The sequence below is a fragment of the Neoarius graeffei genome, chromosome 11, assembly GCF_027579695.1.
Source record: "Neoarius graeffei isolate fNeoGra1 chromosome 11, fNeoGra1.pri, whole genome shotgun sequence".
NCBI classification, from domain to species: domain Eukaryota; kingdom Metazoa; phylum Chordata; class Actinopteri; order Siluriformes; family Ariidae; genus Neoarius; species Neoarius graeffei.
In genome coordinates, this window is record NC_083579.1 from 64,353,798 (window position 1) to 64,414,745 (window position 60,948).

A 60,948-nucleotide genomic window follows, 5' to 3' on the forward strand; every position below is an offset into this window, starting at 1 on the left:
CTAAATTGACAGTGAGTGTGAATGGTTGTCTGTGTCTATGTGTCAGCCCTGTGATGACCTGGCGACTTGTCCAGGGTGTACCCTGCCTTTCGCCCATAGTCAGCTGGGATAGGCTCCAGCTTGCCTGCGACCCTGTAGAACAGGATAAAGTGGCTAGAGATAATGAGATGAGATGAAACTTCCAAACCGAGGCTGAGATACACACGCTATTGCCATGACCAAAATTCTTATTTCCTGGAAATGGGCTAGCGCTAGAGCTCAGTGGAACGCACTTTCTGTCTCTAATAAGCATAAACATGTCTGAAAGCGATTTCTTTAGTCTAGTCCATTTATTTCGAATGGTAAACCGAATTGTATACACTCACCAGCCATTCTAATCAAAACACGTGTATGCGCATGTGCAGTGCGTGACTGTTACACTCTTACATTCTTACAGCAGGATGACGTAGTGGCTAGCGCCTCTATACCTTTTTGGTGACCTTGACCAGATGACCCTCAAAATGTTGGCGGTTCTATTTGAGACCAATGCCCATCTATCCTGAAAGTTTCATGAAGATTGATCCAGCCGTTTTCCCGTAATACCGTTAACAAAAAAACAAAGAAACCCAACTGAAAACAATACCTTGCCCCCTGGTGGACTCTGTCCCAGGCGAGGTAAAAATGGTACCTTTTGCCATCTGGAAAAGCATGCTGCAATACAGATGCGAGTGGGGAAGTCAAACTCTCGCAGTTACCAGAGGACTTGTCCCCCACTGTAACCCTACAGTAGCTGTATAGATGAGAGGCAGAGGGCTATGGAAACGGAGATCGTCACCGCACCCATGCACCTCAAAGAGCTGGTTAGTACTGTGACAGGAGACTGCCTGGAAAGACCAGATCCTGGTGTGGAAGGGGCTTAAGATTTAATTTAGCCAGTTTATAATTCATATTATGAGGAAGGTTTGTTACATAGGGCCCTTACGTAGGTCATTGTCAGGAAAGATAAGTGGATGCAAATGCAGATTAAAGATATTTATATACAAACATTGGCAAACAGGTCCAAAAACATGAGACAAAAGCTTCTTCAAAAACAGGCACAGGTTCAGTGATCAGCAACATCAATACTTGTATAAAATTTAAAAGATGATACCAGGAACAAAGAAAGTTTAAAGGGCATATTACAGGTAAATTCAGGAGCAAGAGCAATGTAATTCTCCTGTTTTATATTAAACTTTGGTCAAATATCTGTAACATTCTGCATTCTCTGCAATTTTTTTTACCTTGCACAGTACCAGAAAAATTCAGTTGAAATCAAGCCATTGGTCCGCCTCTGAAAAAACTTGGCATTTGGATTTCCCAGGAAACATTGATTTTCGTGGCGTCATCTGCGGGACGTCTCCTTCTGAATCCTACATCAGCGCTGGTTTGTTTATGAGAAAACGACCTGGTGGTTTTCTGCAAATTTCTTCAACATTATCGCGTAATTACAACCCCGATTCCAAAAAAGTTGGGACAAAGTACAAATTGTAAATAAAAACGGAATGCAATGATGTGGAAGTTTCAAAATTCCATATTTTATTCAGAATAGAACATAGATGACATAAAATGTTTAAACTGAGAAAATGTATCATTTAAAGAGAAAAATTAGGTGATTTTACATTTCATGACAACAACACATCTCAAAAAAGTTGGGACAAGGCCATGTTTACCACTGTGAGACATCCCCTTTTCTCTTTACAACAGTCTGTAAACATCTGGGGACTGAGGAGACAAGTTGCTCAAGTTTAGGGATAGGAATGTTAACCCATTCTTGTCTAATGTAGGATTCTAGTTGCTCAACTGTCTTAGGTCTTTTTTGTTGTATCTTCCGTTTTATGATGCGCCAAATGTTTTCTATGGGTGAAAGATCTGGACTGCAGGCTGGCCAGTTCAGTACCTGGACCCTTCTTCTACGCAGCCATGATGCTGTAATTGATGCAGTATGCACTCAAAAAAACAAAACATTGGATTTACTTAACCGAGTTATGGCAACCGGTCCAACGAAACTGTGTTAATTTAGATGTATTGAATACAGTTATGTATTGAAAAACTCAACATAACTGTATTCAATACATCTAAATTAACACAGTTTCGTGGGACTGGTTGCCATAACTCGGTTAAGTAAATCCAATGGGGGTTTTTTTGAGTGTGTGGTTTGGCATTGTCATGTTGGAAAATGCAAGGTCTTCCCTGAAAGAGACGTCGTCTGGATGGGAGCATATGTTGCTCTAGAACCTGGATATACCTTTCAGCATTGATGGTGTCTTTCCAGATGTGTAAGCTTCCCATGCCACATGCACTAATGCAACCCCATACCATCAGAGATGCAGGCTTCTGAACTGAGCGCTGATAACAACTTGGGTCGTCCTTCTCCTCTTTCGTCCGAATGACACGGCGTCCCTGATTTCCATAAAGAACTTCAAATTTTGATTCGTCTGACCACAGAACAGTTTTCCACTTTGCCACAGTCCATTTTAAATGAGCCTTGGCCCAGAGAAGACGTCTGCGCTTCTGGACCATGTTTAGACACAGCTTCTTCTTTGAACTATAGAGTTTTCGCTGGCAACGGCGGATGGCACGGTGAATTGTGTTCACAGATAATGTTCTCTGGAAATATTCCTGAGCCCATTTTGTGATTTCCAATACAGAAGCATGCCTGTATGTGATGCAGTGCCGTCTAAGGGCCCGAAGATCACGGGCACCCAGTATGATTTTCCGGCCTTGTCCCTTACGCACAGAGATTCTTCCAGATTCTCTGAATCTTTTGTTGATATTATGCACTGTAGATGATGATATGTTCAAACTCTTTGCAGTTTTATACTGTTGAACTCCTTTCTGATATTGCTCTACTATTTGTCGGCGCAGAATTAGGGGGATTGGTGAGCCTCTTCCCACCTTTACTTCTGAGAGCCGCTGCCACTCCAAGATGCTCTTTTTATACCCAGTCATGTTAATGACCTATTGCCAGTTGGCCTAATGAGTTGCAATTTGGTCCTCCAGCTGTTCCTTTTTTGTACCTTTAACTTTTCCAGCCTCTTATTGCCCCTGTCCCAACTTTTTTGACATGTGTTGCTGTCATGAAATTTCAAATGAGCCAATATTTGGCATGAAATTTCAAAATGTCTCATTTTCAACATTTAATATGTTGTCTATGTTCTACTGTGAATACAATATCAGTTTTTGAGATTTGTAAATTATTGCATTCCATTTTTATTTACAATTTGTACTTTGTCCCAACTTTTTTGGAATTGGGGTTGTATTAAAATGGTTAACAGATGTATCGTAGGAGGGTGTAGCAACACCCATCTTGATGGGATTAGTACTCATTGTTTTCCAAAAGACCGGACAATGAGAGAGAAATGGGAGCGCTTGGTCTACACAGGCTGTGCACTTAAACCGTGCAAAGCTCATGCAGCCTGCTGGCGCTTCCGCAGGTAATGTCATGGTTCTGGCTCCAGACTCCCTTGGGACTTTTCCAGATGCGTTTTGTTATTTTATTTTTTTCTGCTGTAGACAGATGGCCTTGTGCAAAATTACCCTTCTGGATGAGTGTGTAAAGGGGCATTCTTTCATACAAAAAAAAACGAAATTGGTCCAGAATATGCCCTTTAAAAAAAAAACAGAACAACATGAATAATAAACAAAGGCTTAGTAAAGTTAGGCATGTAACAATAAGCAAATACTTTGCAGATCATGAGTGGAAAGGAGACTCCTTAAATAATGTAGTACAGGTGTGTGGTGTATGTGTGTTGTCATCCATGGTGGTGCATGGGCTGTGCATTCTGGGAAGCATAGTATGGAAGTGTAGTTCGGCACCAATTTCAGCACTGGCGTGAATCCCCTACCTATCCACCCTTTAATGCATGGCTCCCAATATGGGTCAGTGGGCTGACAGGATTCCCCGAGAGATTAATTGTTTAAACAATTAATATGTCTAAATATCTACTCTTTGTTTGAGCCCTGGGTTTTGCCTGTGAAGACTGTTTTTGTTTTTAAAAAGGATAAACCAATCTGAAGACCAGAGAGGTGTCTAAGGGAGAAGAACAATTAATATGTCTGAATATCTACCCAGGCAGCACGGTGGTGTAGTGGTTAGCACTGTCGCCTCACAGTAAGAAGGTCCTGGGTTCGAGCCCAGCGGCTGCCGAGGGCCTTTCTGTGTGGAGTTTGCATGTTCTCCCTGTGTCTGCATTGGTTTCCTCCGGGTGCTCCAGTTTCCCCCAAAGACATGCAGGTTAGGCTAATTGGTGGCTCCAAATTGAGTGTGAATGGTTGTTTGTTTCTATGTGTCAGCCCTGCAATAACCTGGCGACTTGTCCAGGGTGTATCTCGCCCATAGTCAGCTGGGATAGGCTCCAGCTTGCCTGTGACCCTGTAGAACAGAATAAGTGGCTACAGATAATGGATGGAATATCTACCCTTTGTTTGAGGCCTGGGTTTTGTCTGTGAAGACTCTTTTTGTTTTTAAAAAGGATAAACCAATCTGAAGACCAGAGAGGTGTCTAAGGGAGAAGAGGATTTAGAACCTGAGAAAAGAGGGAAACTCAATTAGAGCCATTGCACAATCCAGGGGCTTGTTTAGCCTATTTTTGGGGGTGCTCAAGCACCCCCAAAAACGAGCTCAGCACCCCCTAGCTCAGCACCCTCAAAAACACTGCTTTTGGACGTAATTTTCATAAATAAGTGCCCTTGCGCACTGCGCAATGAATGTGTGTGCGGGCGTGTGTGTGTTCTTGAATTCACCTGTTATGTGATAGTTCTATGACCAGTAAAATACCTCTCCTCCTTGCGTCCCCTCTGATTGGGTTGCCTGTCCGCGCGAGTGCTTGCTACGACATGGTGTTTTTTTTAACTGGATTCCACGCTGATGAGGAACTCGAAGTAGCACCTGGCATAGCGAGATGTGAAGGTACGGACTGGAGTTACAATTGTTAAACACAACACAATAATATGCATAATGCAATATTGATGTTCCCTGGTCTATGAACAGAATGATAAAAACGACATTTATCATCCATATCGAGATACTTTTGTGCAGAGCTGTACAAGTGCTATGGTGCTAGACCACCGTGTGTTAGTCAATTTTATTTAATGTAACATAGCGTTTACGTTTGCTTATCATTCACAAATCCAAACCCTGGTCATTGTCTATATAACAACAAATATAAACTAATGTAAACTAATGTAAAATCATAATAATACACACTATTATTACACAATACACAATAACACATTAATTAACAATTACCACTGTTCAAAATGAATAGCTCCAACATTACAAATGCAGTAGTAGGTCTTGTTTAGTTAAAAATATAACGTAAATATTTGTGTCAGTGGTTGTAAATGTGTAGATATCATAGTTTATTGGGTCAGCTTCTGTTAAAACATTGCATAAGTCTAGTCTTGTCTTGTCTAGTCTTCTTGTCTAGTTAAGTCTAGTCTAAATACGGAATAAACGTGGAAACACTGTCGTTCAAGCCAGGTGCCTCTGTCCGCTCTGGGGGCTAAGCACCCCCAAAGATCAGATGCTAGAATCGCCCCTGGCACAATCATTGGGCATAGCCAATACAATAATCTTGAATGGTCTAAAAAAGAAAGTACTGGTGTACTAACAACCAGATATCAAACAGGTTGGCCAAGGAAAGCAACAGCAGTTGATGACAGAAACATTGTGAGAGCTGTGAAGAAAACCCCAAAAACAACGGTCAGTGACATTGCCAACAACCACTACAGGACACAATTCACCATTCAAAGAAGACTTCAAGTGCAGTATAGAGGCCATACTACAAGTTGTAAACCACTCATCAGCAATAAGAATCAGAAGGCCAGATTAGAATTTGCAAAGAAATCAAGAGATGTGCCATAAAAGTTTTGGAGCAAAGATTAACCTCCTACAAAGTGATGGAAAGCCCATTGCAATACTTTTAGAGGGGGACTGTAGGCAGAGACATTATTTGAGTGAATACTAGATCCAAATTGTTCCACCATATCAAATGGCATACCGCATTTCACTGTGTTGGTGTGACTAAGAGAACTTTGCATTAGTCCAGTTGACCTAATGGATAATTAAGGTGTCCAGATAGAGCTCACATATGCAATGTTTAGTCCTTTTAAATTAAACCTACGTGTGTTTACTTCTTTGATGTAGCACATTTGGCAGATTCAACCTGTTATAACCCAACTACAGAAGGTGAACCAAAAGGGTGCATATTACAGGTTGTAGGTGTCATTTGTTTTTCTAGGCCTGTGCTGAGTTTCCCAAAAGCCTCTTAACACTAAAAGCATCTTAACTAGGAGAGAAAGTGTTCATTGTGCTACTCGCTCTATCATTTAACAATGATCTTTGTGCTGCGATGCTTTTGGGAAACTCTACACTAAGCTACATATGAGGCATAAACTGAACCCAAGGACAGAACTGGAGTTCTACAGAAATGCCATGTGTTCAAGATATCCAGACTAAAGGGGATTAAAAAAACAGTCACGCCTGCCTATGATTTAGCTCAGAACATGATTTGGCACCACGCCCCCACAGCAACTCACCAACACAGCACACTTCAGTGAGTACAGTATCAAGATGTTAGTGTATATGCAAATGTAAAAATGAAGCCATATTAGACATACTAAAAATAGATTTTTTAGTATGAAACAGGAAACATATAAAAATAGAGTCGATTATTAGATTTATACTGATCTATGACTGAAGGGATACTGGTCGGTAGATAGGAAAGGTAGATAAGGTCGATTAAGTGCCAGAAGCATTATGATTATTAATGCTACAAATCACAATTTGTATTAAAAAGTAATTAATAATGCACTCAAAAGTATAATAATAATAATAATAATAATAATAATAATTCCTAATTGTTAATAATTTTGTCATTTTGTTTCATGTCATTCGAATGTAATTAGCTCAGTAACTTTTAACTGCATGATGTGAAAAAGAGCATGAAACCTCAGTTCAGCACTGATCCAATAAAATCTCTCCTGCCCTTTTTTCACCTTAAAGTTGCTCAATGTAGCTTGCACCATGAGCAGACAAGGGTTTACAGTAGAGCCAACACTGACACTAAACAAATGGAATGCTTTAAGATAACAGCAACATTTACTCAAAACTTTTTTCACATTTTGCATATTTGCTTTTAATGACCCCTGTACTAAAACCTTCTTGAAAAAGACATAATAAATAGCAATAAATAGGATTTAACTAAATTATCATTATTATTATGGTGTGAACAGGGCTGGAACCAGTGGTGAAGGTCCCTCGCCAGATAGGTGTCTCACTGACCCACAGGGTGGAACCGACCGTCATCAAGCGACTGCGATGAGAAAAAAGTGGACCAAGAGAGTGTCTGGAGCAACAGGGGAAACTGTGACCTACATAGTTAGTGCATATACTATTTTGGCACAGAAGAAGTACAAGCGGAGGCACGACAATGTTGCATGCTTTGTACACTGGGAACTGTGTGGAAAGTTTGGGCTGGAGAGATCTAAGAAATGGTATGAGCACAAGCTTAAGGCAGTGCTGAAAAATTCAAGTGTGAAGCTCCTTTGGGACTTGAGTATCCAATGTGTTGAGAACATCATGGCAAGAAGACTAGATCTGATACTGGTAGATAAAGAAAAAAAAGCACTGCCTCTTGATTGATATTGCAATACCAGGAGATGACAGGGTTATGGAGAAGGAGGATGAGAAGGAAGATAAATACCAGCGTTTGAAATTCGAAATAAAGAGGATTTGGGAAATGAATGAAGTGGAGGTTATTCCAATTGTTGTTGGAGCCCTTGGTGTGGTTACAAAAAAGATCCAAAATTGGATCTCAAAGATTGGTGTTGAAGTTCGAATTGAGTTGCTGCAAAAGACTGCACTCTTGGGAGCAGCCAGAATTTTGAGAAGGGTACTACAAATGTAGTAAGGAGTGTGAACTGCAGGACCCTTGGTCATTTGTTATGACCCGCTTCTGTATGTTAATTCTGACGACAAAAGATCAGTCTGAGTTTGAAGAAATAATAATAATAATAATAATAATAATAATAACATAGGGTAAACAGCACAAGATATATTTTTGGTGTGCAATAATTAATTGGACATTTGCGGGTATGACAGTGTGACTTTTAGCATCCAGTAGAAGAGCATCAACTAAGTGTTGCAGAACACACAATTCTCTTTTGTCTGCCTCCTTCAGTTATCAAGAAGATCTATTTTGCTGCTAAGCATGTTACCCCAGCAACAGACTAGAACAGACTATAACTGACTACATGAAGAGCATTTTTAAATGGACAGATAGTCATGTTTTGCATTTATAGTAAAAGCATTCACAGATTTGCATGAATGTTATTTTAAACTAGTGTTGATTACTATCTGTGCTTCCTGTTTTCCTGCTTTTTAAAGAAAGTTTCCATCAGTGATAAGGCTTCTTGTGGTATCATGTTGTTTTTTTGTTTGTTTAACATTCTGTGTATTGAATTTTCATATAAAATAGCAAGAGCTCTTTCATACAATGATTGATACAGTTGGTAGGTGAAATCCAACAAGCAGCAACTTACAAAACAAATGAGTGCTATAAACAAATCCTTTTTATGAAGGCACAGAGAGGATACCTGCTGTAGTCAATCATGATCACTAACAGGAAGTTAAGAGACCTCGGCCTTGACAAAATAAGAGATATTTTGGAAGTTTCAGCAACTCTGAATTAATAATCTAAGTGAGCGTATGTAAATTTTTGACCCTATATGTATAATTTTGACCCTGTGTTGATTTCAGAAAACCCAAAGAAAATTAAAACTTGTGCACCAAATTCTAGTGTTTTTTTTTTTTTAATTTAATTAAAGACGTATGGCACGGTGGTGTAGTGGTTAGCACTGTCACCTTACAGCAAGAAGGTTCTGGGTTTGAGTCCAGCAGCCGACGAGGGCCTTTCTGTGTGGAGTTTGCATGTTATCCCCGTGTCTGCGTGGGTTTCCTCCGGGTGCTCCAGTTTCCCCCACAGTCCAAAGACATGCAGGTTAGGTTAACTGGTGACTCTAAATTGACCGTAGGTGTGAATGAGAGTGTGAATGGTTGTTTGTCTCTATGTGTCAGCCCTGTGATGACCTGGCGACTTGTCCAGGGTGTACCCCACCTCTCGCCCATCGTCAACTGGGATAGGCTCCAGCTTACCTGCGACCCTGTACAGGATAAGTGGCTACAGATAATGGATGGATGATATGCTGTACAATCATTCTGCCACAGAAAAAGAACAGTTCAGAGAAATTACTGAAAGCCCAAATATGGCCATGATGTTCATGTCACTGTATGTAAACTTCTGACCACAACTGTGTGTGCATATATATATATATATATATATATAAAATGTGTGTAAGTAAAATAATAACAATAAAAGAGCATTGATACATAGATTGACAGAAAATAGATAAAAACCATATACCGAAGCAAAGCATTGCATTGCTCAGTTCAAAGTGATCTGACATCTTGTGCTGTTAACATAAGACAGATAGGGATTCCAAGTCTTATCAAACGAGACAGCATTACCAGACAGGGTCAGCCTAATTTTTTTCCAATTTAAGAAAATAAAGCACCTCCTTGATCCAGTTTCTATAGGTAGGTAGAACTGGGGATTTCCATTTTAACAGTATCAACTTCCTGGCCAGCAGAGTTGTGAATGCTATTAAGTCCTTTTTAGGAGGGGAGAGAGTAAGTGGAAAAGGCCACACACCAAACACGGCTGTCAAGGCATTAGGAGCAGTATCCCTTCCAGTTATCTTGGATAATGTATCAAAGATCTCAGCCCAGAATCTATTCAGGGAGGGGCAGCTCCAAAACATGTGTGAATAGTTTGCTGTGGCTTGTTGGCATCGTTCGCACAGAGGAGACACTGTATCAAATATCCTCGCAAGCCGAGATTTAGTGTAGTGAGCTCGATATAGGATACGACATTGCATAAAACTATACCTAGCACAGATTGAAGTCCTGTGCACTCTCTTTAAAATCTCCTCCCAAACCTCATCTGAAATCATCCCTCCTAGATCCGTCTCCCAAACCATTTTAAGCACAATAGAAGAGCCTGAACAAAGGTTATAAATATTTAAATAAATAGAAGAAATTGCCCCCCTCAATGAGGAGATCGGCTTCAGAAACATGTGGTGTCATGTTTAATAGATGGATACAAAAGTGGACATCCCTACGAAGTCAACTCAAGTCAAGTCAAGTTTATTTCTATAGCGCTTTTAACAATAAACATTGTCGCAAAGCAGCTTTACAGAACTTGAACGACTTAAAATATGAGCTAATTTTATCCCTAATCTATCCCCAATGAGCAAGCCTGTGGCGATGGTGGCTAGGAAAAACTCCCCCAGACGACACGAGGAAGAAACCTCGAGAGGAACCAGACTCAAAAGGGAACTCATCCCCATCCGGGCAACAACAGACATCATGACTATAACATTAACAGTCCTAACATAAAGTCAGCTTCGTTGATGCTATAAACCCCCCACCGACGGAAACCTGAGCACAAAACCGTTCACGACAACCGTAGTCCCAAAGTCAGCAAGTCAACTGCAGTCCTAAAGTCAGCAAGTCAACTGCAGTCCCCAGCCACAAACGCACCACTGCAAGAGTCCAGAGCGTCCAGACGAAGCTACTGTAGCATATACTAAAATACTATATGCTCAATACTCAAAAATATATACTAAAAACTCACAAAACAAACAAATGATGAAACAAGTAAAGCAATATGGTATCAGTTTACTTTGTGGTTAAGGTGAAAAATGTTTCATTTGAGAAATAATGCTTGTAGCGAAGCAAGAGAACAGTCACCTTATCCTGCCTTAAACCCAGGTCTACAGGGTACCAAACCTGCACCCTGACCACAACACCAAAGAGCCAGGCTCGTTGGTATGGTCATCAGAGCACATACTCAACTGTAGTGACAGGCACTCCGTCACACTGCCCTCCCCTTCAGGAGGCACACCCATGCACTTCACACACACAGGCATCCCTCACACAGCCACCAGCCATACTTCTTCCATACCAGGGTGCCTCACCCATTCATGCTTCACCCATCTCTGGGGTCCCTCACACAGGGGCCAGCTATCCTGGGGGTCCCTTGTATGGCTCATATATGGGGCACACCTCTGATGGCCTCCCAGCAAGCCATCCCACTTCTGACACCATCTGTAGCAAAGCAAGAGAACAGTCACCTTATCCTGCCTTGAACCCAGGTCTACAGGATGCTGAACCTGCACCCTGACCACACCAAAGAGCCAGGCTCGTTGAGCTACAGTACCTGAGTCTGCTATTAAAATTATTTGATTCAGCCCAGATAAGCTAAGGTAAGGTAAGGTAAAGATAAGGTATACCCACATGTTTCTCTCTGGCTAAAACAACGCTGGTCTAAATAACGTGATTCAGCTGATAAAGAAATTGTTCTAACAGTGAGAGAACAAATGCTGAAAGAGTTTTTCTTCAACGAGAGCTTTATTCTTTCCACCAGAATTTGATAGATGCATAGTATGTCCACATGTGGAAATTCAGACATTCAGAGAACTCTGAGAATAAGTTTGAGAATCACCTTGCCCTTAAACCATAATAAATCCTATAGCCAAGAGAAATTACTATAGCTCAGTTCATTAATATTAGGACAGAACAGAACCAATGCCTGAATAATGCAGAGAAGTCAAGTCAATTTTATTTGTCTAGTACTTTTAACAATAGACATTGTCACAAAGCAGCTTTACAGAAAAATATAAATTTCAGATATTAATTTTAAACATAGGAATTTGTAAATTTATCAACAAGTAACAAAAGGTTATCAAACATAAAGTAACAAAAGTCTTGACAAAACAAATATGTTTTCAGCCTAGACTTAAACCCTGAAACTGTGTCTAAGTCCTGAACACTACTTGGAAGGCTGTTCCATAACCGTCGGGCTTTGTAAGAAAAGGGACTATCCCCTGCTATAGCCTTCACTACTTGAGGTACCAACAAATAGTCTGCACCTTTTGATCTAAGTAGGCATGGTTGGTCATAAAAAACAAGAAGTTCACTGAGGTACTGTGGTACAAGATCACTCAGTGGTTTATAGGTCAATAGTAATAATTTATAATCAATGCAAAATTTGTTTGGGAGCCAATGCAACATGGATAAGATAGGGGTGATGTGGTCATATCTTCTGGTTCAAGTGAGGACTCTCGCTGTTGCATTCTGGACTAACTGGTGCTTGTTTATACACTTCCTGGAACATCCAGGCAGTAAGGCATTACAATAGCCCAACCTAGAGATAACAAAGGCATGAACTAGTTTTTTCTGTATCATGTAGTGACACTATATTTCTTATCGTAATAATATTTATGAGATGAAAGAAGATTATCCTAGTACTATTATCTACATGAGCTTCAAATGAAAGACTGGAGTCCTTCAGTGTCATTGCCCCCAAATTCTGTAATTCTCTTCAATCACTCCATGACTGCTCTTCTTTCTTTACTTTCAAATCTCAGTTGAAGACTTACCTCTTCCATGAACATTTCTCTTCCTCTCTTACTGCGTAGTCCTTTTTTCCCTGTAAAGCAACCTTGGGATAGTGAAAGGGGCTATCATAATTTAACTTATTATTATAACATTTTCTAGTCTATCAAAGAGAATAATATGATCATTGGTGTCAAAAGCTGCAATAAGGTCAAGCAACAAAAGCAAGGGGATACATTCCTGATCAAAGGCCAGCAGTTGACCATTTACTACTTTAACCAGTGCTGTCTCTGTGCTGTGATGTGATCTAAATCCTGACTGATACATTTCATGTTATTCCAATGAGCATGATTGCTGTCCACAGCCTTTTCTAGTATCTTGGAGATAAAGGGGAGGTTTGATATTGGCCGATAGTTGGACATTTAGCATTTTAATTAATGCTACAACACCACTTGTCATGAAACATATTTAAATTGGTCTGTTCAATTCAGAGGGGGTATGGTCTATCTTTAAAAGCAGATTGTACACATTTGCCGAAGCAAATGTTACAGTAAAGAAAAGGATAAGCAAAACAGTAGGAAACCACTTCCAATAAAAGCATTATGAGAGCCTTAAAAACTTTGGAAATTTCAATGCCTGGGTCTGTACACTTACAAAATTACTCAGGTGGCTTCAGGATGGCCACGCACAGCTTTAATTACTTCCATTACTGTTTGGCCACTCACCCATCTCCTCAGACAACCTCATTATGTAAGTCCAGGATAGAACAGGTGACATAAACTGTAATTCTGGAATACACTCTGAGTAAAGTATTGTTTATATATCTCACAAAAAGCCAAACATAAAACATTTTTATGTTACTCCACCAATCAATAAATTACGTGATAAATTCTAAAAGAAGAAAAAGGATCACTCTTCATAGACATGCTGTAACATCAGCATAGTGAAGTGGCTGAGTAGCTGAGAGACAAGCAGTCTACAATGTAATGCTATTACCTGAACCTGTTTCCAAATATATATGTTTAATATATGTATTGTATGTAAAATAACACCACACATGGCATGGACATGTTTTGTGATTTGGAATAAATATCTCATCTCATCTCATTATCTCTAGCCACTTTATCCTTCTACAGGGTCACAGGCAAGCTGGAGCCTATCCCAGCTGACTACGGGCGAAAGGCGGGGTACACCCTGGACAAGTCGCCAGGTCATCACAGGGCTGAAACATAGACACAGACAACCATTCACACTCACACCTACAGTCAATTTAGAGTCACCAGTTAACCTAACCTGTATGTCTTTGGACTGTGGGGGAAACCGGAGCACCCGGAGGAAACCCACGCGGACATGGGGAGAACATGCAAACTCCACACAGAAAGGCCTACGTCGGCCACGGGGCTCAAACCCGGACCTTCTTGCTGTGAGGCGACAGCGCTAACCACTACACCACCGTGCCGCCCTGGAATAAATATGAGTAATTAAATTTAATTCACAGGCAAGGTGTGAACTGTTTCAACACCTGTGCACCATGTCTCCAACAACAGCAGAAATCAGTATATAACAATGTATTAGTCCAAGTTCAGGCATGTAAAACCATTCATTGGGGTACATTAACTATCAGTCACAGATAATGTTGGCATTATAATCATATTACATTTTCCTAATGTTAAAGAAGCCCGCTATGACTAATGCCCATCAGCTCTATATTTGGATGGTTCTGTAATACAGTTCTGCAAAAAACACACACACACATAAACAATATGAAAGCTGGGTGGCACGGTGATGTAGTGGCTAGCACTGTTGCCTCACAGCAAGAAGGGAAGGTTCTGGGTTCGAGCCCAGTGGCCGACAGAAGCCTTTCTGTGTGGAGTTTGCATCTTCTCCCCGTGCCCGCATGGGTTTCCTCCGGGTACTCCGGTTTCCCCCACAGCCCAAAAACTTTGCAGGTTAGGCTAATTGGTGGCTCTAAATTGACCGTAGGTGTGAATGTGAGTGTGAATGGTTGTTTGTCGCTATGTGTCAGCCCTGCGATTATCTGGCGACTTGTCCAGGTTGTACCCAGCCTTTCGCCCATAGTCAGCTGGGATCGGCTCCAGCTTGCCCACAACCCTGTACAGGATAAGCAGTTAGGGATAATGGATGGATAGATGGAATATGAAAGCCTAAATGTAGAGTTAAATAAACTGTATGCTATAGGCTGTGGGCTATTGTGATTGTCTCCTGTTTTTTTTTTTCCCTTTGTCCTCTTTTTTTTGACATATTAGATGCTGGCCATAAGTCATAAAACTATAAAAAAAAATTACAAGTAACCTGTAAAGGACACTACCATCTTCTCATGCCATGAATTTAAATATAAGGATGAGTCATCCAATTGCATGCCAAAAAACTTTTCTTTGCATAACTTGGATTTAATTCTGTCATCCAGTTACTCCCAGGTTAGGTTCGCATCTCTTTCCATCATGTGATGAAACTACAAGTTGAGTAATGGTCCCTGTTGTATATATCTGTACAGCTCCTTTCATGCCTCAAAGGTATTTTTGCTTTGTGTGGAGACTCCCACTCATACCATAAGTACATTGGGTATGAATATACGCTTGTGATCTTGCACTGAGCCGTCCCTGGGCTGTAATTGTTTTCAATAAATCATTTTAACGTTCCACTTTTTAAATAGTCATTACACAATAATTAAGCATAAGTTCACACAAGTGGTCTTGCCTATGTGAAAAAAATACACGAAGGATATAAAAAAATCTCTTCCAATTTGCAAACCGTTCTGTGATGTGATTTAGGTTCGCTTAAATAATCAATTTAATAAGGATATGTAAATGCTTTGGGAAGCATGGTCACAGGAAATGTATTATTTTCTAAATGGAGAGAGAGCGTGCCAATAAAATGACTGGTTATCAAGATGTGTCCTTCACTTAATGTGTTTTGGCTTGTTAATCACACTCAGAGTAAAATAGACTTTTAAGTCTGTAAACTCAGTGAGCATAGCACAGATTTATGAATGGTTTAAGTAGATAGGCTTCAAGTTTTCTCTCTATCGCATATTTCATCCTGAAATGCATATTCTATGTACCAATACCTAAGCACAACAGTCACCTGAATTTAATTAGAAGTTTTTGTGCAGATTTACCACATTTCATAGGTTGAAAATGTTGACCTTTCTTTCATACAGATCCCAGTTATGACCGGAGCGTTCATGGACTCATCACCCAATGATGACTACAGCACTGAACATTCCCTCTTCAACTCGTCTGCCAGTGTCAATGCAGGTCCCATGACCTTAGTTCAGGCTCAACACGATGAGCACCAGCGTGTCTCCAGTGATGCTATCTGGTTGTGGATTGCCATCATTGCCACCATTGGGAACATTGTGGTCGTCGGAGTGGTTTACGCATTCACTTTCTGATCTGTCCATTTAAAGAAACTTTATTGGAACTGTACTGTAGAGGTATTGGTTTTGATGATAATACTTTGGTTTATGAATAATCAATATTTGCACAGAGAACTTTCCCTTCCACAGTGTTCTACACTTCGGAAAGCTGTGTTTGTTTATTCTGAAGATGTTCAAACAGTGGATTAAGGTGTTGAACCTACTTCAATATCTCTGAAGACCTTAGAAGCAATTAAGAGGAGTGTCAATTATTTGAATGACAGGACAGCAAATCTTTAAGCATTAAAGGGAAACGGGGGACATGTAAACACACACACACACACACACACACATGCATGCACAAAGAAAGAGTTTTTTGTATAAATTAACAATACTATAGCAAAACTTGTCTGGGCGTTATGATAAACTATTAATGTGTTCCATATGAAAATGCTTTATAGTGACACATTTACTTCTATATAACATTCAGCTATATTACTTTGTATAACACTATATGTTTAAAAGACAAGCTAGTTGACTGATGTCAGACACTAGATATGTAAATATTTTTGCGTCAGGTTCCCTTTTTCCAGACATCTGTCCATATTACAAACTTCCTTATTCCAGAATCCCATTTCTATGTGTGTTGAAATCTGCTATGCAATCCAGTTGTTGCTATGGTGATTAATCCTGTTTAATTAACGGCATGGAATGACTCTTTCCAGCCACAGAATAGAGAGCTCTAGATGATGGTGCCCTAGCTGCTGACCCTTTTATTTTTCACCCAGCTGTTTTCCTTCTGTATGAGGATTGCTATCCAAGGAAAAAGCCATAAGTGCACATTATGTTCAATTATAGTGGTTCTTTAAAATGTGTTGCCATGGAGAAGGTTAGATGGGGTGCACAGACGAGGCATTACAAGTGCCTCCACAGAGCTCTGGCACTCTAATGGGCTCCCATAGGGAAATTGTTACAGCCGAATAATCAGATCTGTAATCAAGCCTAGGAAAAAGCAATGTATTTAAATATACTGAGATGCAGTTTCATCAAATCATGATGTACAGTTATGGTAACATGGAAGAAATGTAAAGTTCCCAATACCGCTCAAATAGTAGATTATGACTGATTTGAAGAATAAAGTGATTTATTAGGATTTCTTTTCTGGAGACCACCTGCTAATCAGCCCACTTTTTTTGCTTAATAAATGATGCACTTGTGAAACCATGGCTGTTTTTATTGATTTACCTCTTCACGCTTCATAAATGGCCACTAAGTTCCTAAGATGCAGATCATACTGTGGAAATTCCTCAGCTATAAGTCAGTGCCCTTGTAAGTTTTTACATTATCCTCATGAAAAAATAGACTGCTTAGGTTAAAGCAATCCTTATGATTTTCATACCGCGAATTGGCCTAGTGGTTAGCATGTCCGCCTCTTGATCAGGAGACCGGGAGTTCTACTCACGGTTGGGTCATACCAAAGACCATTGTAAAAATGGTACCTACTGCCGTCTGGCAAGGCATGCCGCAATACAGATGTGAGTGGGGAGTCAAACTCTCGCGGTTACCAGAGGACTAGCCCCCACTGTAACCCTAGCTATGTAATAGCCAAGGGCTACGGATACAGAGATCGGTGCCACCCGATGTACCACATGGCGTGGGAAGGACTTTGATTTGATTATTTCCATACTGATAAGCCCAGAATGTGCATTAGAACATGAAACCTGCCAAGACGCACCTTTACATTGCTTTCTTTCCTCAGCCTGAGAGCTCAGTGCAGATAGTTGCAATATGCTAATGTGGATCAGTGTTTTTAGACACATTCTGTCAGCTCAAGTCTACAGCACTAACACTGTGGAGTTTCTCCTGAGCCATAGCAATCCTTTACAACTGTTGAATCATAATGTAATTCATACCAGGTTACCTGCAATCTGACAGGGTTGGCAAAATAGAGAATAACTTATTAGACCTCAAAACCTTCTATGCTGAATAATGCTCTTCATTATATTTATATAATGATGTCGATATAAACAGTATATTAGTGTTTCATGGAGATGTATGTAACTGATATATGATATTTATTAGTTCAATATTCATTTGTAGTCTCTGCTCATAGCTGTATTTTCTTCCTGCTACTCCCAGGTGACAGCCACCCACACTGCGTCAACATGTCAGAGCTCAGACTAAAATCAGGCCATACTTCTACATACTTGCACAAAAATTGTCTCATATCTCTCAGCCAGGAACACATTACGCAAAGTTTGGAGAAGAGGTAAAGGCACAATAAAATTGGCAAAAACAGTGCAAAAGAGTCAAAGTGAGAAAACTGAACAAACTGACTTATGTTTAACTTTCCTGTATTTGCAGCTCTTATTACAATGTAGAAATGCAGTAAATGCAGCACATTGTGGAGAATTAATCATGTTTATGTAATAAATTGAATAACAGTAATGATGATAGAGTTTGAGCCGTAGGACTTGGGCCATAGGCGTATTTTATTTACTGATTTTTACTGATATTGACTGCATTTACTGATTAGATATTTTATTTGTCACAAATGCAGACAGTAAGCAAAAAACAATGTCAAAACAACAGGCAAAGGTCAGGTGATTGGCAAGCAACATGAACCAGACAAAATACAAAAACCAGGAAGCAAAGCAAATTTAAAAAAAAAATAGCCTCAACGAGGCTTAGCTCATACTGGCCAAGATGCCCACAAAATCGTAATTGTGAGAGGTAGCACCACCATCTTGACAACCTTTATGTACACCCATCTGGGGAGCATTGTATGTGAGTTTGATCAAAATCCGATCAATCCTGTAGGAGGAGGAGTAATTTTTGTAAATTGTGGACGGACGACGACGATGGACAATGACGGACGGATGACGCGTGATCGCATAAGCTCATCCGGCCTTGCCTGTGGCCGGATGAGCTAACCAGAGTCATCGTCACTGCCGAACCGGGCTTGAGGCAAGCCATGTTTCTGGACTGTGGGGGAAACCGGAGCACCCGGAGGAAACCCACACAGACACGGGGAGAACATGCAAACTCCACACAGAAAGGCCCCCACCAGCTACTGGGCTCAAACCCATAACCTTCTTGCTATAAGATGACAGTGCACCACCATGCCGCCCAAAAACCAGAGTATCAGTCAACAAATACAAAGGCCTGGTAAGTCAGAAAAGTCACAATGAGCATTACTTCACAAAGAGTCTTTGTATGGAGTCAGGTGTAATCAGTAATCAGGTGATTGTAAGCGTGTGTGTGTGTGTGTGTCCGCAGAACTGCTGCTCTGTGGAAGATCAGCAGATACAAAGATACACCAGCTTGTCTGGCACCAACAATTATGCCACAGTCAAATTCATTGAGATCTTTTTTTTTTTAACCCATTCTGTTGGTTGATGTGAATATTACCTGAAGCTGCTGGCCTGTGCCTGCATGATTTTATGTGCTACACTGCTCCCATACAATTGGCTGATTAGATACATGAATGAGTAGGTGTAAATGTGTTCATAGTAAAGTGTTCAGTGAATGTATATCTAATTTATATGAGTTTGTATCGGATGAGCTCTTTTTCATGTGAGTGATAAATTTAATACAAATTATTTGATATATACATTTAACAAAACAGCCATTTTGAATGCCTAACAAATACACCTACTGATATAAATCAACAGCTCATAAATAACAGCTAATGAGATTAAGAAAGTAAAGTCTCATCTCATTATCTCTAGCCGCTTTATCCTGTTCTAGAGGGTCGCAGGCAAGCTGGAGCCTATCCCAGCTGACTACGGGCGAAAGGCGGGGTACACTCTGGACAAGTCGCCAGGTCATCACAGGGCTGACACATAGACACAGACAACCATTCACACTCACACTCACACCTACGGTCAATTTAGAGTCACCAGTTAACCTAACCTGCATGTCTTTGGACTGTGGGGGAAACCGGAGCACCCGGAGGAAACCCATGCGGACACGGGGAGAACATACAAACTCCGCACAGAAAGGCCCTCGCCGGCCACGGGGCTCAAACCCGGACCTTCTTGCTGTGAGGCAACAGCACTAACCACTACACCACCGTGCCGCCCTACAAAGTAAAGTAGTAGATGGTTTATTCCTGTGAAAGAAAACTAATTTAAATTTACTTTAAATCAAGAGTAGAGTGGTGGTTAGCACTGTCGCCTCACAGCAAGAAGGTCTTGGGTTCAAGCCCAGTGGGCCCGGGGAGAGCCTTTCTGTGTGGAGTTTGCATGTTCTCCCTGTGTCTGCGTGGGTTTCCTCCAGGTGCTCTGGTTTCCCCCACAGTCCAAAGACATGCAGGTTAGGCTAATTGGTGGCTCTAAATTGACCGTAGGTGTGGATGTGAGTCTGAATGGTTGTTTGTCTCTATGTGTCAGCCCTGTGATGACCTGGCGACTTGTCCAGGGTGTACCCTGCCTCTCGCCCATAGTCAGCTGGGATAGGCTCCAGCTTGCCTGCGACCCTGTAGAACAGGATAAGCGGCTACAGATAATGGATGGATGGATGGATGGATGGAATCCCCAGCATGTCAAACAGGACACTAGCAGAAAAACTATAAACAGCGTATCACAGCCTGCCCAAACTGGCCAGGTTCTGGTTTTACTATCAAATAACTGCTATTATAGGAGATTTTGTGTTTTAAAAAATTAATAGTTTGACAATATTTTATTTATATGTGTAATTTTTGTATTGTTATGTTTCATCAGTTCCTTTATCTTCATCATCGAATTGCTTTAGCCTGCTCAGAGTTACAGTGAAAATAAACCAGAGAACCCAAAAACAGGGAGAACCTGCAAAACTCCATACATATAATAACCCTAGCTCAGGATCAAACCAGAGACCGGGTACCTTTGAGGCAGCAACGTTACCCAGGTCACCACTGTGCCACCCATTTTTTTTTCTTTTCAACATTTTATTTTTTATTTATTTATATCCAGCCTTATACGGTGTGCACTTAGTCCCTTTCTAGCCACAAGAGGGCACTAAATAATAAAGAATGTAAACAGGATGTAGCTCTCAAAGTAAAGTTTGTCATTTTTCCCAGTTTTTCCCACATCACACCACAAGAATTCTGGCTCAGTTTTAGTTTACATGCACTTATTTAGACACGAGCCAAAGTGTCTACTTTGGGCTATTAGGACAGCATTTCTGTAAACTATGATGACCTTCACATTATTTACATAACTTCTTAATGTCACTTAGGACAGAGTCGTCACCGGAAAGATGAGCACTGACGATGTGTTCTTGTACATATATGAGTATAAACATCACAACTCAACATTTGGTGTTTTACCAGTAAATCTCATCTCATCATCTCTAGCCGCTTTATCCTTCTACAGGGTCGCAGGCAAGCTGGAGCCTATCCCAGCTGACTACGGGCGAAAGGCGGGGTACACCCTGGACAAGTCGCCAGGTCATCACAGGGCTGACACATAGACACAGACAACCATTCACACTCACACCTACGGTCAATTTAGAGCCACCAGTTAACCTAACCTGCATGTCTTTGGACTGTGGGGGAAACCGGAGCACCCGGAGGAAACCCACACGGACACGGGGAGAACATGCAAACTCCGCACAGAAAGGCCCTCGCCGGCCCCGGGGCTTGAACCCAGGACCTTCTTGCTGTGAGGCGACAGCGCTAACCACTACACCACCGTGCCGCCCTACACTCATGATATTCCTCCTTAATTAAGCACAGTGTTCACAAACTTGAAAGGATATACGCTGTAGAAACACATCTACTGATGCAACTGGACACATCGTCAGTGATGTTCCTGGAATCATTGGGTGTTTCGGGTCTTTCAACATCATACACCCTCATCCAGGTGACCCAGCCGGGGCTGATCAGACCCCAGCTTGTGTCCAGATGGCATGCTAGCTAGATATACAGTATTGTACTGATCTCAAATTTAGAAAACTCAAGTAATCATGATTTTCACATGCAAATAACATGTTAGTGCTAATATACAAACTCATATCAAAAACAGATTTATATAATTGGCCAACAGCTCATATAGTGCTCAAATAGTCAGTTCTCCAGAGCTGTTCTGCTTCTGTATGTTGCTAAATCCATGTTGCTGGGGTTTTTTTTAACTCATCCAGCCACAGGCCAGGCTGGATGAGCTTATGCGATCATGTGTCGTCTGTCCGTCGTCGTCATCCTTCCACAATTTACAGCAAGTGTTGCCAGGCAAAACAAACCTCGCCCGGTAGCACTTATGATGAATATGAAGGAAGATATTGCAAAAAAAAATAGGCACCCTATGGGTACATGTGGCTAGTGCTTATAAATAAAATTGTTTTCTGATACCATGTCCATACAGTAAATGTAGCATATATATTTACTCTATGAGGCAATAGCCACAAAAATGAAGCGTAATCCAAAAATGAACAATTTAAAAATCACAGAAGTAAAATATACCAAGTGTCTGTACTTTATATTATTCTACTCTTACCTCTTACAGTTTTCAAAACTGAAACCTCTGAACCGAGCCTGACATACACACGCTGCCGCCATGACCCAAACTCTTATTTCCCAGAAATGGCCCGGCGCTAGAGCTCAGTGGAATGCACTTTCCCTCTGTAATAAGCATAAACATGTCTGAAAGCGATTTCTTTAATCTAGTCCATTTATTTCAAATGGTGAACCGAATTGTATACACTCACCGGCCATTTTAATCGGAACATGTGTATGCGCATGCGCAGTGCACGACTGTTACACTTTTACATACTTACAGCATGATGATGTAGTGGCTAGCGCCTCTATATGAGGCAGTAGTCACAACAAAAATGATTTTGACCATTTTGGTGACCTTGACCGGATGACCCTTAAAATGTTGGAGGTTCTATTTGAGACCAATGCCCATCTATCCTGAAAGTTTCATGAAGATTGATCCAGCTGTTTTCCCATAATATCATTAACAAAAAAAACAAAGAAGCCCAACCAAAAACAATACCTCGCCCCCTGGTGGACTCCGTCCCAGGTGAGGTAAAAATCGCTACTCCTCCTACAAGATTGATTGGATTTTGATCAAACTCACACACCATGTTCCCCAGGTGTGTGTATTGTCAAGATGGTGGTGCCAACTGTCATATTTACGATTTTATGGGGGTCTGAAATTTTTGGGTGACTTGTTACATTAAACGCTACTCTGCGTAAACTGCTGGGACGTTTTCACTGAAACTCACCCAGAAGACTCTAAAGACATATACCAACAAGAATTGCTCACCAGGTGATGCCACCTACCATGGATGAGGCTGCAGAGTGGTCATGTGCAATTTCATGAAAATAGCTATTCCTCCTACAGGAGTGATCAGATTTTGATCAAAGTCATATGGAATGTTCCCCAGTTGGGTGTGTTGTCAAGATGGTGGCGCCACCTTTCATATTTAACATTTTATGGGTGTTTGGAAATTTTGGGTGACTTGTCACATTAAACGCTACTCTTCGTAAACTGCTGGGACGTTTTCACTGAAACTCACCCAGAAGACTCTAAAGACATATTCCAACAAGAATTGTTCACCAGGTGGTGCCACCTGCCATGGATGCGACTACACAGGGGTCATATGCAATTTCACAAAAATTGCTATTTCTCCCACAGGATTGATCGGATTTCAAACTCACACACAACAACAGTGGCCGATATGAGCTACAGCCTCATTGAGGCTATTTTTGTTCTGCCTGGACTTGTGGCAGAAGTTAGCAGAGCCCCATAACTCACCCCAGTGGTGACGACAAGAAGGCTAAGAGACTTATTAGTGTGGTTTAGTGGAAACCTAATTTGCGTTAGGAAGCACAATAACACAGGGCAGTTACAACCATCTTACTACAGACAGAATTACAGCCTGTCTGTGATATCTTTTACATAAAACAATTGAAATAATTGCACATTGATGAGATATGGGAAGTTATATTTATCTATCTTTAGGGCTTTAAATGTAGAGTTAAGCAGATTCAGTGCAGAATTATAATTGCGTTTCATCTTGTGTTTTTTTCTAGTTTGCATTTTCAGGGTATTGTTATGTAGCCATACTTAAGTGTCATGCGTCATCATGTTTGGAAAGTGCACCCATATGAGGTTTCATGTGTAAACATGGCGACAGTTCACTGTTTGGCATGGAAAGTTATGGTGCACCAGGAGACTCGCCAGAACTAACTACCCATTATTTGCTAGCTGTTGTAAAACCTGTTTTAAAAATAAACTTTTGTGAGGAAACACAGACACCATGTCGGCTATGAGTAGATGTAGAATGGACCCATTTCTGCCTTTTGAGAGGAAAAACATGAGTGGTGTGGAAACCTTTTGAGTTCCACAGCAAATATCCAGATTTATCAGAAAACACACATTCTATGTGTGTGTTGTTCATTTAATGAAAAGAGAAAATGTGCTTTCATTGTTTGAGTAGTATTATTTGTTTTATATTTGTCTTCTTATGACTAAGAATCACTATGTCAAGTGTTTACTTCCTACCTGACACTAAAATAAAACCATATGTCACCATATGCAAACAAAACTCGTTAACCTGTTAATGGGTACGACGTCACTAGCTTAAAAAGGTTTATATTCGTTCTTTTCTGTACTACACATAAACACCATATGGCCATTCGCAAAACATACAAAATTCACACAAAATAAATGAATAAATGTAAAGCTAAGAAACAGCTAATAAAGTTCTGTGCACATTTAGAGATAGCATGAATCAGCTGAGTACATACCATTTCCTGGGTAAGAGAGAAATCTAATTATCATTGACACTGCTAATGCTTTCACAAAGTAAAATCAAGACATGAACTGAAAAGACACTGATTTTAATTTTGTATATATGCATATATTATTATTTTACATCATTTATTCTAGTACTATATAATTTTTATATATTATTATCATAATTAAGGATGTAGTTTTCTTTATTTATATTTTGATATTAAGCTTCATGTAAATTAATTCTGAAAAACCCATTTGGGAGAATTAATAAAGGTGTCTTGTAAAGTAACTGTATATAGTATAATTGGCAATAATGGGCATCACAGTGGAGCAGTAGGAGCATTGAAAAATAGTGCAAAGACAACATATCAAATGTTGAAATTAAGAAATGTTATTGGTTTTTGAAAAATATATGCTCATTTTGAATTTGATGTCAGCAACACATTTCAAAAATGTTGGGAAAGAGGAAACAAAAGACTGAAAAAGCTGTGTAATCCTAAAAAAAACTAATTTGGTTAACTGGCAACAGGTCAGTAACATGATTGGGTATAAAAAAAAAGCATCCCAGAGAGGCGGAGTCTCTCATAAATAAAGATGGGGAGGGGTTCACCGCTCTGTGAAAGATTGTGTGGGCAAACAGTGCAACAATTTAAGAATAACGTTCCTCAATGTAAAATTGCAAAGAATTTGGGGATCATATCATCTATGGTCCATAATATCATTAAAAGATTCAGAGAATCTGGAGAAATCTCTGTATACAAGAGACAAGGCTGAAAACTGACATTGGATGCCTGTGATCTTCAGGCCCTCAGGTAACACTGCATTAAAAGCAGACATGTGTCTGTAGTGGAAATCACTATATGGGCTCAGAAATACTTCAGAAAACCATCATCTGTGAAAACAGTTAATTACTGCATCCACAAATGCAAGTTAAAACCAGATATAAACAATATCCAGAAACACCGCCACCTTCTCTGGGCCCGAGCTCTTTTATGATGGACTGAGGTGAAGTGGAAAATTATCCCAAGGTCTGATGACTCAAAATTAGAAATTATTTTTAGAAATCATGGACACCACGTGCTCCAGGCTAAAGAGGAGAGGGACCATCCAGCTTGTTATCAGTGCACAGTTCAAAAAACAGCATCTGTCACGGTATGAGGGTGCATTAGTGCACATGACATGAAGGCATCATTAATGCTGAATGATATATACACATTTCAGAGCAATATGCTGCCATCCAGACAAAATCTTTTTCAGGAAAGGCCTTCCTTCTTTCAGTAGCAAAATGCCAAAGTGCTTTCTGCAGATATTAAAACTGCATGACTCCATCGTAAATGAGTCCAGGTGCTAAACTGGCCTGCCTGCAGTCCAGACCTGTCTCCCATTTAAAACATTTGGCACATTATGAAGTGCAAAATACGGCATAGGCTATCCCAAACTGTTCCGCAACTGAAATTATATATCAGGCAAGAATGGGGCAACATTTCTCTTTCAAAACTACAGCAAAATCAGGCAAGAATGGGGCAACATTTCTCTTTCAAAACTACAGCATTTGGTCTCCTCAGTTCCCAAACATTTACAGAGTGTTGTTAAATGTAGAGGTGATGCAACACAGTGGTAAACATGCCCCTGTCCCAACTTTTTTGAAATGTGTTACTGACATCAAATTCAAAATGAACATATATTTTTTTTAAAAAAATTTTCTCACTTTCAACATTTGATATGTTGCCTTTGTACCATTTTTCAATTAAATATAGGGTTTCCATGATTTGCAGATCTTCACATTCTGTTTTTATTTACAGTTTACACAGCGTCACAACTTTTTTGGAATTGGGGTTGTACACAGTTCCCGGCAACATGTATGTTATGCCCTGCAGTGGACTGGCATCCCATCCATGGTGTATGCCTACTTTATAGCAAGTGTCTCCAAGGACAGGCTGTGGCTATACTGCCACACTGATCAGTGTAAGATGACTACTGTATATGAATAAATAAATATTTGACTAATTCAGTTAAGCTCATTTTAGTAAATAAAACAATCATCCAGTGATAAATCACCCACAGCTTCCAAATGAAAAGCCTCATTGTTAGGGTTTTGCTGGGGATCAAACCCAGGTCACTGGTGTAGTGATCCAGCAAACCCCCACTAGGCCACCAGGGGAATGACTCAAGTGCAGAGGAGTGAGGTGAAAGTAGAGTAGAAAAACAGTTTATTTACAATATTTACAATCCAAGGCAAAAACAAAAGTATAATCCAAACACTCAGAAGATAACCGGGAAAAAAACAAAAGTTCAAAGTCGAAACAAAGAGCCAAAAACCAGAAAAGAAGAGGCAAAAATACAAATGCTCAGAAGATCCAAAAATGGTAAACACAAAGTCCAAAAAAGTCCAAAAGAAAGCAAAGTACAAAAACCACAAAGACACAGGCGAGGAACACGGAACAGAGGTTACTGGAGCTAAACATAACAGCACAAAGACTCCGTGACAAGAGGCTAAACTGAGGAAGTATATATACACAAACTAAATAGGACACAGGTGACAATAATGAGGACTAGGTGGGGCACAAGGCACATGGAAAAACAAAGGCACATGGCTGTCAAAACAAAAACACAAAACACAGAAACAGTGGCGGCCTCTAGAGGCCAAAACAAACATGACAAGATAAGGAAATAACAGCGGCCTCTAGAGGCCAAAACAGTCCCAGTCCTAACAGGGCCCCCCCCCCAAGGGGCATCTCCTGACGTTCCCAGGGTGATCCGGATGGGCCGAATGGAAGTCCCGACACAGATCCTTGTCTAAGACATCTCGAGCGGGAACCCAGCAGCGCTCTTCAGGGCCATAGCCCTCCCAGTCCACTAGATATTGGAGCCCGTCATGGACCCAGCGGGAGTCCAGCAGACGGGGCACAGTGAACATGGTCTGACCCTGGAAGATGCGGGGGGGCGGGGGATTCCTAGGGGCAGGGGCATACGTGGACAACAGTACGGGCCACAACAGGGAAACATGGAATGTGGGGTTGATCCTTAGAGTCCGGGGCAACTGGAGCCGGTAGGCGACAGGGTTCACCCTGCGCACAACCTTGAAGGGGCCAATGTAGCGAGGAGCAAGCTTGCGGTTCTCCACCCGCAGCGGAAGGTCCTTGGTGGACAGCCAAACCCGCTGTCCAGGGCGGAAAACGTGGGCAGGCCTTCTATGGCGGTTGGCCTGAGTCTGGTTGGACCTGGAAGTCTGGATGAGGGTCTTCCTGACCTTGTTCCAGGTCTTGCGACACCGTCTCACGTACTGATTGACCGAGGGCACCCCAGCGTCCTCCTCCTGTTCAGGAAACAGAGGTGGCTGGAACCCGAACTGGCACTGGAACGGCGACAACCTGGTGGCAGATGACTGCAGGGTGTTGTGGGCGTACTCTGCCCATGGCAGCCAGGTGCTCCAAGATGTCGGGTTATCCATCGCCAGGCCTCGCAGGGTGGTTTCCAGGTCCTGGTTGAGCTTCTCGGTCTGGCCGTTGGACGGGGGGTGGAACCCAGAAGAGAGGCTGGCAGTGGCCCCGATGAGTTTGCAGAACCCCCGCCACACTCGGGAGGAGAACTGGGGCCCCCGGTCTGAGACAATGTCCTGCAGAAGACCAAAGACTCAGAAGACATGGGTAAATATATTTTTGGCTGTTTCAAGAGCAGAAGGAAGTTTGCACAGTGGTATGAAGTGGCAGGCTTTGGAGAATCTGTCGACAATGACCAAAATGACAGTGTTACCTTGTGAGTCTGGAAGGCCCGTGATGAAGTCGACTGCCACATGGGACCAGGGACGCCGGGGAATGGGCAGAGGATGCAGGAGGCCCTGGGGATGCTGTCATGGGTTCTTGGTTCTGGTGCACACATCACAGGACAGGACGAATGACCTTACTTCCTTCTCCATGCTTGGCCACCAGAAGCGTCTTTTCAAGAAGTCCAGGGTCCTCCGAGCTCCCGGGTGGGCGGTGAGAGGGGACGAGTGACCCCACTGGAGAACCTTGGCCCGGGCTTGACGAGGAACGTACAAGAGGCCCGGTGGCCCCGTCCCAGGATCGGGGTCCTGGCATTGAGCTCGTCGGACGACCTCCTCGACACCCCAGCGGACAGGGGCCACAATCCAGGACATAGGGATAATAGGCCCAACTTCACTCTCCCTGTTGGTGGCACAGAACAGCCTGGAAAGCGCATCAGGTTTGGTGTTCTTAGAGCCGGGGCGGTATGATAGGGTGAAGTCGAATCGGCTAAAGAACAAAGCCCACCTAGCCTGTCGTGGATTCAGTCTCTTGGCTTGCTGGAGGTACTCCAGGTTCTTGTGGTCCGTCCAAACCAGGAATGGATGTTGTGCTCCCTCCAACCAGTGCCTCTACTCCTCAAGGGCCAGTTTGACTGCGAGCAGTTCCTGATCCCCCACATCATACCGGGACTCCGCAGGGCTCAGGCGGTGGGAGAAGTAAGCGCAGGGGTGCAGCTTTCCCTCCGAACGTTGAGAGAGGACCGCGCCGACGCCACTGTCCGAGGCGTCCACCTCGACGACGAATGGTTGCGATGTGTCTGGGAGGACCAGGATGGGTGCCGTGCAGAAGCGGTGCTTGAGGTTCCTGAATGTCTTCTCCGCCTGAGGAGACCAGACAAAAGATCCACCTGTCTTCTTGGTGAGGTCTGATATGGGCGCTGCTACAGAACTGAAGTTCCTGACAAACTTGCGGTAGAAGTTAGCAAACCCTAAGAACCGCTGAACTTCTTTAATGGACTTGGGAATGGGCCAGTCCCGGACAGCCAGGGTCTTGGCTGGATCCATCTGGAGTTGTCCTGTTCATACAATGAAACCCAGGAAGGAGACCTCGGGGACATGAAACTCGCATTTCTGGGCTTTGGCAAACAGATTGTTCTGTAGCAGCCTCTTGAGAACCTGGTGGACATGGTGGCGGTGCTCCTGTATGGTCTTGGAAAATATTAGGATGTAGTCGAGGTAGACGAAAATGTACTGATTGATCATATCCCTCAAGACGTCGTTGATAAGGGCCTGAAACACTGCTGGCGCATTGGTGAGTCCGAAGGGCATAACTTGGTACTCGTAGTGTCCTGACGGGGTGTTAAAGGCAGTCTTCCACTCATCTCCCTGTCGGATGCGGATGAGGTGGTATGCATTCCGTAAGTCCAACTTGGTGAAGACAGTGGCGCCTTGGAGCAGATCGAACGCTGTGGACATTAGCGGAAGGGGATAGCGGTTGCGCACAGTGATCTTGTTCAGGCCCCTGTAATCAATACACGGCCGGAGCCCCCCAGCCTTCTTGCCAACAAAGAAGAAGCCAGCACCAGCGGGTGAGGTGGAGGGTCGAATGAACCCAGAGGCCAAGGCGTCCTTGATGTACTCTTCCATGGCCTTGCGTTCTGGCTGAGAGAGGGAAAACAGTCTGCCACAAGGAGGGGTAGCCCCAGGAAGCAAGTCGATGGCACAGTCGTAGGCACAGTGCGGAGGAAGAATGGCAGCCCTGCTCTTGCTAAAAACTTCTTTAAGATCCCAGTACTCTGTGGGAACTTGCGATAACTCGGTGAGATCAGGAGGCTCGGCAGGAGACACAGGAGAGCTAGAGAGCAGACAAGAGGCATAGCATGCAGGACCCCATTCCACAACCTGGCTAGTTACCCAGTCAATACGAGGGTTGTGGTGGGTAAGCCAAGGAAGACCTAGAATCACCGGGAACTCTGGTGAATGAATCAGGTGCAGGGATATTTCTTCCTGGTGACCTTGAGACTGGAGAAAGACTGGAGAAGTAACTTGGGTGACTCTTCCATCACCTAAAGCTTGGCCATCCAGGGCAGACACAGACAGTGGGACTTCAAGAGGAGCAGTAGGGACATTGATTCTTTGGGCGAAGTGGACATTCATAAAGTTTCTAGCCACCCCGGAGTCTAGCAAGGCCTGACAAGAGTGGACGGACTCACCCCAGGAGATGGAGACAGGGATGTAGACTCCTTGGCCGGGAAGTTCGGGAGAGAGGGTAGGCCCCATCACAACCCTCCCTCAGCTGGATGGGGCAGTCCTTTTCCCGAGAGCTCAGGACATGATGCTCGGAAGTGGCCAGGCTTGCCACAGTAGATGCAGCACTTGTCCCTCCTCCTGCGCTCCCTTTCAGCTGCAGAGAGACGAGTATGGCCAACTTGCATGGGCTCTGGACAGTCACTGGAGGAGGTGGACGGACTCCAGGTTGAGGCAGTGAGGCAAGGGGAACTCAGGACTTGGTGGCGCTCTCTAATCTGGTTATCGAGACGAATGGCATGCGAGATCAGAGTTTCGAGGTCACTTGGGCATCCGACAGAGGCCAGGCCGTCTTTGATGGGGTCAGACAGACCATGGTGGAAGGCTGAAACCAAGGCAGTCTCATTCCATCCGCTGACTGCTGCAAGTGTCCGGAACGAGATGGCGTAATCTGCAACGCTTCCTCCTTGTCGGATGGACATGAGCTTTCTGGCTGCGTCTTTACTGATGTCTGCCTGATCGAAGACATGAAGCATCTCCTCCGTAAACAGCTTGAAATCAGAGCACTCGGGTCCCTATCGCTGCCAGATGGCCGTTGCCCAAGCTCGTGCCTTACCAGCTAACAAGGTTATCACAAAGGCAATCTTGCGGCGATCCATAGTGTAGGTGGTAGGCTGGAGCTCAAAGGTGAGTTGGCACTGGGTAAGGAACTCCCGGCACTCACCGTGCTTGCCGTCATACCTCTGTGGTGCAGGAAGGCTGGGTTCGCGAGGTGAAGGAGGCAGCGTGGCGGGAGGCACTGGAGCGGGAGCAGATGGTGGAGCAGGAGCCAGATCAGGATGAGGAGATGCGGGCAGAGGAGTCAGTTGTGCCAGGGTTTTCCCAATTTGCTGAAGCAGTACCTCGTGGCGAGCAAGGGCCTCGCGTTGGCTTGCAAGTGTTCATCCATGAGTGTCCATGGTAGCTCCGAAGTGTGTTAAAGCAGTCATAATTCCCTGAAGGTTAGCCGGGTAGACCGTTGAAGACGCCTCTGCTGAGTCGGTCATGACAGAGTCTTTCTGTTAGGGTTTTGCTGGGGATCGAGCCCGGGTCGCTGGTGTAGTGATCCAGCAAACCCCCACTAGGCCACCAGGGGAATGACTCAAGTGCAGAGGAGTGAGGCGAACGTAGAGTAGAAAAACAGTTTATTTACAATATTTACAATCCAAGGCAAAAACAAAAGTATAATCCAAACACTCAGAAGATAACTGGGAAAAAAACAAAAGTTCAAAGTCGAAACAAAGAGCCAAAAACCAGAAAAGAAGAGGCAAAAATACAAACGCTCAGAAGATCCAAAAATGGTAAACACAAAGTCCAAAAAAGTCCAAAAGAAAGCAAAGTACAAAAACCACAAAGACACAGGCGAGGAACATGGAACAGAGGTTACTGGAGCTAAACATAACAGCACAAAGACTCTGTGACAAGAGGCTAAACTGAGGAAGTATATATACACAAACTAAATAGGACACAGGTGACAATAATGAGGACTAGGCAGGGCACAATGCACATGGAAAAACAAAGGCACATGGCTGTCAAAACAAAAACACAAAACACAGAAACAGTGGCAGCCTCTAGAGGCCAAAACAAACATGACAAGATAAGGAAATAACAGCGGCCTCTAGAGGCCAAAACAGTCCCAGTCCTAACACTCATAATATCCCTAGGAGCTTCAACTGTGCTATTGAAGGCCATGTGCTTAAGCAGGAATAATAAGAGGTAGATATTTGCATGAATATGTACCCAGCAAAGTAATATTTGTATGTTCTGTTATTTAATTAGTTTTAAAGTAATTTCATTTCATTTTCTATACCGCTTATCCATTATGGGTCGTGGAGAAGCTGGAGCCAATCCCAGCTGACACTGGGCGAGAGGCGGGGTGCATCCTGGACAGGTCGTCAATCCATCACAGGGCCAACACAGAAGTCTCAAAGTAATAATTTATTCAAGAGCTAGAAAAAAAACTGTAAGCTAGAAAAGTGTCAAAGAAACTTTTGTGCATACTTGGCTAAAAGGAAGCCCTTTCTTCTCAACAGTCTACAAAGGAGGTCTTCCTGGTTGATGCTTGCCATTTGACAACTGGACTGGTGGAGGTACTCTGGGGTTAAATGAAAACCTCCAATTTGTCCATAAACGCCTTGCAAACCTAAGATGTGAACTGCCTCTTTCATATTATGTCCTTATGTATGTGAAAATATCTCAGTACTTGCTGTAATAATAAATCTATAATGCTGGATTAGTTGCAGGGATTTGGAAAACTAACCTAAACAGATGGGATATTGTTGTCATCCCACCATACAGCTCTCGAGATTTGTAAAAATCTATGCCAGTGCACACTGAAGCTGTTCTAGTGACTTGTGATGACTGAAGGCCTTAGTAAGAAACTTCCTTTAATTTTCCTTGAATTTGTCACCTGGTTGTATGTTGTCACGTAATGAACTTATCAAGAACAATAGTGGGAGCAGTAGGGTTCAGGAGTATTACTAGATAGATAGATAGATAGATAGATAGATAGATAGATAGATAGATAGATAGATAGATAGATAGATAGATAGATAGATAGATGTAAAATTACATGCAAGTAAGACAATATACTAATGTAAAGTTGAACTAAATACATGAAACTAAACCAAGGATAGCACAACAAAGTGCAAAATACTTGTTTCCATTGTGGCCCGAAAAAGGTAAAAAGGGGTCAACTTTGGTATCCATAGAATCCAGGCAGTAGGACATGACAAAATTTAAGCAGGAGAAAAACAGTACTCATCTGGTTTTTCTAGGCATTATGAAGCATGGTATTCTAAGCTACTGTAAATCATTATAGATTATCAAAAGCTATTTGGCTCCCTCAAACCAGTGATGACCACAAGCACTTTGGATTCATCCATGAGAACCCCTTCTTGGCATATGAGAAAGGTATTTTGGGCACAATCAAAAAAAAGTGGGGCATATAAAAAGAGGGGGGGGTTCATTTTTACATAGATAGATAGATAGATAGATAGATAGATAGATAGATAGATAGATAGATAGATAGATAGATAGATAGATAGATAGATAGATAGATAGATAGATAGATAGATAGCAGTGTTCTCCCCACGATTAAAATAAAGCCCTAACTTTTGTGTGGCCAAAGGCTAATGGAGGGAGGTCCAGGGGGCCTCCCCTGGAAAATTTTTGAAAAAAGAGAGCCCATTTGGTGGCATCTGGTGACTTTTAGGAACATTATATGGTGGTTCTGACACTGTCACTTTTTACTGTTAACATGGTTGAAAAGGTTGCTACAACAAGTGGAGGTCTGTGATGCTGTGGTTTGCAGCATGGGGTTCACATGAGCAATAAATAAAGTCATCATCTGACAACAATGTTGTATATAATAACGCTGTTTTATTACCTGAACCACTGCCAGAACACCATTAAACAAAAGTTTAAATGAGTTCTGTTGCAGTTTAAAAAATGATAATACCCCCTGCAGACTGCATTTACTGCACAAATGCCACAATCTTGAGTCACACCTTAATACTTAGGCCTACTTAATACTTTAAACTTCGGTTTCACTTTCACCTCTTTCCTCTTCTCTTTCTGGCTCTTCTGTCCTACTCTCATTTAGCTGTCAAAAATGTGAATCTGTAGGGTGCTGAGCACCATTTGTACCTCTTTTTGGCATGATTTAAATGTGGAGGTGTATACCTACCACACAAAAACCATAAACCACGATCTCGCCACGCACTGAAGCGTCATGGTACCAGTGCAGCAGCAAAGTGATTGAAGGCATTTGTTGTGATTGGGGATTTCCCAGGAGTATTTCTGGTCTGCCTGAGTGCATCATGCCAGGAAACCAGCCCAAAACACTGATTTTCCTTGAAAATATGCCCCAAACATTGCAAGGTAGGAATCTGACGTGATTTTTCAGTGAGTGTTGGAGCAAAAAAATAGCGTATCAGCAAATTTAAAGTGTATCAGCATGAAATTAAAGCGTGTCAGGCCCGACACACAAAAGTGCTCTGGGGAGAACATAGATAGATAGATAGATAGATAGATAGATAGATAGATAGATAGATAGATAGATAGATAGATAGATAGATAGATAGATAGATAGATAGATAGATAGATAGAATCTGGACAGAATTCTCTGGATACCTTGTTGAACATGATGAGTTCCTTAAAGGATCTGAATAGCCTAGAATGCCATCAGTGTAGGCAATCACAAATTCCAGGCATGTCTCTGTGTACATCATTTACAAATTCTTAGAAAATGTAGGGATTATTGATCAATCCATATGATATAACCAAATATTCAAACAATATGGAACAATGGGCAAGGGTTCAGGTCATATGCACATAGACAGAACTAGACTAATATAAAGAACAAAACGCAAGATCAAACCAAAATAACATGCAGACCAATACTCAGACACATAAGTTTGTAATATTACATAAATGCTTATGTACTGAGACTTAGGGCAGAGTTATTAGTGATTAAAGAATTAATAGAGGCACAGTGTTGATGAGACGCCTTCATTGTGAATCGGCCGAGTGCATTAGAAAATACTGTAAAAGAACTTTACTTCGAAGTTCAGTGCCTTTTTCTAGGTTGAAGTACTAGAGAGAAGCCACAAGAGGGAAAATCTGAAAGAATTATTTTACTCTTTTACCCTTTTATTTATACAGAGCATGAGTACTATGGTGTAATAACTGGACGATAATGGCAGTTAGCTAGATACACACAACATGAGTGCATCCCAAAAACAGTTAAGCAGAACTAATGACAATAATGACCATTCTGTGGAAGTGGAAATCCATGAGTCAAGTCACAAAATAAGTAAATAATCCTTTCAAAAAAAGAAAAACTTGATTGCGATGGAGAGTAGTACAGGCTGCCATTAAACAAGGTGCACTGTAACAAACTTGTTCCAATTAATCTGCTGAAGATGCAGTATAGTAAGGTGGTCATGCAATTTATTGTATTAGTCATACTTTCAGAATTAAATATTTGTTTTATTCAACCTATATTTGACAAACTGTTCAAACTGTGTGGGACACTTATTTTTGTACATGCTAGAATCTGTGGTAAAACTGCATAAATCATTAAAGTCTATGCTACATTTAAAAGAGAACTGAAGGCAAATTTTTTATTATCAAAAGTCTATTTATCTCATTTTATTAAATATAGGAATGCATTTTTGATCGCTATTTTGTTGCTGCTCTAGCAAGTTATGAGTGTTTGAAATATGCTCTGTAATATATCAGTCCATATGTCAAAGCAATGGCCATAAATGAGATTCGATGAGACCTGTGCGAGACATCGTAGGACGGAAGTAAAACGTACAGCGGAAATCAAAGTGACCAACATCTGCCAACCTTGTCAAAAGACGCGCACGCCCTCTTTCGAATGCTGATGTAATCAAGCCAGAAGTTTTGTTTGTTTTGATAGCAATCAAGAAAGTTTGAAAAAAGTAGGCAGTAATCGTCATTTAAACTCGTTTTTGTGCAATATTTCGTTTCAGAATGCTGTTCATAGACTTTAGCTCAGCATTCAACACAATCATTCCTCAGCAGCTCATTCATAAACTGGACCAGCTGGGACTCAACACCTCCCTGTGCAACTGGCTGATGGACTTCCTGACAGGGAGACCACAGGCTGTACGGGTCGGCAGCAACTCTTCCAGCACCATCACATTGAACACGGGGGCCCCCCAAGGATGTGTGCTAAGTCCCCTCCTCTTCACTCTGCTGACCCACGACTGCACACCAACATCCAACTCTAATTTCTTCATTAAGTTTGCGGATGACAGGACTGTGGTGGGTCTCATCAACAATGGCGATGAGACAATCTACAGGAGTGAGGTGAACCGCTTGGCCATGTGGTGCAAGGACAACAGTCTCCGTCTGAATGTGGAGACGACGAAAGAGATTGTTGTGGACTTCAGGAGAGAGCACACCCAGCATGCTCCACTATCTATCGCTGGTGCTGCAGTGGAGAGGGTGAGCAGCACCAAGTTTCTGGGTGTGCACATCTCTGAAGACCTGTCCTGGAGCAACAACACCGCATCATTGGCCAAAAAAGCCCAACAGCGTCTGTACTTCCTCCGCAAACTGAGGAGAGCAAGAGCCCCGGCCCCCATCATGCACACTTTCTACAGAGGCACCATCGAGAACATCCTGACCAGCTGCATCACCGTGTGGTACGGCGCCTGTACCGTGTCCTGCTGCAAGACTCTGCAGTGCATCGTGAGAGCAGCTGAGAGGATCATTGGTGTCTCTCTCCCTTCTCTTATGGATATTTATAACTCCCTCCTCACCCGCAAAGCCATCAGGATTGCAGGTGACCCCACCCACCCATCTCACAACCTCTTCAGTCTGCTGCCATTGGGGAGGAGACTGCGGAGTCTCCGGGCCAAAACCAGCAGGCTCAAGAACAGTTTCTTTCACCAGACGGTCAGGAGGCTCGATTCCCTCCCTGTTCTACCCCTCCTCCCCCCTCTGCCCCCTCCCACAGATTCTGCTCGCACATCCCCCTGCAGCACCTGACATGTCATCCTCACAGTTCCCCCCCCAAACACACACACACACACACACACACACACATCTCATCGTTCATTAACACACTGAACTCAAGGACCGCATATCTCACTTTACCTCGCTCATTTGCACTATTCCATACTACCTCACCTTAACAGCTACTAGTTTGTTTATACTGTTTATTTCATGTTTACCTGCTATACCTCAAGTGCCCTTGACTGTTTGTTTATTTGCACCGATTTACGTGTGTGTGTGTGTGTATATATATGAGTGTTTAGTCTATGTGTTCTTATCTAGAGTGTTTATACTGTTTATATTGTTTGTTTGAGTGTTTAGTCTATGTCTAGTTCTTATCTAGTGTTTATACTGTTTATATTGTCTGTTCATGAGTGTTTAGTCTTTTAGTTCTTATCTAGAGTGTTTATACTGTTTATATTGTCTGAGTGTTTAGTCTATGTCTAGTTCTCATCTAGTGTTTATATTGTTTGTTTGAGTGTTTAGTCTATGTCTAGTTCTTATCTAGAGTGTTTATACTGTTTATATTGTCTGAGTGTTTAGTCTATGTCTAGTTCTTATCTAGTGTTTATATTGTTTGTTTGAGTGTTTAGTCTATGTCTAGTTCTTATCTAGACTGTTTATATAGTTTATATTGTTTGTTTGAGTGTTTAGTCTATGTCTAGTTCTTATCTAGAGTGTTTATATGTACATACATACATACATACATACATACATACATACATACATACATACATACATATATATTTTTTTTTCAATTATTATTCTATTTTTTTACTTTTATTTATTGCATTGCCGTGGGTCAGAGAGGACTGAAATTTCATCTGTGCTGTATGTCGAGCATGTATAGCATATTTGACAATAAAGTTGACTTGACTTGACTTGGAAAACAGTTTTCAAAATGGCGACACTGACACCTGGCTGACACTTCACGTTTCGAAGTCTTGCACAAGTCTCGTGAAGATCGCACGGATAAGCGACGCCTGCCGTGGACCAAACAAACTAAATTCAACACGGCTAAAAACCGAATAGACCGATAAGTATAATATTTAATTGCAATTAGTTGTCAATACGAGTCACGATGTAAGGTTACTAAAACCAAAAATGTAATTGAATAACATGTTAATTAAGAAATAAAGCAAGTTTTAAAAAGACTTCAGTTCTCCTTTAAATAACATGAGTAATCTTCAGGCTCACGACTTGTTCCTAACTGATCCAAATAGATAAATGTTTCTCAACATTTTTATCTGTCTCCAGACTTTTCCCATTTAGTTTTGGCCAAGGTTCTTTATTCTAATGCCATAGCAAGGTCAAGAGTATGCCTTGTGGATGCATGTGATTTTCCTCACTATATCATCATTAATTTTTTACAAAGCATTGTATCTTTTAATCTCAACAACCTCTTTTTCATCTCACAAATATTTATGTTTGCAGCAGTTGGAGTGTTGGTGGATATCTAAACATATTTCTACAGGGTCAAGAATTAAAAAACAGAACTAAGCCATTATATGATTAATGTTTCAAGGCCAATGAGGAATATAAAGAAACATACACAAGGAATAAAAAATTCTGGCTATATTTGGCTTCAACAGGGGAAAAAAATGTCTTTTTTCTTCTTGGGTCCAGGAAACTATAAAAAAAAAAGGGGAGGAAGAGGAGGGAAGAGATTCAGAATGACTTCTTTAAGATCCAGCTCACTGTGTTTTAAAACAGTCAGGCATGTGGTATGCACAGTAGAGCACGAGGGAAAGTGGCAGCAATTTTTCAGAGGAACACAGCACATCTGGATTGAGATCCCATTCAGACGAGGTGCATATAGCTTTTCTGTGTCCGATAGCCTTGAAGGAAAAAAGGAAGTAAGAAGTGACTCCCTGTAAGTATATTCTGCTAAGGATTTGATAATCATTATTTTAGTAAGAAAATATTGATTTGAATCAAATTGTTGGATTATTGGAATTGGTTGGATTGTGATTAAAAATGAATAATTTCTGTCAACACTATGCAAACTTGAACATTTGTTTAATAATCATAAAAGTTGACAAAGTAGCTTATGCTGTTGTTTTGTTAACAATTCAACAAAATTTTGTTTTAGGAAATAGTAAGCCAAAATTGAGCCTCAGTCTCTGGCTGTTCCAGGATATAAACTTACATTTAGCAGAGCAGGTGATCTCTCCTGATTATATAAGGTTAAACCTACTATTACACTATATTGTGTATGCATGTAGTTTGCAGAGGTGGATAAAGTACCCAACTAAATTACTTAAATCAAAGTACAGATCCCACTGGTCAAATGTTACTCCGATACAAGTGAAAGTTATACAGTTAAATTTTTACTTAAGTTAAAGTACTGAAGTACTTGCTTTTAAAAATACTTCAGTATTAAAGTCCATTTTCTGTCAATGTATCGTTGTATTATTGCCACAATGTTAACAAAACCTAATGCCGCTACCAAGGACAGAAATGCGAATTCACAAAATGAACGCATGCTGTGCCATCATGGTGGTTTAACGTTAAGCTAGCTAGTCGGTGAAACTCCACCTGACATGCTAGCAAATTCTTTTCAAACTCGAAATCATATTGGGTAGCTAAGTTTACTAGAAAAGAAAGATTTCTACATTCTGTTTATTTGGCAAGATTATGCTAAAACATTTCTGAAAGGACTTCAGATAAGATAACGCTATTCATGTTAGCATAACTGCATTTTTACATGATAACTAACAGTGTCCAAGTTAACTAGCGATGTGTTAACGTTAGCCGTGGACAAGGTGATGTCAACTTAGTGGGCAAATCCATAGAAAGTCATTTGACTAACCAGACTGCATAGCTATTGCAACGTTATCGCTAGCTCTAAAAGCACAGACAACTTCGTTGCAAGCTTTCTCTTGGAATAAAACGTTTATATACCTCAATATGCTTCCGCAGGTTGAACGGCAAGTTTTTGTAGGCCGTGACGTGGTTCGTTTTCGGCAAACAAAGCAAACATTTAAAATGAAATCTTTAATCCTTTCAGAAAACTGAAACATGGCTTCTAGGTATAGCCATGGGTGTGCGTGCATTCCCCAGAAGAACCGCCTCCTTCCATTCTGCCATCAACTGATTGCGTTAAATAATGCTGCTGAGAAATCATTGAACTTGATTTTATACAGTCTATGGACATGACGTGACCCTAGTGATTACTGATAGGCTGTCTCAGTGTCACCTGTGAAAAAACCAATCATATTTTAGAAAAGAAAAACCATCCACTTTCAAAGCTGCTTCATAGTAACAAGTAACGAAGAGCTTGATAGAAATGTAGTGGAGTGAAAAGTACGATATTTGCCTTTCAAATGTAGTGAAGTTAAAGTCATAAGTTTCCAAAAATAATAATACTCAAGTAAAGTACAGATACTCAAAAAGTGTCCTTAAGTACAGTACTCAAGTAAATGTACTTCGTTACTGTCCACCTCTGGTAGTTTGTCAAGTCTCCTTTTCCTTCCTTTACATCTTCCACTTTGTTTATAGTTTTGTTAAATTGTTAATCATTTCCTCTCCTGAGACTGTTAATCAGTTTTGAACACAACCGGTTTTTCTAAGTACAGAACTACAATTAAGAACAATAAACTACTTATCAGTTGTATTAATATGTGTTCTAAGAGGCTGGTTAAATTTAACAAAAAAAAAATCACAAAATAAAATCATTTCTTGACAGCTACCAAATGGAGCCAGAAATCCCAGGACCAACACCTTCAGCTTTTCCCACCAATCTCACAAATCATACCCAGTGTCCTGAATCAGAGGCATGGGACTGGTTGTACACCATGCAGCCAATATACATGTTTGTCATCTGCGTGTTAGGAATCCTGGGAAATGTCTTTGTCCTGCTTGTGTTTTGCCTCCACAAGAAAGCCTGCTCTGTGGCAGAGATATACCTGGGTAACCTGGCTGCAGCTGACCTCCTTCTGACATCTTGTCTACCTTTCTGGGCCATCAATGTGGCCAGTGGTTTCGAGTGGCAGTTTGGCTCACTGATGTGTCAACTGGTAAACACGGGCATCAAAATGAACATGTACTGCAGTGTCTACTTCCTGGTACTGGTGAGCGCTGACCGCTACCTGGCTCTAGGGTTTGCGCTGACTTATGGCAGAATGCGGCGACCCTGGTATGCCAAGCTGAGCTGCTTGGCTGTGTGGATTCTGGGAATCATCCTGAGTGTCCCAACTCTTCACTTCAGGGAGGTAAAGTACATGTCAGAATACTCAATCACTGCCTGCATACTGATCTACCCCAGCCACACGGTGGAATTGGCCTGCGACATCCTGCTTGTCCTGCTGGGCTTCATCCTCCCTGTGACCGTCATTTCCTACTGCACGTGCAAGATCATACAAGCATTGCACTGGCAAGTAATGGAAAGGTTCAATGCAGTAAATAAAGAGAGGAAAGCCACAGTGCTGGTGCTGGTTGTTCTTCTTGCTTTTCTGCTGTGTTGGGTTCCTTTTCACCTGGTAACCATTTTGGATATCCTGAGGAGACTTAAGGTAATAAGTGGGTGTGGACTGGAAAATGTCCTGGATATCTGTAACCAGGTATTCACATATTTGGCACTGGGCAACAGCGTGCTCAATCCAATCCTTTATGTGATAGTTGGCAAAAACTTTAGAAAGAAAGTGAAGGAGCTCCAGTCATCAACACGGAAAACATTTGCATGATAAAAAAAGTAAACAATTTAAGTTATTAAACAGATGAAATAAGCATTTGCCTATAAAATATTACATTATATTACATGGCATTTAGCAAGCATTCTTATCCGAACATATGTAACCAAAGTCTGAGACCACTAAGAACTGTTTTAATGTCATGAGTTAAGTAAATATTGTTAATTTATATTTCTCAAAGAAATTTCTTTCCTGATGTTTAATAGCTTTTGTATTTGTATGTGTTATGAAAATGTGTATTATTATTATGTATCAAATGCAGTAGCAGCAATACCACAAACTATATAAAGATCTGTACTAGTAATTACTATCCGGCTAGTTAAGATATGGCAGTAATTAACACTGTGTGTTAGGACAATATTCAGATATATTTCATTTTCATATGAGGATTTCTTTAACAGTTAATAAATAAGGCAGATACTGTTTGCACCCAGGTGTCAGTAGCCAACAAAGCTATTTGTACCCAGGATAAATAGCCAGTGTGGCTATTTACACTCGGGTGTATGTATCTCCACCCAGAGACAAGACAAGCACCCAGGTGTCCGTAGCCAATAAAGCTATTTACACACAAACCCTAACCCGAATCAGTTGTATATAGCCGAATGGCTGCCATATGATTATTCTTGCCTGGGTGCAAATAGACACTCCATAAAAATAATTGTGTCAGTTGTGTAATGGTTTCTGTAACAATATATATGCACTGTATAAATGTTTTGTTTTGTTTTTTGTAATTGACTAATAAAGTAGTTATTGATCATTTGTTCAGGCGTTTGTACTTAACTGTATTATAATAATAATGAAGATATTTTATATATCTTATCAGAGGGGAACCGTCAGGGCCTTCTAGGCCTTCAGAGAAGGCCAAACATATCAGCATTTCAAATGTTATATTTAGTTGCTTTCATCTCATCTCATTATCTGTAGCCGCTTTATCCTGTTCCACAGGGAAGCTGGAGCCTATCCCAGCTGACTACAGGCGAAAGGCGGGGTACACCCTGGACAAGTCGCCAGGTCATCACAGGGCTGACACATAGACACAGACAACCATTCACATTCACACCTACGGTCAATTTAGAGTCACCAGTTAACCTAACCTGCATGTCTTTGGACTGTGGGGGAAACCGGAGCACCCAGAGGAAACCCACGCGGACAACATGCAAACTCCGCACAGAAAGGCCCTCGCCGGCCACGGGGCTCGAACCCGGACCTTCTTGCCTATGAGGCGACAGCGCTAACCACTACACCACTGTGCCACCCCTAATTTCTTTCATTCTTTTGTAATTTCATTCTCATTATTCTCTTCTAATTCCAATTTGGCCTCATTTTCTATCAAATTTGTTATCCAATGAGATTTTTTTGTTTGTTGTCTCTAGGCTAAGAAGAGTTTAGAGCTGGCTCACTCATTGGTTAGGACTTCATTGCCAGGACAGAAGGCCATGGCAGTGTATGTTTATGTAGGACGTGACATGAATTAAACAATCAGATTTTGAGTTATACAGTAGTTGGAGGGACCAAAAATTTATCACCCTTGGCCTCCTCGAAGGCAAACACGAGCTTAACCGTGAGCCGACGCTGTCGGCACAGCAGTGAAGTGACCTTCCAGCCGGTGTAGTGTTAATCAGTAGTGTTAGCGAATGCTAATAAAGCGGTCAAGCCAGTGCTATTGAGAGCAAGTAGCACAGGCTAACAACTGAGAAACTAAGATTTCTGTCTCCAGACTTTTCTTCCACACACACACGTTCACCACTGTATTTTTTACTCAGACTTAAGTATTCATTTCCCTATGTAATTTACTTAGTTACTTTTAAAATCAACATCAAGTACACACAACGGAGCAACCTGGCAGCCTGCTGCTAATCCCTTGCAAAATCCTTTGCCCTGTTGCTTTTTCGGTGTGTCTGGTTAAGTTTTGGCTGAGCTGAAGTCCCAGCTCTAATAGTAATGGTTCACCATTGTATCTTATATATCATACTCTGTAAATAAAGAGTGTCACAAATAAATTATAGATTACCGTATGTAATTTCTAGTGTGTTTAAGATAATAACAGAGGGAGATAACTGTAATATCTCATCTCATTATCTCTAGCCGCTTTATCCTTCTACAGGGTCGCAGGCAAGCTGGAGCCTATCCCAGCTGACTACGGGAGAAAGGCGGGGTACACCCTGGACAAGTCGCCAGATCATCACAGGGCTGACACATAGACACAGACAACCATTCACACTCACATTCACACCTACGGTCAATTTAGAGCCACCAGTTAACCTAACCTGCATGTCTTTGGACTGTGGGGGAAACCGGAGCACCCGGAGGAAACCCACACGGACACAGGGAGAACATGCAAACTCCACACAGAAAGGCCCTCACCGGCCACGGGGCTCGAACCCGGACCTTCTTGCTGTGAGGCGACAGCGCTAACCACTACACCACCGTGCCGCCCCTAACTGTAATATATTAATCATAAATTATTCCAGATTATAACATTTTTCTGAATATTATATTTTCAGAATATTTCAGGAATGGTGTGTTAAGTCACCTACAGTGGCAAAAATCATGTTGGTGTCTGAAACAGTTCCTAAGTGCCCCAAACTGAAAATGTACTGATGGCAGTCAAAGGCTTCAAAAGGATTTTCCAGAAAATAAAGGGTGCGGTACACTGAATAATGTGTCACAGTCTCGCCACTTGTGGAAAGAGTGGTGTGGCTTATGTTTTTCCTAAGGCTGTTGCCGGTGAGACATGCTGTCAAAGCAGATGCTGGTGAGTAAATCACCCACACATAACCACAAGGACGTTGCAATAAACAAGATTTTATCATCATTTTGTGTGGGTGAGTATTGGTAGTCTGGAAGCAACCTGGAATATGCTTCTTTTGCTTTCAGTAAAGTGCATGATTTATAAACACTGATCTCAGTCTTATAATCTGAAAATAATACGCTACAGTTTTATTCCTAGAAATGCCAGTATCATTTAAAGCGTTAGTCTATGAAGAATTCATATTCTAGCACTGCACAGTTTATGGCTATGGTAGTTAATAGTAGATCTGAAGTTCAGAAAGACCTTGCACAAATAATAGTATTAACAGTTTTATCAGATTCATGGCAGTGGCAGGTTGAGTCCTCAATTCCCAGTTAGTCACCACATTGAGAAAAATGGCCAGAACACTGATATAACTCTACTGTTACAAAGTCAGACAGATCACATGATCCTTGAGTTATCATTGAATACTTGTTTGTCATGATGACACAAGTAAAAGCTGCATGGCACTCCAAGCAAGGCAGTTATCCAAGTGTGAATTCAAGCAGATAAGATCAGCCATCTGTTGAATCCATTTGATGTTCATCACAGCATCATTTATTTAAAGAGGTCATTACCTCCATTAGCAACCATGCATTTACTTTGTGCTCTTTCCAATAAAGGGAGGTGCCTCACACTGTTCTGCCCTCCCAAGACTTTTTGGCTTCTGTTCTCACTACACCATCATCTCTTACTATCTACACCTGAACAGCATTCACTTTTCGCAGTCTATCCATTCCTTTCTCGATGAGTTTTAACATGACGACAGTTCCGTCGCTAGCACGCTCAGACTGGGAGCTGCTGGAATGTAACCACACAGAGGCTTGGGACTGGGTCTATTCCATACAGCCAGCTTACATGTCTATCATCTGTGTGCTGGGCGCATTTGGCAATGCCTTTGTCCTTTCCGTGTTCTGCATTCAGAAAGGCCATTGCTCTGTGGCGGACATCTATCTGGGAAACCTTGCTGCCGCTGACCTCCTCATGGTGTGTTGCCTTCCCTTCTGGGTCTTCACTATAATCCACAAGTTCAACTGGTACTTTGGGCAGCCCATGTGCCAAGTGGTCAGCCTCATAATTGGAATGAACTACTACTGCAGCGTGCTGTTCCTCACGCTGGTCAGCCTGGACCGGTACCTAGTTCTGACGAGGCCCATGTCTGTGGGGAGACGGAAAGGCACCACCCATGCCAAGGCTATCTGTGTGGCTATTTGGCTCACAGGCTTTTTGCTCAGTTTTCCAGCCTTGTTATTTCGCTCAGTGCAGTTTTTCCCTGACATTGAGGTGGAAGCGTGCTACATGGCTTACCCTCATGACGGGTGGAGGCTGCGTTACAACATGACCGTCAATGTGGTGGGTTTCCTGATCCCTGTACCCCTTGTTTTTTACTGCAGTTACCATATCATTACAATTCTGAGTGACAAACAGGTGAGGAGGTGTTCAGCTGTGAAAACAGAGAGGAAGGCTGCAGTCTTGGTGCTTGTTGTCCTGTTCGTCTTCATTCTCTGCTGGCTGCCTTTTCAGATTTTCATGTTCCTGGACACACTTTATTATTTTAACGTTATCTCTGGTTGTGTGTGGATACATGGTCTGGACATAGGTACGCAGCTCTCTACTTACCTTGGTTATAGCAACAGCTCTCTCAACCCTTTTCTCTATGTGATAGTAGGAAAACACTTTAGGCAAAGAGCTAAAGGAGTATTTCTACAGATTCTGAACTGGGGGGGCTGGGGTGTCTATCTAGCTCATAAAATCAACTTCAGCGTAAAATATACAGAGTGCACGAGAGTGTAAGTGGAAGTTCATAGATGAGATGAATCTACAGTGACCCCTACTGTTATGTGAATGTTAGATAGTTGGCAGACTCACTGAGCTTCCCTTTGTTCACAGTTTGTGCATCTACCACTGTTAGATTAATTGCATTTTGTAAATACAGACACAATTTGTTTGATTTATGTCTTTTCTCTGTCCCAAACTTTATCCAAAATACAGTTTTCTTCTTTTAAATTTGGCACTCTTGTATCAACCTTACAGCTGCCATGCTTATGTTCTATTTTAGATTGTTTCCTGTTGCTGTTATAAATTACTGTAGTATATATAAATTTAACTTTCCTATTGCTGAGGTGCAAATAAAGCTGTTCAAAAAAGATTTGATGTGTAACATACTTCACTTACATTATTTTTTAGTATAAAATCGCACGCGCTGATTGGTCGAGAAATTAGGCCTATTTCTTGATAATCACCTCGAGCAACTCGACAAAATGGCGACCAATCGCTTTGTCACTGTAAGTGAGGAAGAATTACAAATTATGAAAGAAAATGTTCCTAAAAGTACGAAAAATGAAACAGACTTTGGTCTAAAACTATTCAAAGGTAAGGTGGAATTGTGAGCTATCTTATCCATTTCAAAGCAAAGTATTTAATGTGACTCGGCGTAGATAAGTGACACAAGTCTGTGCCACGCCTTTATGACATTTGCATGTGGCTTTTGAAGTTTGAAATAAATGGTTTGTAGCACCCTCTAGACGACTGGTCTATACTTACTGAGGTGCGCTCCCCAAGTTCTTTGAAATCTCTATATTAATTAATTAACTAATGCTGGAAGGTAAGTGAACTGTAATTTTCTTTAATTTATGAACTGTTATTTATATTGGTCTCTGTTATTAAAGTACCTTTTATTTAACCGAATTAATTCTCCCGCTGATAGGTACCCTTTAAGTTTTACGTTTACACTCCCAAGCACTCTTAACACAGCCCTAATATTCTCTGATCTATTTACACAAATATCAATATCACCAATATTTATAAGAGGAAATGTGAAAAAAGTAGGAAAAGGTAAGTTTTGACTATTTAATGTATAAATATAAACACAATCATAGACAGCTATGTAAATAATAGAAAATAAAATTTAAAAAATAGTAATTCAAGTACAAATCCTTGCCTTAAATGGCCCTTTCGATAAACAAAAAAAACCTCAAATAACTGTTCTTCTGTCAGTTCAAATAAACACAAATGTCTCTTCAATATTTACACTCAACCCTTCAGTTTCAAAAGCACAAAAAAAAACTATATTCCCCTTAGAGCCAGCAATTTTATCTCATCTCTCATCATCTCAAGCCGCTTTATCCTTCTACAGGGTCGCAGGCAAGCTGGAGCCTATCCCAGCTGACTACGGGCGAAAGGCGGGGTACACCCTGGACAAGTCGCCAGGTCATCACAGGGCTGACACAGACGACCATTCACACTCACATTCACACCTACGGTCAATTTAGAGTCACCAGTTAACCTAACCTGCATGTCTTTGGACTGTGGGGGAAACCGGAGCACCCAGAGGAAACCCACACGGACACGGGGAGAACATGCAAACTCCACACAGAAAGGCCCTCGCCGGCCCCGGGGCTCGAACCCAGGACCTTCTTGCTGTGAGGCGACAGCGCTAACCACTACACCACCATGCCGCCCGGCAATTTTATTAACTAAAGGAAAATAAAATGGGTCCCTGATGTGTTTGAGGAGCGATGCAGGCCTGGGTCGACAATTGGGTACGTGGGAGCCAGAATAACTAAAATGGCTTCTTCGCGCCGAAGCGCAGAAAAGAAAACGAATTCACTGCAATGATGCCGTCGTCTCGTCCTTTATGCAGCAGCGCATTGCCGAGGCGTGGGCTGTAGACGACTCCTCAGTTCTCCAGGTAACATCCGTTGTAGACACTCTCCACCGGTTCTCTCTTGCAGGTCTGGTCCTCGCAGCAGGATGACATAGGCCTCAGCGAGTAGAGTAGCCAAGTGAGCTGCTCGTCTGTGAAGGCCGTGAGGTAAGCTAGCGCGGGCTACCTAGCTTCTAGCTGCACTTCTGGTTGAACACTCTTTTCCAGAGTCCTCTTCATTTCAGCAGTTTGCTGAGTCAACATGAACTGCAACACAAGACTCACTGCCCGTTTATCTCACGCACTTCCATCAACCAGCGTCTTTTCTTTTCCCGCCGTCACCTGTTTCCTAAATTTCCATAAGGTTACAAATTTATAATACGCATTTTTTAAATAATCGCCTGCATATTTATACTAAAATAATTATCCGTCTCAGGCTCAGTGACTATCAGTGAATAATAACCTCAACTTCATTTCAGTTATTATTCACTGATATTCACTTCGCCTTTGGTGAATTATTGCTAAATGCAAGATAGATAGATCCATCCATCCATTATCTACAGCCGCTTATCCTGTGCAGGGTCGCGGACAAGCTGTAGCCTATCCCAGCTGACTATGAGCAAGAGGTGGGGTACACCCTGGACAAGTCACCAGGGCTGACACATAGAAACACACAACTATTCACACCTATGGTTAATTTAGAGCCACCAATTAGCCTAACCTGCATGTCTTTGGACTGTGGGGGAAACCGGAGCACCCGGAGGAAACCCACACAGACACGGGAGAACATGCAAACTCCACACAGAAAGGCCCCCGTCGACCACTGGGCTCAAACCCAGAACCTGCTGAGGCTCTGTTATGCTGTGAGGCGACAGTGCTACTGTAACTACTACACCACTGTGCCGCACTACATAATAGATGATAAATGTAAAGAAAAAATAGTAAGGTGTTGGGCCACTGCAAGCTGCCAGAAGAGCTTCAAAGAACTTTGACAAACATCCTAGAAGTACAGTATCTGAAACTGTACTGGAGGGATGAATGCCATTTTTTCCAAAATATTTTCCCATGTCAAATGATGGTGGTGGAGAGTACAATGTAACGCATTGGTTCATTTGGGTTTGTAAAGACAAAAGCTATATCATTTACATCATTTTTATCGTCATTAAACCATTAAAGTGAAAGCTCATATACTGTGGCTGGGAACATTGTCATCTCAGAAGAAACCACTTCCACCAGAATATAAATGTTTTGTCATATAAATGGACCCAAATCTCATCTCATCTCATTATCTGTAGCCGCTTTATCCTGTTCTACAGGGTCGCAGGCAAGCTGGAGCCTATCCCAGCTGACTACGGGCGAAAGGCGGGGTACACCCTGGACAAGTCGCCAGGTCATCACAGGGCTGACACATAGACACAGACAACCATTCACACTCACATTCACACCTACGGTCAATTTAGAGTCACCAGTTAACCTAACCTGCATGTCTTTGGACTGTGGGGGAAACCGGAGCACCCGGAGGAAACCCACGCAGACACGGGGAGAACATGCAAACTCCGCACAGAAAGGCCCTCGCCGGCCATGGGGCTCGAACCCGGACCTTCTTGCTGTGAGGCGACAGTGCTAACCACTACACCACCGTGCCGCCCTTGGACCCAAATCATGCTTGCAAAATATTTCTCACAGCATAACAGAGCCTCAAGTATGCTATACCGTATAAATATATGCCATATACATACTGTATACACAATACACTCACCAGCCACTTTAATAGGAACATGTTCTTGATTCTAAGATTCCTGTTGTTGGCTGCAGGAGTGGAACCCAATGTGGTCTTCTGTTTTCTGTTGTATGCTGAGATGCTTTTCTGCTCACCACAGTTATAAAGAGTGATTATATGAGTTACTATATCCTTCCTGGCAGCTCAAACCAATCTGGCCATTTTCCTCTGACCTCTCTTGTCAACAAGGCATTTGTTTCCACACACAGAATTGTCACTCACTCAATGTTTTTTTTTTTTTTTTTGCACTGCCTCTCTCTTAAACTCTAGAGTTTCTGTTGTGTGTGAAAACCCCAGGAGATCAGCAGTTTCTGAAATAGTCAGACCAGTCCATCTGGCACCAACACCCATGCCACAGTGAAACTCACAGAGATTGTTTTTTTTTTCCCATTCTGATGTTTGAAATGAACATTAACTGGAGCTCTTTATTTGTATCTGCATGATTTTTATGCATTGTCCTGCTGTCTAGGGATTTGCTGATTAGATAACTGCTTAAAACAACAGGCATATGGTGTTCCTAATAAAGTGGCCAGTGAGTGTATATGCATATCCTATAGATATATGAAGATGTACAGAAGGTCAACAGAAACCTTTATTTCACATCCACAATTTATGTGTGGAGGTTTTTTTTTTTCCAGTTTACAACCCCGATTCCAAAAAAGTTGGGACAAAGTACAAATTGTAAATAAAAACGGAATGCAATAATTTACAAATCTCAAAAACTGATATTGTATTCACAATAGAACATAGACAACATATCAAATGTCGAAAGTGAGACATTTTGAAATTTCATGCCAAATATTGGCTCATTTGAAATTTCATGACAGCAACACATCTCAAAAAAGTTGGGACAGGGGCAATAAGAGGCTGGAAAAGTTAAAGGTACAAAAAAGGAACAGCTGGAGGACCAAATTGCAACTCATTAGGCCAATTGGCAATAGGTCATTAACATGACTGGGTATAAAAAGAGCATCTTGGAGTGGCAGCGGCTCTCAGAAGTAAAGATGGGAAGAGGATCACCAATCCCCCTAATTCTGCGCCGACAAATAGTGGAGCAATATCAGAAAGGAGTTCGACAGTGTAAAATTGCAAAGAGTTTGAACATATCATCATCTACAGTCCATAATATCATCAAAAGATTCAGAGAATCTGGAAGAATCTCTGTGCGTAAGGGTCAAGGCTGGAAAACCATACTGGGTGCCCCGTGATCTTCGGACCCTTAGACGGCACTGCATCACATACAGGCATGCTTCTGTATTGGAAATCACAAAATGGGCTCAGGAATATTTCCAGAGAACATTATCTGTGAACACAATTCACCGTGCCATCCGCCGTTGCCAGCTAAAACTCTATAGTTCAAAGAAGAAGCCGTATCTAAACATGATCCAGAAGCGCAGACGTCTTCTCTGGGCCAAGGCTCATTTAAAATGGACTGTGGCAAAGTGGAAAACTGTTCTGTGATCAGACGAATCAAAATTTGAAGTTCTTTATGGAAATCAGGGACGCCGTGTCATTCAGACTAAAGAGGAGAAGGACGACCCAAGTTGTTATCAGCACTCAGTTCAGAAGCCTGCATGTCTGATGGTATGGGGTTGCATTAGTGCATGTGGCATGGGCAGCTTACACATCTGGAAAGACACCATCAGTGCTGAAAGGTATATCCAGGTTCTAGAGCAACATATGCTCCCATCCAGACGACGTCTCTTTCAGGGAAGACCTTGCATTTTCCAACATGACAATGCCAAACCACGTATTGCATCAATTACAGCATCATGGCTGCGTAGAAGAAGGGTCTGGGTACTGAACTGGCCAGCCTGCAGTCCAGATCTTTCACCCATAGAAAACATTTGGTGCATCATAAAACGGAAGATACGACAAAAAAGACCGAAGACAGTTGAGCAACTAGAATCCTACATTAGACAAGAATGGGTTAATATTCCTATCCCTAAACTTGAGCAACTTGTCTCCTCAGTCCCCAGACGTTTACAGACTGTTGTAAAGAGAAAAGGGGATGTCTCACAGTGGTAAACATGGCCTTGTCCCAACTTTTTTGAGATGTGTTGTTGTCATGACATTTAAAATCACCTAATTTTTCTCTTTAAATGATACATTTTCTCAGTTTAAACATTTGATATGCCATCTATGTTCTATTCTGAATAAAATATGGAATTTTGAAACTTCCACATCATTGCATTCCATTTTTATTTACAATTTGTACTTTGTCCCAACTTTTTTGGAATCGGGGTTGTAGATTGCATTTTCAGGGTGCAAAGCCTGAACTATAAACAAGAGTAATCATTCAGAACTTGTGGGAGGGGAGGAATGCTGTTATGTACACTATGGTGCTTACTCCCTACTCAGTCATTCAGGAACAGCTTTGCACTGAGTGAAATCAAGAAAACCCTACCTACTACACCATCTCGGAACTGTGGATTACATTAGTAGTTTGATAAGTATTAGTTTAAAAAGGACCAAAACTGATTTGTTAGGTAAGTTAAAAAATATATATATATTCAGTCTCACTTTATTATAATACAAGATTCAATAAAATTCTGTTTAATGGTGTTCTCTATAAAGATTGCATTTTTATCATTAAGGAATGGCTCAAGAAGGAGCTGTCACAACAATCCAGCTTCCAAATTCCACACTTTCCCCTCCTGCAAACTCATCAGACTGGCATCTTATTCATGCAATAGTACCTCCATACCTATTTTTTGTGTGTTTTGCTGGGATTCTGGGCAATGTTTTCGTATTGCTGGTGTTCTTCTTCCAGAGGGACAAATGGAGCGTGCCTGAGATCTACCTGGGCAACCTGGCACTAGCTGACCTGATCCTGTTGGCCAGTTTACCATTTTGGGCCATGAACATCCTCAATTCCTTCTCCTGGCCATATGGAAAGTTTTTGTGTAAGGTTGTCAACCTCTCCATTATTGTTAACATGTATGCAAGCATTTACATGCTGGTGATGGTGAACATAGACCGCTACCTTGCACTAGTGCTAACTATGAAAGCAAGGTGGCTAAGGAAGAGACGAAATGCAAAGGCCATTTGCTTTTGTCTCTGGCTCTTTGGAGTGATCATGGGCATACCAACTGCAATGTTTAGGACAGTGCAATACTTCCCAAATTTTCAGACTGAAGCCTGCTTTATTCAATACCCTTCTGACTCCTGGGAATTTGCCCACTATCTTCAACTGAATCTGTTGGGCTTTGCCCTTCCTCTCCTCGTGATTATCTTCTGTAGTAGCAGTATTTTGTGGGTCCTTCAGAAGAGAAGGGATGGTGTTTACCCACAGGACAGAAACAACAGGAAAGCCACAGTACTGGTGTCTTCTGTGACCCTGTTTTTCTTCATTTGTTGGGCTCCATTCCATATTTTCACCTTCCTGGATGTACTTTGTGATCTTAATGTCCTGGATTTGGATAGCTGGGCTCATACCTTGGATATTGGAAACCAATTCACCACATACATAACATTTCTGAACAGCTCTCTTAATCCAGTGCTTTATGTATGCAGTGGCCGCTACTTCAGAAGGAAAGTCAGTGCTATCTATAAAAGAAGAAAGAGCTCTACTGGGTCTGTGGCCACCACATTTCAACGCTCGGTTATATCAACATATGTCCAAAGGAGTGATCAAATAAAACCAGTTGTATTGTAGAGCCGAAACTATATGATGTGCATATTATACATGATACACTGTATATTTGTGTGTAATTATCTGTGTGTGATGGTGAGCCATCACCATCACATAGTTTCTGAGGGGCAAAAGAGAAACAGCCTTTAACAGATAGCTCAATAATAAAGCATGTCACTGAGTGTGTCAAATTTGATATGATGAAGAAGTTTAATTTCATTGTTCCTGGAGTTATGCTGGTAATATTCATGAGTAAGTGTACATTATTAACAGAACCCATTTGAATCATTATAGTACAAAAGTGAGCTTCATTGTACTGGTCTAATGTAGTCCTGGTGTTGAATAGAAAATTCTAGCATTTTATTCACATATACTGTACAGAGTATTTGAACACAGAGAACCTACATCAATCTTTTTGTCAGACGTTCACTCAAATAAGCCATAGTTACTGGTGAATGTGATGTCCATGATACAGGCACTTTAAATTTCTCAAGTGCATACAGCATGCCCAAGTCTTGCAGGTGTGTGTGTGTGTGTGTGTGTGTGTGTGTGTGTGTGTGTGTGTGAACATGAGCCAATTTACAACTGTACTGGTAAAAGTAAGCTTTGCATATGTATGTAACAGATTTTTTTTTTTAAACAAATGTTTATAAGCTGAGTGTCCTGGATATACTCAAGTGTTTACATATATCTGCAACAGCACTTGCAATTACTTGTAAACTGTGTCAAAACAGTTACCGTACTAAGCAGTCCCTGCGATTTGTTTAAAACAGTTGTTGACCTTGTGTTGACCCATACACCACCCATTTAACATGCTGCATATTTTTGTTGATGGAAATTTCCTGTTCAAAGTACACTAAGGCACACTGTTTGCCACAATATGAATTTTAGTTGTTTGTACATTTGTTTCCTAATGAAATCACTTATTTGTCTTGTAATGAAGCAAATTGGGAAAAGAGCTGTATATTTGTAACAGTGTGTTTTGAAAATAATAAAAGGTACATCCACAATGTCTGAAAGAAACTTATCTTTGTCACCTTAAAGAACTTAATAGCAATTGATTGATTGATTGATTGATTGATTGAGTGACTGACTGATTGATCACAATAATAATAATCTCATGTCATTATCTCTAGCCGCTTTATCCTGTCCTACAGGGTCGCAGGCAAGCTGGAGCCTATCCCAGCTGACTACGGGCGAAAGGCGGGGTACACCCTGGACAAGTCGCCAGGTCATCACAGGGCTGACACATAGACACAGACAACCATTCACACTCACATTCACACCTACGGTCAATTTAGAGTCACCAGTTAACCTAACCTGCATGTCTTTGGACTGTGGGGGAAACCGGAGCACCCAGAGGAAACCCACGCAGACACGGGGAGAACATGCAAACTCCGCACAGAAAGGCCCTCGCTGGCCACGGGGCTCGAACCCGGACCTTCTTGCTGTGAGGCGACAGCGCTAACCACTACACCACCGTGCCGCCATAATAATAATAATAATAATAATAATGAGTGGCATGTGGTGTAGTGGTTAGCACTGTCGCCTCACAGCAAGAAGGTTCTGGGTTTGAGTCCAGTGCCCGACACAAGCCTTTCTGTGCGGAGTTTGCATGTTCTCCCCGTGTCTGCATGGGTTTCCTCCGGGTGCTCCGGTTTCCCCCACAGTCCAAAGACATGCAGGTTAGGCTAATTGGTGGCTCTAAACTGATCGTAGGTGTGAATGTGAGTGTGAATGGTTGTTTGTCTCTACTGTATGTGTCAGCCCTGCGATGATCTGGCAACTTGCCCAGGGTGTACCCTGCCTCTCGCCCATAGTCAGCTGAGATAGGCTCCAACTTACCCTGCACAGGATAAGCAGTTACAGATAATGGATGGATGGAATAATAATAATAATAATAATAATAATAATCAGACAAATTAAAAAATGTACAGCCCCTGCATTCCATGTGACAGATGCTTCCTCTGCACTGTAAAAAAGAATAGTTGAGAATACTTGAAATTTCAAGGCAACAGTCTGCATTAATAATTTTATGTTTTGCCAACGATGTGCCCATGATAATCCAAACTATGATAACACTGTTATCTTTATTAAGAATTCTTAATTAAGTCAATTTTCAATTCCTCATTCTGCCAACATAGATTTCTCTTTTTGCTGAACAGTGGCATTCACAGTAGTAAAAAAAGGCAATTGAGGTTATCACAATTTTTGGGGGGGGGGCTTTTTTCACCTTTATTTGGATAGGACAGTGTAGAGACAGGAAATGAGCAGGAGAGAGAGATCAGGAAATGACCTCAGGTCAGAATCAAACCCAGGCCCTCAGATTTATGGTATGGTGCCTTATGCACCTGAGCCACAACAACACGAGCTTCAACCGGAGAGAGAGAACCACATTGCCCAGCCCTTGCATTTGGGAGAGGAAACCACGTGTCTTGGTCATTCAGAGCATGCGCTGAATAAACACCTGTGACAATTATGTATTTTCAATTCAGATTATTCACTATTGTATATTTACACATCATTGAGGTGCACCCTATCAGTTTGATGTGGATTTTTCTTGATGTGGATAATTCTAAAAAATAGAATTATGCTTTGTTCAAGTAATTCCATATTCACAATTGAATGGACAAGAAAATATGAATAGTTATTAACGAACAGAAAAATCCACATCAAACTGATAGGGTGCACCTCAATGATGTGTAAATATGCAATAGTGAATAATCTGAATTGAAAATACATAATTGCCACAGGTGTTTATTCAGCACATGCTCTTAATGACCAAGACACGGGGTTTCCTCTCCCAAATGCAAGGGCTGGGCAATGTGGTTCTCTCTCCGGTTGAAGCTCATGTTGTTGTGGCTCAGGTGGATAAGGCGCCATACCATAAGTCCGGGGACCCGGGTTCGATTCCAATCTAAGGTCATTTCCCGATCTCTCTCTTTCTCCCCCTCATTTCCTGTCTCTACACTGTCCTATCCAAATAAAGGTAAAAAAAAAAAGCCCCCCCAAAAATTGTGAGAACCTCAATTGCCTTTTTGTACTACTGTGAATGCCACTGTTCAGCAAAAAGAGAAATCTATGTTGGCAGAATGAGGAATTGAAAATTGACTTAATTAAGAATTCTTAATAAAGATAACAGTGTTATCATAGTTTGGATTATCATGGGCATACATCGTTGGCAAAACATAAAATTCTTAATGCAGACTGTTGCCTTGAAATTTCAAGTATTCTCAACTATTCTTTTTTTACAGTGTGGTGAACTGGAATGCTCCTCCTCAATCTTCAGTATCTGTAATTAATATCAGTGTCACAAAAACCAACGCCATGTTGATGTGTGTTTTGTAGCAGTGTAGATAGATATCTTCAAAAACAGGAACTCTGTACAGAAATTGTATAGGGCTATAAAAGCTGAGATGAAGCCGATGAGAACCAAATGGAATGGAAATTTTTTCCACAAAAGAAAAACTGTCTGTGGCCAAGAGCAGTAACCAGTCAAGAGACACGTAACCAATCAAGAAACATAATCAAGATACAGGCCCCCCTAAACTCCTAACTTTTCTCCCTTTTCAGTAGTCATTAATGGGGATTGTTTAATCCTCCCAAAGTGATTCATTTATATCCAAAAACATTCATTTCTGTTGCTTTGTTTCCTTGTCCACAGTACACTCCTTCAACAATCAGTTAGTTCTGGGGGGAAGAAAACATTCCATATCAGATGGCAGCTTTTCTTAGAAAGAACATTCTGCTGAATATTGCCCATGATGGAAAATGCTTTATTTGCATTAAATGAATTTGCATATGGCTGGAACACCTACTAGTGCCCAGTGGCACTACCTGAAAAATATATGCTTACTGCCTTTAGACACAAACTTCATTACAGCAATCATGGACAAAAATATATCCGACAATTCTTCATGCGCGTACAATGATACAGTGGATATCTACATGTACCCAGCGGTCTACTCTATCTTTTTCATCTTTGGATTTCCAAGTAACTGTTTGTCATTATACATAGCCTGGGTGCAAATGCAAAAGGGAAACAGCCTGGGAGTCTACTTGGTCAATCTGTCCATTTCTGACTTGTTATATATCATCACCCTGCCTGTATGGATTATGCTGCCTCTGAAGCAGACAGTGAACAATACTCTTTGCAGCCTCATCGAGTTGATCATGTACAACAGTTTCTATGTGGGTTCAGGACTGCTCTGCTGTATTTCTGTGGACCGCTACCTTGCTATCGTCTTTCCTCTGCACTTTGCCAGAGTGCACAAGGTGCGAACAGCAGCCTTGGTGAGCATGTTAGTCTGGCTCACAGAGATCTCTCTGCACATTGGCCTCTTGGTATACACAGATGAACTGCATCAATTATCTTCCAAGCGATTATGCGAGGCGAAGATCCCTTTGGACACACGCAGAGCACACGTGGCTATAATTCGGGTGGTACTGTCATTCCTTATCCCTTTGTTCCTGATGGCTTTCTGTTTTCACCAGATCATGATGTCTCTCAAGAAAAGTCCATCCACAGCGGCCAATGAGTGTGACAAGATCCGCAATTTGTTGTTGCTTCTCTTGCTTGTATACGTGGTTTCGTTCACCCCCTTCCAGGTTGTTATGTTTGTCAGGGGGTTGTTGGAGAATAATAACTGTGTCTTTGCCAGACAAATAAGAAACAGCTACATGGTGTTTGTTGCAACCACAACAATTAATAGTGTATTAGATCCAATAGTGTATTGTTTAATTACTCCAAGTGCCAAGACAGAAATACGAAGAATTTATATGAAGTGTCAGAGTCGATTATTTAAAACTGTTTCTCTAATGAGACAACTTTCCTCCTCTACTGCATGATAATAATACAATACATTTATGAAGCAGACGTGTCATTCTCATCTCATTATCTCTAGCCGCTTTATCCTGTTCTACAGGGTCGCAGGCAAGCTGGAGCCTATCCCAGCTGACTACGGGCGAAAGGCGGGGTACACCCTGGACAAGTCGCCAGGTCATCACAGGGCTGACACATAGACACAGACAACCATTCACACTCACATTCACACCTATGGTCAATTTAGAGTCACCAGTTAACCTAACCTGCATGTCTTTGGACTGTGGGGGAAACCGGAGGAAACCCACGCGGACACGGGGAGAACATGCAAACTCCGTACAGAAAGGCCCTCGCCGGCCACGGGGCTCGAACCCGGGCCTTCTTGCTGTGAGGCGACAGCACTAACCACTACACCACCGTGCCGCCCAAAGCAGACGTTCTTTTACAAATTACCTTATGATCTAATGCAATGCAAGCAACATAATTGACTGTACTTTTTTGCAAAGCGCTATCATTTTTGAAACAAAATTCTGTATATTCCTGATATGCTGACTCAGTACTCATAATGATAATTCAGTGTTGAACAGGATAAAACTAATTGCCAAACTACAGTATGTTATCACAGCAATCATAGGTTATTTATCTTTTTTAAACAAACAGTAATAACAGATTGCCCTCCCTGGAATCATGTTCATTGCTTTAAAGCCATAGCTTCTTTTTTTTTTTTTGGATGCTCTGATAAGAATACCATAATGTCGACCCCAAAGATGAATGTAAACCAAGTGTAGTCCTTTTGCTGGGTGCTAAATCACAAAAGTTTTTTTTGTTTTGTTTTGTTTTCGCTTGCCTGCGACCCTGTAGAACAGGATAAAGTGGCTAGAGATAATGAGATGAGATGAAATTCTGACTTTTCACTGAAACTATTTCACTGAATAAAGCAAATAAAATAGCTATCTACTCATAAGTGTATAGCACAAACTTACAAGCTGCAAGCAAAGTAGTTATTTTCTGCTAAGGTATGCATTCACAACACAAAATCCACACTGTAACAGCTGTCTTATAATTCGCTTATGACTCAAAACAGTAAAAAATACCAAAATACGATTTGCAAACAATCATTCACACTGACCTCTACAAGACAGTGAATATTGTATTAACATTTATTATCAAACATGTATGTACATGCACTTAAATTTTGCATCAGCTTTTCTTTACTAATGACTATTACACAAACTGTGCTGTGTTTAATGAGTTTATACTCACTGGACTTCAATTTTTTTTTTTTTTTAATCATTTGCATTTGCCTGCCAGTGCAAATTATTTTGCATGATCTGTTCCAGTAGAAATTAATTAGTTCCTTATATAGATCTGGTTTTACAGCTCATATACAGAGGTGTTTTTTTTACAAAATGTTTCATGAAAACATGCAAAGCATAATATGTCTAAAGTTTATATGCAAACACATGACAGTACTAGAATTGTCGCTTTAATTGTCTAATTAAATCTAATTGTTTAATTGTACTAGAATTGTCTTATAATTCGCTTATGACTCAAAACAGTAAAAAAATACCAAAATACGATTTGCAAACAATCATTCACACTGACCTCTACAAGACAGTGAATATTGTATTAACATTTATTATCAAACATGTATGTACATGCACTTAAATTTTGCATCAGCTTTCCTTTACTAATGACTATTACACAAACTGTGCTAACTGTGTTTAATGAGTTTATACTCACTGGACTTCAGTTTTGTTTTGTTTTTTTTAATCATTTGCATTTGCCTGCCAGTGCAAATTATTTTGCATGATCTGTTCCAGTAGAAATTAATTAGTTCCTTATATAGATCTGGTTTTACAGCTCATATACAGAGGTGTTTTTTTTACAAAATGTTTCATGAAAACATGCAAAGCATAATATGTCTAAAGTTTATATGCAAACACATGACAGTACTAAAATTGTCGCTTTCAATACAAATTAATAAACGAAAACACATAAGATGCTTCAATCAGCTCTGTAACATCAAACATGGGTTGAAAAGCTTTTATGCTTGTACAATTTCCAATAAATGGGATATCGGCACCCTGGGATATCAGCATCCCAACACTCCATCAACAAACCCAAACATCCCAGTTCACCATATCTCTCTATGCACATGACCCCCATGTGTCACATGCAGTTATGTGTGTTGTGTTCTAGCCCAGTGTTTCTCAACCACTAATGGGCCGTGAAGCATCATCTAGTGGGCTGTGATTATTTTTTTCAAGTTGAAGCTAATTTTTTTACTCATAGTAGGGTACCATTGCTGGGTTGCATCTGACGTCACATCCGCCTCATTAAGCTACGATCACTCTACAGCTCGCAATGCTTTGTGATGGGTTATCATTGAAAATTACACTCTCAGAAAATAAAGTACATTATTGTACCTTTAGGGGT

At 41.5% G+C, this 60,948-nt stretch overlaps 5 protein-coding genes across 5 annotated transcripts in view; all 5 read left to right on the top strand.

The window, feature by feature from the left end:
- LOC132893951 (uncharacterized protein C14orf132) overlaps positions 1-15,893 on the top strand; it is a 22,353-nt gene extending 6,460 nt beyond the window's left edge. Inside the window, exon 2 of the mRNA XM_060933129.1 lies at positions 15,660-15,893. Coding sequence (XP_060789112.1) covers positions 15,660-15,893 — 234 coding nt within the window. The remainder of the gene's footprint in view (positions 1-15,659) is intronic.
- Positions 15,894-38,818: 22,925 nt separating this feature from the next.
- LOC132893952 (B2 bradykinin receptor-like) lies at positions 38,819-41,872 on the top strand. Its single transcript, XM_060933130.1, has 2 exons — positions 38,819-39,018; positions 40,834-41,872. Exons 1-2 carry the CDS (start codon positions 38,819-38,821, stop codon positions 41,828-41,830), a joined length of 1,197 nt encoding a protein of 398 aa, XP_060789113.1. The 3' UTR covers positions 41,831-41,872.
- A 3,502-nt stretch (positions 41,873-45,374) lies between these two features.
- LOC132893953 (B2 bradykinin receptor-like) lies at positions 45,375-46,421 on the top strand. The gene has a single exon (XM_060933131.1). It carries the CDS (start codon positions 45,375-45,377, stop codon positions 46,419-46,421), a length of 1,047 nt encoding a protein of 348 aa, XP_060789114.1.
- Positions 46,422-52,652: 6,231 nt separating this feature from the next.
- Positions 52,653-53,711, top strand: bdkrb1 (bradykinin receptor B1). The gene has a single exon (XM_060933133.1). It carries the CDS (start codon positions 52,653-52,655, stop codon positions 53,709-53,711), a length of 1,059 nt encoding a protein of 352 aa, XP_060789116.1.
- Positions 53,712-57,575: 3,864 nt separating this feature from the next.
- On the top strand, positions 57,576-58,598 carry LOC132893955 (ovarian cancer G-protein coupled receptor 1-like). The gene has a single exon (XM_060933134.1). It carries the CDS (start codon positions 57,576-57,578, stop codon positions 58,533-58,535), a length of 960 nt encoding a protein of 319 aa, XP_060789117.1. The 3' UTR covers positions 58,536-58,598.
- Positions 58,599-60,948: the final 2,350 nt, after the last annotated feature.

Bases quoted from the DNA above. Each gene is read 5' to 3' on its own strand.
- LOC132893952 (XM_060933130.1), top strand. From the start codon at position 38,819: ATGACTTCTTTAAGATCCAGCTCACTGTGTTTTAAAACAGTCAGGCAT. The intron at 39,019-40,833 runs GTAAGTATATTC...ATTTCTTGACAG, and splicing joins GAAGTAAGAAGTGACTCCCT to CTACCAAATGGAGCCAGAAA.
- LOC132893953 (XM_060933131.1), top strand. From the start codon at position 45,375: ATGAGTTTTAACATGACGACAGTTCCGTCGCTAGCACGCTCAGACTGG.
- bdkrb1 (XM_060933133.1), top strand. From the start codon at position 52,653: ATGGCTCAAGAAGGAGCTGTCACAACAATCCAGCTTCCAAATTCCACA.
- LOC132893955 (XM_060933134.1), top strand. From the start codon at position 57,576: ATGGACAAAAATATATCCGACAATTCTTCATGCGCGTACAATGATACA.